The sequence below is a fragment of the Sapajus apella genome, unplaced genomic scaffold (genome assembly GCF_009761245.1).
Source record: "Sapajus apella isolate SASKATOON/1434 unplaced genomic scaffold, GSC_monkey_1.0 scaffold93, whole genome shotgun sequence".
Taxonomy (NCBI): Eukaryota; Metazoa; Chordata; class Mammalia; order Primates; family Cebidae; genus Sapajus; species Sapajus apella.
In genome coordinates, this window is record NW_022437033.1 from 6,748,430 (window position 1) to 6,820,518 (window position 72,089).

Below are 72,089 nucleotides of genomic sequence, written 5' to 3' on the forward strand. Positions count from 1 at the left end.
CCTGAGGTCAGGCATCTTTTCATGTCTGTCTGTGGTGATATTTGGAAAAAAAAAAGTGTCTATTCTGAACAGTAGTTACATTGTGAGCAGTGGTATGTATCATCTCATGAAGAATTCTTGTACTCATGCCCATGCAATACATTTTTATCTCTAATTAGGTCTGGGTTGTTTAGTATCAAATGTAGCTCCCTTGAGCATACAGGACAAAAGAGGAAAGCCAGTGAAGGATTTTAAATTTACATCTGATAATCTATAAAATGGCCACTTTGCATGGCTTTTTGTGCGAGTGACCTGAATTAACGTTGTGTAAACCAGGAAGTGCTGAGTTGTAATCTTACAGATTTTGTCCCTTGAGTTCCTGTTAGTAATTTGGGTTTCTAATGGTATACGGTGGATTACATTGTAGTAGAACTGCCACGCTTTACATGTTTGCAGCAACCTCAAATGCTATAGTCAAGCATCTTCCCAATCAGGCTATCCACAGCCCCTAATTGGTAGATGGGAGAAACTAAGGGCTAAGAGAGCTCAACCTGTGAGATGGCAAAGAGCTGAGTTCCCAATGGTGTGCTCCAGCTTGATTTTTCTGAGACTTCAGGGTGGCTGTGCAGTGTCTGGTCATATGATCATTTCCCTCCTGTGCTGTGACATAAACACGTTGCTGTTGGGAGGCAATTTTCCATTGATTTGTTGAGTTTCTGCATGCCTCAGAAGAGCTTTTGTCCTTTGTGTCTGACTCAGTAGTCTTGCATCTTCTGCCAGCATCTATAAAACTGACACTAGTTACCTTTTTACTTGAAAGCAGAGTAAAATCTCAGATACTTCACAGTTCCTCACAGCTGCAAGCAGTAGTTTCAGAAGCTATTAATAAATGTTTTGTGCAATAACAATTCTCTCATCAAATTAATTTTGGAAAAGCCGAAGCCAGAAAAATGATTTAAAAAACTATAAAAGGAAAATGGGTTCTTTTCCTGTTAGACTCTTGAATAAAGGAAAGAGCATTATGAATGGCTCTTGGGCATGGGGCTGGGATGGATGGAGTCTGCTAAGTTTCAAGAATTGTTGGAAGAGGAAGCCTCCTGCCGTCCTCTGTGGGATGTCTAGTAACACTGGAAATAACAATAGAATAAAATTAATAGAAACTCCTTTGGAAAGTGCGTATAATATAATTACGAATAAGGATGGAAGTGCAGTTGAGGATGGTTTTCATATCCCTTGTAAACTAGAATGTGGTAGGCTAACAGTTATGGAAGCATTACCTACACAATCCTTTTGCAGGTGTGGCCAAACCAACGAAGGTAATGGGATTTTGCCCAAGGGTCAGATTTTAGAGCCAAAATGGGGTTTAGCAACAATGTACAGCCCTCTCATTTTACATGAGTAACCAAGGTCTAGTGGGAGGAGGACATTTACTTAGAGCCACCCAGTTCATGGGTGGTAATTATGGCAATAAAATGTAAATGATTTTAGTCACTCTTCAGTGTTCCTCACACATTTTTTGTTCTCATGTTGTCCTATTGTTTTATTTATTTGTAACTCAGTGTTAAGGTCTCATAAGGCAAATAGCGTTTTGTCCCACACTTAAAGGCTTCTACTAAAGCACAACAATCTATTGAATATCTATGATATTCACTACTCACTCTTCACATCCAGCACTGCCCAAGACAACTTTTTGCCACGATGAAAATGCTCCTGCTGGGTGTGGTGGCTCATGCCTGTAATCCCAGCACTTTGGGAGGCTGAGGTGGGAGGCATCACCAGAGGTCAGGAGTTCAAGATCAGCCTGGCCAACATGGTGAAACCCCTGTCTCTACTAAAAATACAAAAATTAGCCAGGCGTGGTGGGATGCACATGTAATCCCAGCTATTCGGGAGGCTGAGGCAGGAGCATTGCTTGAACCCGGAAGGTGAAGGTTGCAGTGGGCCAAGACCGTGCCCTGCACTCCAGCCTGGGCGACAGAGCAAGACTCCCTCTTAAATACATACATATATATATATATATATATATATATATGAGTATTTATGTTGCCAGTGTTCAGGATGGCAGCCATGAGCCACATGTGGCTATTGAGCACGTGTTAATGTGGCTACTGTGATTGAGGAACTGATTTCTTAATTTTATTTAATTTTAAGTAGTTGAAATTTACATTTAAACAGCCACATTTGGCTAGCAGATGCTGTCGCGAGCGCTGTAATGACTAATTGTAGTGACTGTACACTACAGTATGCACTCTAGGAACGAGGAGGAATTAACAGCCAAGGCTGGAGTCTGAATCCGAGTTACTCCTTTTTGTTGATCTATGACAAGCAGTTATGCCGCTGGTGCAGGCCTCAAGCCCCGTTCACTTGCTCTGGAAGCATTTAACAAGCATCTAGCGCCAGGCTTTGAGTAGGAGTATGGGGGTGCGCCAAACGCTGGCCACGTGGTTATAAGGGTCTGGACCTGTGGAATGTATCAGAAGACATCATTGTGAAGGAATCACTTTCAGACATCGCGAGGGTTGGCACAAGTCACGCAAGAATCACTGGGTCACGGGCTGCGCCGGAACTTTGGGGTCAGGGACTGCCCCGGAAGCTTATGAGTCACAGACCGTTGGACAGTGAGGCGGCGTCTCACCAAGGCAGTACACGGAGCCATGCCTTCAGATCAGAGAAAAGTGAAGCGGAGGAATAGGTCAAGGTCCCGGGTCGCGAAAGTGGCTCGCTTAAAGAAGGCAACTTCTGAGGCAGCGGCAAGCGAGTTGAATCCCGAGAGCAGCCATCCCGGGCATGAGGCTGCAATGGGTAACGGGCCTAGGCCAGGATGGCGGGCATCTCTGCATGGCTTCCGGGCTCAGGCTCACCGCTCTGTGACAAACATGTGCCTCAACAAGCGCTTCTGGCTGTTCACGCTGTCTATCTGCATCCTGCTGTTGGTGTACTACTACATGTACCCCGGTGAGTGGTGAGTGCTGGCTCCCGGCCAGCCAGGGAAATGCTTGGGGACTGGGGGACTGGGGGATGGGGAGGGGTGGGGTGTGGCGACCTGTGGCACCAACCCTGCCCCCTCCTGTCCTCTCTCCTCCCGAAAGCCTTTATGGCCCTATCCTCAGCAGTCCTCCTTACAAAGTCCTCCCCTCTCTCACCTCCCTTCATAAAGACCTATTCTCTTACGCCTGGGTGGCAGGAAGTCTTTCCCGCCTAAACTCTCTTCTGGAAGACCTTCCCTCCCCAACTTCCCCTAACAAAAGCCTTGCCTTCCTTACTTCCCCTCGCAAAATACTAACCTCCCTTGTAGCCCCATTTTTATTTTTATTTATTTATTTCTTTTCTTTTTTTTTTTTTTGAGACGGAGTTTCGCTCTTGTTACTCAGGCTGGAGTGCAATGGCGCAATCTCGGCTCACCGCAACCTCCGCCTCCTGGGTTCAGGCAATTCTCCTGCCTCAGCCTCCTGAGTAGCTGGGACTACAGGCACGCGCCACCATGCCCAGCTAATTTTTTGTATTTTTAGTAGAAACAGGGTTTCACCATGTTGACCGGGATGGTCTGGATCTCTTGACCTCGTGATCCACCCGCCTCGGCCTCCCAAAGTGCTGGGATTACAGGCGTGAGCCACCGTGCCTGGCCAGCCCCATTTTTAAAAATTGAGGACCAGGCACTTTGGGAGGCTGAGGCAGGAGGATCACTGGAGGTCAGGAGTCCAAGACCAGCCTGGCCAACATGGTGAAACTCTATTTCTACTAAAAATACAAAAATTAGCCAGCGTGGTGATACACACCTGTAATTCCAGCTACTCAGGAGGCTGAGGCAGGAGAACCACTTAAATCCGGGAGGCAGAGGTTACAGTGAGCCAAGATCACACCACTGCATTCCAGCTTGGTGACAGTGTGAGACTCCATCTAAAAAAAAAAAAAAAAAAAAAAAATTGAGGTGATATTCATATAACATAAAATTAAGTATTTTATAGTGAACAATTAAAGGCATTTAGTTCATGTAAATGTGCAATTGTCACTCCTATGTGGTTCCACCACACCAAATTAAAACCCACACCCATGAACCAGTTACTGCCAATTCCACAGTCCATAATGGTACTTCATTCCTTTTTATGGCTGATTAGTATTCCATTGTAGGGATATAGTATATTTTAATCTAGCTTTTGAAATTTACCAAATTTCGGTTTCCACTTTGGGCCTATTGTGAACAATACTGCTATGAGCATTTGTGTACAAGTTCTTTTGTAGACTTGTTTTGAATTCTCTGGGAGTAGAATTGCTGGGTCATATGGGAACTCCATTGAACTTTTTGAGGAAGTCCCACGTTGTTTTAGGAAGTGGTTGAACCATTTTACATCTCCACCAACGTTTGAGGACTTCAGTTTCACCAATACCTGTTATCTGTCCCCCTTTTTAAAAATTATAGCCATCATAGTGGGTGTGAAATAGTATCTCATTATGGTTTTGATTTATATTTTCCTTATGCCTAATGACATTGAGTATGTTTTTATGTGCTTGTTGGCCATTTGTACATCTTTGGAGAAATGTATTTTCACATTCTTTGACCGTTTTTAATTGGATTGTTTTTGGTTTTGTTCTTGACCTTTAATAATTGTTTTTATTTTCTGGTTACTGGACCCTTATCAGATACATGATTTGCAAATGTTCCCTCCCATTCTGTGGGTAGTCTTTTCGCTTTCTTGATAATGTCCTTTGATGTAAAAATGTTTTTAATTTTGAGAAAGTTCAATTTCTCTATTTCGTCTTTGGTTGCTTGTGTTTTTGAGTCATATCTAAGGATCCATTGCCAAATCCAAGGTCATGAAGATTTCTTCCAAGTTTGCTTCTAATAGTTTTATGGTTTTAACTCTTATATTCAGATTTTTGATCCATTTTGAGTTGACTTTTGCAAATGGTGTATGTTAAGGGTCCAACTTCATTATTTTGCATGTGGATAACCACTTGTCCCAGCACTACTTGTTGAAGAGACAGTTTTTTCCTCAATTGAGTGGTCTTGGCAGCCCTGTCAAAAATCAGTTGGTTATAGATTTACAGGTTTAGTTCTGGACTCTCAATTCTATTCTGGTCTATGTGTCTATCCCTTTGCCAGTACCGTATTCTTTTCATTACTGCAGCTTTGTAGAAAGCTTAGAAGTTGGAATATGTGAATCCTTCATTTTGTTCTTTTTATCCATATTGTTTTGAGTATTCCTGGCTCCTTACAAGTCTGTATAAATTTGAGAGTCAGCTTTTCCATTTCTGGAAAAAAACCATTGGAATGTTGATAGAGTTGGCATTGAATCTGTAGATTACTTTGGGAAGCATTGCCATCTTAACAATGTTAAGTATTCCAATCTATGACCACAAAATGTCTTCTTTATTTTATTTCAGTAATGTTTTCCCAACACCGTTTATTAAATTGGGAATCCTTTCCCCATTACTTGTTTTTGTCAGGTTTGTCAATGATCAGATGGTTGTAGATGTATGGCATTATTTCTGAGGCCTCCTTTCTGTTCTGTTGGTCTATATATCTGTGTTTGTACCAGTACAATGCTGTTTTGGTTACTGCAGCCTTATAGTATAGTTTGAAGTCACAAGCATGATGCCTCCAGCATTGTTCTTTATGCTTAGGATTGTCTTGGGTATACGGGCTCTTTTTTGGTTCCATATGTAATTTAAAAGTAGTTTTTTTCTAATTCTGTGAAGAAATCCAATGGTAGCTTGATGGGAATACCATTGAATCTATAAATTACTTTGGGCAGTATGGCCATTTTGACGATATTGATTCTTCCTGTCCATGAGCATGGAATATTTTTCCATTTGTTTGTGTTTTCTCTTATTTCCTTGAGCAGTGGTTTGTAGTTCTTTAAGAGGTCCTTCACATCCCTGGCAAGTTGTATTCCTAGGTATTATTCTCTTTGTAGCAATTGTGAATGGGAGTTCACTCATGATTTGGCTCTCTGTTTGTCTATTATTCATGTATAGAAATGCTTGCGATTTTTGCACATTGATTTTGTATCCTGAGACTTTGCTGAAGTTGTTTATCAGCTTAAGGAGCTTTTGGGCTGAGATGATGGGGTTTTCTAAATATACTATCATGTCATCTGCAAGCAGAGACAATTTGACTTCCTCTCTTCCTATTTGAATACCCTTTATTTCTTTCTCTTGCCTGATGCCCTTGCCAGAACTTCCAATACTGTGTTGAATAGGAGTGGTGAGAGAGGGCATCCTTGTTTGTGCTGGTTTTCAAAGGGAATGCTTCCAGCTTTTGCCCATTCAGTATGATATTGGCTATGGGTTTGTCACAAATAGCTCTTATTATTTTGAGATATGTTCCATCAATACCTAGTTTATTGAGAGTTTTTAGCATGAAGGGATGTTTAATTTTATCAATGGCATTTTCTGCATCTATTGAGATAATAATCATGTGCTTTCTGTTTATGTGATGGATTATGTTTATTGATTTGCAAATGTTGAACTAGCCTTGCATCCCCGGGATGAAGCCGACTTGGTCATGGTGGGTAAGCTTTTTGATGAGCTGCTGGATTTGGATTGCCAGTATTTTATTGAGGATTTTTGCATTGATGTTCATCAGGGATATGGACCTGAAATTGTCTTTTTTTTGTTGTGTCTCTGACAGATTTTGGAATCAGGATGATGCTGGTCTCATAAAATGAGTTAGGGAGGAGTCCCTCTTTTTCTATCATTTGGAATAGTTTCAGAAGGAATGGTACCAGCTCCCCTTTGTGCCTCTGGTAAAATTTGGCTGTGAATCTGTATTATCCTGGGCTTTTTTTTTTGGTTGGTAGGCTATTAATGACTGCCTCAATTTCAGAGCTCGTTATTTGTCTATTCAGGAATTCGACTTCTTCCTGGGTTAGTCTTGGGATGGTGTATGTGTCCCGAAATTTATCTATTTCTTACAGATTTTCTAGTTATACACATAGAGGTGTTTATAGTATTCTTTGATTGTAGTTTGTATTTCTGTGGGATCAGTGGTGATACCCTTTTTATTATTTTTTATTTTATCTATTTGATTCTTCTCTCTCTTCTTCTTTATTAGCCTGGCAAGCAGTCTATCTATTTTGTTAATCTTTTCAAAAAACCAGCTCCTGGATTCATTGATTTTTTTGAAGGGTTTTTTGTGTCTCTCTTTCAGTTCTGCTCTGACCTCTGTTATTTCTCATCTTCTGCTAGCTTTCAAATTTGTTTGCTCTTGCTTCTCTAGTTCTTTTAATTGTGATGTTGGAGTGTTGATTTTAGATCTTTCCTGCTTTCTGATGTGGGCATTTAGTGCTATAAATTTTCCTCTAAACACTGATTTAGCTGTGTTCCAGAGATTCTGGTACATTATCTCTTTGTTCTCATTGGTTACAAAGAAATTCTTTATTTCTGCCTTAATTTCGTTATTTACCCAGTAGTCATTCAGGAGCAAGTTGTTCGATTTCCATGTAGTTGCATGGTTTTGAGTGAGTTTCTTAATCCTGAGTTGTAATTTGATTATAGTGTAGTCTGAGAGGCTGTTTGTTATGATTTCTGTTCTTTTGCATTTGCTGAGGAATGTTTTACTTCTAATTATGTGGTTGAGTTTAGAATAAGTGGTATGTGGTGCTGAGATGAATGTATATTCTGTTGATTTGAGGTGGAGAGTCCTGTAGATATCTATTAGGTCTGCTTTGTCCAGAGCTGAGTTCAAGTCCTGAATATCCTTGTTAGTTTTCTGTCTTGTTTATCTGTATAATATTGACAGTGGGGTGTTAAAGTTTCCCGCCATTATTGTGTGGAAGTCTAGGACTCTTTGTAGGTCTCTAAGAATTTGTTTTATAAATATGGGTGTTCCTATATTGGCTGAATATATATTTAGGATAGTTAGCTCTTCTTTTTGCATTGATTCCATTTACCCTTACGTAATGCCCTTCTTTGTCTTTTTTGACCTTTGTTGGTTTAAAGTCTGTTTTATCATAGACTAGTATTGCAACCCCTGCTTCTTTTTGCTTTGCATTTGCTTGGCAAATATTCCTTATCCTTTTATTTTGAACCTATATGTGTCTTTGCACCTGAGATGGGTCTCCTGAATACAGCACACTGATGAGCCTTGACTCTTAATCCAATTTGCCAGTCTGTGTCTTTTAATTGGGGCATTTAGCCCATTTACATTTAAGGTTAATATTATTTTGTGTGAATTTGATCATGTCATCATGAAGCTAGCTGTTTATTTTGCACATTAATTGATACAGTTTCTTCATAGTGTCATTGGTCTTTATATTTTGGTGTGTTTTCGCAGTTGCTGGTACCAGTATTTTCTTAACATATTTAGTGCTTCCTTCAGGAAATCTTGTAAGGCAGGACTGGTGGTTACAAAATCCCTCAACATTGCTTGTCTGTAAAGGATTTTATTTTACCTTCATTTATGAAGCTTAGTTTGGGTCGATATAAAACTCTGGGTTGAAAATTCTTTTATTTAAGAATGTTGAATATTGGCCTCCAGTATCTTCTGGCTTGTAGGGTTTCTGCAGAGATGTGCTGTTAGTCTGATGGACTTCCCTTTGTAGGTAACCTGACCTTTCTCTCTTGTGGCCCTTATCATTTTTTTCTTCATTTCAACCTTGGAGAATCTGATAATTATGTATCTTGGGGTTGCTCTTCTTGAGGACTATCTTAGTGGTGTTCCCTGTATTTCCTGAATTTGAATGTTGGCCTGTCTTGTTAGGTTGGGGACCTTCTCCTGGATAATATCCTGAAATGTGTTTTTTAACTTGGTTCCATTCTCCTTCTCACTTTCATTAGTTTTTCTTCTAATAGTCAGGATCCTCTTCTGCAGGTCTACTGCAGTTTGCTGGAGGTCCACTCCAGACGCTATTTTCCTGGGTATCACCAGCAGAGGCTGCAGAACAGCAAAGATTGCTTCTTGCTCCTTCCTCTGGAAGCTTCCTTTCAGAAGGGCACAGGCCTGATGCCAGCCAGAGCTCTCCTGTATGAGGTATCTGTCAACCCATATTGAGAGGTCTCTCTCAGTCAGGAGGCACGGGGGTCAGGGACCGACTTGAGGAGTCAGCCTGTCCCTTAGCAGAGCTCGAGTGCTGTGCTTGTAGAACCCTTCTTGTCAGGATCCACTGCTCTCTTCAGAGCCAGCAGGCAGGAACGTCTAAGTCCGCTGAAGCAGCACTACAGCCACCCCTTCCGCTAGGTGCTCTGTCCCAGTGAGATGGGAGTTTTATTTATAAGCCACTGATTGGACCTGCTGCCTTTCCTTCAGAGATGCCCTGACCAGTGAAGAGGAATCTAGAGAGGTGGTCTGGCCACAACTGCTTTGCTGCACTGTGCTGAATTCGACCCAGTCCTTAGCACAGTCAGAGGAAGCCCACCTACTCAAGCCTCAGGAATGTCAGACGCCCCTCCCCACACCAAGCTCAATCATCTCAGGTCAACTTCAGACTGCTGTGCTGGTAGCAGAGAATTTCAAGCCAGTGATTCTTAGCATGCTGGGCTCTGTGGGAGTGGGACATGCTGATCAAGACCACTTGTCTCCCTGGCTTCAGCCCCCTTTCTGTCTTGCTGGCGGTCCAGGTGCCACGGGGTAAGAAAAAAAACTGCAGCTAGCTTGGTGTCTGCCCAAACAACCGCCAGTTTTGTGCTTGAAACCCTGGGCCCTGGTGGTGTAGGCACACGCGGGAATCTCCTAGTCTGCGGATTGCAAATACCATGGGGAAAGTGTAGTATCTGGGCTGGAAAGCACAGTCCCTCACAGTTTCCCTTGGCTGGGGAAGGGAGGCACCCTGCTCCTTGTACTTCCTGGGTAAGAAGGCGCCCTACCCTGCTTCTGCACGCCCTCTGTAGTCTGCACCACTGCCTAACCAGTCCCAATGAGATAAAGGGGTACCTCAGTTGGAAATGCAGAAATCACTCGCCTTCTGCATTGGTCTTGCTGGGAGCTGCAGGCCGGAGGTTTTCCTGTTCAGCCATCTTGCCAGCAGATCCCCCTATTTTTGTATTTTTATATCGATATGTCATAGCTGTATATATTTTTGGGGTACATGTGATATTTTAATATTTATATACAATATGTAGTGATCAAATCCAGGTAATTGGAATATCCATTACCTCAAAAATTTATTTTTGTGTTGGGAACTTTCTAATTCTTCTCTTCTACCTGTTTGGAAATATAAAACAAATTATTGTTAACTATAATTTCTCTATTGTAAGGGAGGTTTTAATTAGTGTTTCCATCTCTTTACTTGTTACAGGTATCCTTTGAAAGGTCTTCCCTCTTTAATCTCCCTTCACAAAGTACTAGATTTCCTTTCCCTCCTTTCAGAAACGACTTTCTCTCATGGATGGCTTTCCTCCCTCATCTCTCCCAAGGCCTTCTTTTCAGTAACTTCATTGCATGGGACTAACCTTCTTCCCTACACCACTCAAAGTACTAGCCTCCATCATCTCCCTCTTAAAGCTCTTCCACCCCTAACCTCACTTGCTAACCTCCCTTACTTCACTACTCAAATTTCCTCAATCACCTCCCTTCGCAAAAGTTTTTCCTTGCTCACTTTCCCTTAATGAAGGCCTTTCTTTACTCACTTCCCATCACAGAGTTCCCACCCTCTTTCATGTTCACTCACAAATGCCTTCCTTTATCTCTCTCTAAAGGCCTCCTACCACACTTCTGGCAAAATGCTTCCTTTTCTCACCTCGTTTATGAAGGCCTTTAATTCCTCAGCTCTTCACTAAAATTCCTTGCCCCCAACGTCTTCCTTCACAAAGACTTTCCTCCCTTATCTCCTCTCACAAGAGCCTTTCTCTTCTCACCTCCCTCATGAAGTAATAACCTCCTTTATCTCCTCATCATAGTCCTTTCTTCTCTCACCAATGCATTCCCTGCCTCACCTTTGCTTATATAGTTCTGACCTCCCTTATCTCTCCTCACAAAAGTATACCCTCCTTCTTCTCCTCTACCAAAATCTTCTTTCCATGCTCTCCCCTCACAAAGCTCTAACCTTTTTCACCTCTCCTCACAAAGAACTCACCTTCTTTAATAGTTGCCTTTCCTACTTACTTTACCCTCACAATTAACTTTCCTCCTTCACCTCCCTGCTCAAAGGCCACCTTCCCTCAAGTCCCCTCACAAAACCCTAACTTCCTCACCTCCCTTCCCAAAAAGCTTCCTTCCTTCACCTGCCATCACAAATGCCTTCCCTCCTTCATCACCATTCCAGAAGTTTTCCTTGTCCTTCAGTCAAGGTCCTTTCATTTCTCACCTCTCCCTGCAATGACTTTCCTTTGCTTGCTTCACAGGCCTTCTCTCAAAAGTTTTTCATTCCTTGTCTCTCAGAGCCCTTTTCTCATCTCAAAGTCTTCACTGCCTTACCTCCCTTCTTTTATCTTCTATCATCCCTTCCCTCTCTAACCTACCTTCATTAAGGCCTTCCCTCCCTCCCCCAAATTCCTCCCCTTAGGTCTTTATTTACACTCCTCCAGGCCTTCACTCATTCCCTCTCAGAAGCCTGCTTTCAGCTCTCCAAAAGTTCTCCCGATTCAGGTTTTCCTTCCTTCACCAATGAAAGGCACTTTCTACTTCTTTCCCAAAAGCCGTCGTTTCTTCCTTCTACTTAATGGCCTTGCTGCCTCACTTGCCTCACTCAGAGTCTTTCCCTCCACCTTCATATTCTCCCAACCTGAACTGCCTTTCCTTTCCCCACAACCTTCTTTCCTTCCCATACCTCCCTAAGTCTCAGATGGTTTTCTCAAAACAGCTTTCTCAGTATAACCCACAATGGCCTGCCTTTTCTCCCAACCCCATCACAAAGGTATTTTATGTTCTCATCTGCACAAAGGCCTTAGATTTCCCACAGTCTCCTGCCTTCCAGCTCCAGACCCAAGCCCAAAGACTTCCACCATCCCCACCTGTAATCCCAATAGCTTCTTTCTCTCTGCTCTCCCTAGAGGTTTTCCATCTTCTCAACCAAGGTCCACCCACAGTCAAAGAGGGAGGTAAAGATTGGGCAATGGCATCACAACTAAAAACAATAGAGACTTCTGTACACTATGTCACAACTACATGGGTTTATAGGTTTTGTGAGGGATGAAATTTGAAGTTCAATAAAGTACATGCTGATTTTTATCAATTATTTGAAATAAGTTAGGAAATATGATTTTTGTTCTTTGAAAACATTTTAAGATCTTTTTAATGATCATTTATAAATCATAATATTACTACAAATTATTCATGTTTATTGCTACTATTTATCGAAAACACCAAAGTATTTTGGAATTACTGAATTTGTAATAGTACAACACCGAAAGTCTTTGTAGCCTCTAAAAAAGTAAGCTGAAAAACAAAACTATAAATTGTACATTTTTTCTTAGTCTGTGAGTTCTTCATTTTCTATTTCTATTTTGAGTAGAACTCCCACAAAAAAAGAATACTGTCTATTCAGTGTGATTTCTTTATTTCCAGGAGGACTTTTTCCATTATAGGTTTAACATGTTTTCTCCTAAAATAATCCATGATTCATTCTTTATATTGTTAGATTTCCCAGATTCTCAGGAGGTAATATGTGACTGTATGAATTAAATATAATTTGCATTTAAAATTATTTCACGTAATTAATGTAACAAAATGTACTGAGTTATGGGTTGAATTGTGTCCCCTCAACAAAAACAGTTGCAATTTTAACCCCAATACCTTATTTGTGATCTTATTTGGAGATAAGGTCTTCATAGAGATAATCAAGTTAAAATGAGGTCATCTGGAGTGTATTTTAATCCAATATGAATGGTGTCTTTATGAAAAGGGGAAACTTGGACACAGAGACAGATATCCATAGAGGAAAGACCATTTCAATCTACAAGCCAAGGAGAGGCCTTTCCTCACAATCCTCAGAAGGATTCCGCCTACTAATGCCTTGATTTTAGACATCTAACCTCCAGAGCTGTGAGATAATAAATTTCTGTTTTAAGCCACCCAGTTTATGGTATGTTGTTACAACAGCCCTAGAAAACTAATATACATCAGAAGGGAAAATAATTGTCCATGGCTCTGTAAAATTATGGCAAAAGCAAAACATGTGGTCCTGAAATTAAAATTCCCTTTCTCATTTCTAAATGGACCCTACTGAGCTCTCTTAGATTTAATGCTACTGAGAGAAATTGAAGTTGAGTGACCTGAAATAACTCTGGGATATACCTCCAGTTTGTATTGTCATTTCCATTCCCAAGCCATAATGCCTTTCAGGTTATATTTATGCAGAAGACATACAGACCAGTGGCTACAGGATGAGGAGAGAAGCAAATTGGGGACTGGAAATTTGATTCCACCAATTCTCTGTATATTCAGGCAGTCCTAATGGCTCATCCTTTTCAGGGAAATTTAAAACATGAGAAATAAAGATGGACTAGTAGGTAATATTTTCAAATTGCCTTAGCTCCATGGACAAATCCCAGGAACTGGTTTCTGTATCATTATATTAGAATACTTCATTTATCTGGTATCCTTGGTGAGTGAATGAGGTAGAACACCTGGCTGCCTGCCATGTACCTAATTGAGCACGAGGTTTGCTTTTGCTTTAACCCTGTGTGCATATGGTGTAGTTGGAGGAGCCCTAAGCTAGGAATCAGGACATCTAGGTTGCCCTCATTCTTCACACTAACTTGCTGTGTGACCTTTGATGAGTCATTTTACCTCTTTAGGCTTAAGCTATCTTGTTGAAAAAAATAACGAAATTTCACTAGGTAAGCATTTCTTCTGCTCACTCATTTCAAGCTAGGAGCCCTAAGCTAGGCATTAGATCTAGGTTGCCCTGATTTTTCACACTAACTTGCTGTGTGATCTTTGATGAGTCATTTTACCTCTTTAGGCTTCAGTTATCTTGTCGAAAAAATGAAGAAAATTTCACTAGGAGGGCATTTCTCCTGTTCAGTCAAAATGCTTGGTTATCGTAGTGCCACCAGCCATTCTTATTTTCTTTTAAGCTAACTTACTGTTTTACATTAATATATTTATTTAAAAAGGGAAGTGTACCATAGTCATAAATGGAAAGCTGACCATATTTGCTATTAAGAAAGTTATTAGTAAAAATAGATATCCTGAAAACAAAGTAATGATATTAAATTTAAAATTGTAAGCAATAAAAATAATGAAAGACATATAACAAACTATTGTTTTTCATTATACTAAGTACTTCACATGTGACTTCCTTTAATCCTTATAACACTTCAAAATAAATATCATCATTTTGCAGATAAGTAAACTGAGGCAATGAGAAGTTTACTGACATGCTCAAGTTTACCAACTAGTATGTGGCAGAGCCAAGATGCAAATTCAGGTCTGTTTGAGGCCAACACACAGAAAGACAGTGGCATAGGTAGACCTTCAACTTGAAGCCCCAGGAAAATCCTTTAGAAACTGATACAGTTAGCCACTATTCTTTCTGTCTCCTCACCCTGTCATTCAGTTCCTCATCTGTAAGACCTCCCACCAGAGCAGCAGGTAGCAACATAATTTGTGAAATGAAAATACAAGGTCTCGCATTCAAAATTTGTGGATTTCAAGATGATGATAGCAAAACATTAAACCAAGCATGGAGCTTCCCAAGTGTGGGGCCCTGTTTGACTGAACAAGTCGCATATGGATGAAGCCCTCTGTCTGCACTGAGTCTGGTGTTTCTTTTCCTTTGAAATGTAGTTAGATTTTTAATCTTTTATTTGTAACAGGGAAATTAAAAAATAAAAATTCTTTGTTACAAGGAAACAGAATAGGTTCTTTACTATTTTCTGCTACCAATTTAAAAGGCTGACTCCTAATCTTTTATTTGCTGAACATGCTAATGAGTATAAAGATGCAAATTAGAGGCCAAAAAGATGAAATTATTCTACATATGAAAAGTAATGGAGGAGGGGAAAGAGGCTGGAGGCTGCTTGGGTAGAGAGGAAGACCTAAGAAAAACGCTTGTGTGTTGGTTGATGGGAGACTTTGAAGAGTGTTAAAGAGGAAAAGGAGACAATCGTCCCAGGGAGGAAAGAACAGGGATAAAAGTTTATAAAGGTTTGCCACATGGCAAGTGATGTCGGCCGTGTTTGGCATCATGGTAGGTTTGATATGTCACTCATGTTTTTTTCGTTCTACACTTTCAAATAAACTCATAGCAAAGATGAACATATCCATAGATATTCATCTATGCTCCACCTAAAATTCTTCTGTACTACTAGCGATAGACTATACTTTGAGAAATACTGCCCAAATTAATTTAAAAATGATTGTCTTTCAGAGTATGGAAGAAACCAGAGGTGAAGGGCAGATTAAAATATGTTCAAGACTTGTGGTTGAGGCTGCCACTGATCTTGCTTATCTGAGTTAAGATGTTTAATTGACTCTTTCATTTCAAATGCCCATTGCAATGACCGAAAGATCTATAAAAGGTGAAAACCTGGAGAACCTAGAAAGGCTCCATCTGGCATCTATATGCCAGAAACTTGGAGGGTTCTATGAAAGAGAAAAACATGACAGAGAGAAATCACAGCAACTTGCATTTCATGTCGAGCCAAGGGCAAGCCTGTGTGGCAGGGGCTGGAGGCTGGGGTACTCTGAGTTGGGGACTCTGAGCTGGGGGATCAATATTCTGGAGGAACTCCAGAGAGCACATAACTTGTTGAATATAACTTAGAATGGAGACTCAGGCCTCAGTGTGCTACTGTCAGCCAGCACTTCAGGTGGTGTGCTGAATCAAATGGCAACAAGGATGGCAAATTGAGGAAGGGGGCACTGAGCAAACAAACAGCAACATAGAACAAAGGTTTTATCAAGTTCTCTTCCATCTGTAGCTCCCTTCTCATGTTACGTAGGACAGGCTCTCTGATCTGGCAAAGTGTGCCTGACAACGTTAATCTAATTTATTGTCCTCATGCTGGAATAATTCTCCCAGGCTCTTTGTGCAGCCAGCTACTTATAGTTCCTTTTTTTTTTTTCTGCTTCAATATCATCTCCTCACAGAGACCAGCTCCCATTTAAAGTAGCCCCCCTCCCTTATTCTGTATCAGTATCCACTTTCTTCATAGCACTCATTGCAATTTATTTAATTTGTTAGTTGACTTCTTTTTTGTCTGTCTTCTCCACGGCCTTCTAAGCTCCATGAGGGCAGGAATTTTGTCTGACTGTCTCACTGATATATGCTCAAAACGCAGACTATAGTAGGCGTTATTAATGAGTAAGCATTAGTAGAAAACAAGCAGGAAAAAATGGATTATTTTTAATATTGTCAAGATGTAATATACAGTGAAGATAAAATGGTCATGATTGAATATTTATGCAGTGTTGGAATATATGAAACAAATAGTTTTAGAAATTTAAGTAGAAATCGTCAAAACCACAATCATGGTGAGATACTTTAATGTTTATCTTTTAGTCCTTGGCAGGAAAAAAAATAAAGATACAGAGAATTTGCATAATATAATTTAGCTTGATTTAACATTTATAATAGAGTTCAATGTGAGAGTACACATTCAAATGTATGTGTATGGAAGTTGTTCTCATTAAAATATGACAGAAGATGTTATCATTGATATAAAAGAGATATAAATATTACAAGTGAATAGTCTTATGATTCCATGCTAATAATTGCTTTGCAAATAGATGATTTCCTAGCAAAATAAAAATAACAAAATTAACTGTGACCATGAGGAAGTAAAAGATAAAGAACTACCCCTCTCCAAAAAATAAAGACTCAGACTTTTTATAGATGAGTTTTCCCAAACCTTTAATGGATTAAATAATTCCCATATTGTTTCATCTGTTTTAGTCTAGAGAAAAATGACAGAAAGCTTCCTAGGTTATTTTATGAAGCAGGTATAATTCTCATGCCAAAATTTACAGATGTAGCACACAAAAGAAAACTGCAGACACACTTCATTTAGGAATGTTGAATCGTGAATCCTCTATAAAGCATTAGCACTTACAGATTTTGCTCAGGAATGCAAGAATATTTTAATATTGGCAAATATATTTATGATTCCATGCTAATTCATAGGCGGGGGAAAGATCATCATGGCAGTAAATATTAAATAATAATATTCAATAATTTAAATAAATATAATATAATTTTATATAAATTATAAATATATAAATAAAATAAATATATAATTTTTATATAAATTAAATAAATATAATTTTAAATAAAAATATTCAATAATTCATAGGTGGGGGAAATATCATCATGGCAGTAAATAGTAAAAGGATTTTATAGAATCCCACTTCTATCCCTGATTAAAAATGAAACAAAACAGCAACAGAAAATTTGTAGTAAACTACAACTAGAGGAATACATCCTTAATTCAATAAAGGTTATCTATCTTACACCATCAGCCAACATTATACTTAATTATGAAATACTACCACATTCCCATTAAAGTCAGGAAACACTCAAGAATGCCCATTGTTGTTAATCAACATAGTTTAAACATTTTTAGGCAATGCAATGAGAAAAGAAAAATAATTCAGCTGTTAATGTTGTAAAGGAGATAAAATCATCTATATTTAGTGATAATATGATTGTCTATCTGGAATGAAACTGAAGAACAATGAGAACTAATGAGAATTAACTAAGGTAGTAAGAAAATACATGTATAAAAATCAGTAGAGCTAGGCACAGTGGCTCACACCTGTAATCCCAACACTTTGAGAGGCCGAGGTGGGCAGAGCACCTGAGGTCAGGAGTTTGAGACCAGTCTGGTCAACATGGTGAAACCCTGTCTCTACTAAAAATACAAAAATTGGCCAGGCGTGGTTGCAGGCACCTGTAATCCCAGCTACTCTGGAGGCTGAGGCAGGAGAATTGCTTTAATCCGAGAGGCCGAGGTTGCAGTGAGCCGAGATGGCTCCATTGTACTCCAGCCTGGGGGACAAGAGCGAGACTTTGTCTCAAAAAAAAAAAAAAAAAAAAAATCAATAGCTGTCTTACATACAATCAATCCATTACAAAATGTGGTGAAATGGATTATATTCACAGAACAATAAAATATATATGATATGTGGGAATAAATGTAATAAGAAACATGCAGGACCCATCTGAATACAATGATAAACCTTATTCAGGGACATAAAAAGATACTTACGTGAATGGAGAAACAAAACTACTTAGGTGAAAAATTCCTAGCACATAGGACACACAATAAATGATTTTTGGATGAGTGATAAGTAAGTGAACTTAATTACCATAAAAATCTTATTAGAATTTTTTTGGTTCAACCAAATGATTTTAAGTTTCATCTAAAAAATTCTCAGAGCTGAGAATAAAACTGATAGCAGAGACAATAAAGGACTACCAGATCAGTTATTAACACATATAATGAGATAAGATAGGCCGGTTGTGGTGGCTCACGGAGGCTGAGGCAGGTGGATCACCTGAGGTCAAGAGTTCGAGACCACCCTAGGAAACATGGTGAAACCCCCGTCCCTACTGAAAATACAAAAAACAGCTGGGCGTGATGGCGCTTGCCTATAATCTTAGCTACTCGGGAGGCCGAGGTACAAGAATCACTTGAATCAGGGAGGCAGAGGTTGCAGTGAGCTGAGATCATGCCATTGCACTCCAGCCTGGGCAATAGAGAGAGACTCCATCTCAGAAAAAAAAAAAAGATAGTAACATTAGTATCGGCACATGAATAGATGGATTGGTGGAACAGAATAGAAAGTCAAGAAGCATATCTATGACTATGTAAGGATTTAGAGTATGTTGATGTTTTCTTAAGTATAATAGAAAAGGATGGATTTAATAAGGGCCTTAGGACTGCTGGAAAAAATGTATCCCTACTCCATAATGCACTCGAAAATATACTCCAGGTGTATTAAATATTTAAATGTAAAAAGTACAACCATGAAAATGTTAGAAGGATGTATTAGAGTATAGAATGCCTTTCTAGAGGTAAGAATAATAAAGGAAGAGATTGATAGATTTAATTACATATAAAATTTTAAGCTTCTGAGCTTCACCAAACACCATAAAAAATGTAAGGTTAACCAATTACATTGAAAAAAATACTTGAAATATGTGGCAGATTAAGAGTTTTCTATTATGCAACATAATATGAAAGATGTAAGCTCACTGATTATGAAAGTTGCAAATTATAACAAAAGATATTTTGTTTTATTTTGGCCATCAAATTGTCAAATAATAACAAAGAATGGAGAGGTGTCAGAAAACTGGCACTTGCCTGTACTACTGGTAGAAGTATATTTTGGGGTAGCCATGCTGGAGGGTAATTTGGACATAATCAAGAACCATGCCTTAAGAATTTATCTTAAGTAATTTATCATGAATATTTACAAATATATAAAACTTCAATCATAACCATTGCAAGCTAATGATAATGTAATGATAATCATTGCAGTATTCTTTATAACATCAATAAATTGTAAACAACGTAAATGTCTTCCTATGGGGAAATTGCTAACTCAACTGTAAGAGAGCCATATAATAGAATTCCCTGACATTATTAAAGATAATTTTGGGAAATATTTAATGACATAGACAAATCTGTGTTATCCTCTTACATAGGAGGGAATTGTGTAAATAAGACTAAAAGCCAGTTCTTTAAAATAGCGAGAAAGAAGGATAAGGAAGGTTTTACTGTGTCTAAGGCCTTGATTTTTATCAATGTATTAAGCTAACATATTTTCCAAGAGTTTCTATGATGGGATCTGCTTTAGTTAGAATACATACTGTTTTTAGTTCATCAGTTGATTAGACCTCTTAATGTCAATGCCATTTGTCAGAGGCAAGTTTACTGTTGTAAATCAGCTTACGGCCCAACAATAGGATGTGTCAGCCTATAGCTTAAGCATTTGTAAATTTAACACTTTTGAGTTTCACAACAAAATTGCATTCTGATTATTAATAATACCTAAGCTGTTATAAGATAAAAGTATATCTATTAGCTATGTGATTTTCTAGAATTAATTTAAGCAAAAGTAATTACTATTAAAGGGTTGTTGAAAGTGATTAATGCTTTATATGTTGAGATGAATCATTTTACTTCTTAAGAATTTCCAAATGTGCCTCAAATTGGATGGAGCCGGAAAAACAATGAAGATGCTAGTGGCCAATCTCTGGGAAAAGATTTCGCATTGGAAGCTCTGCTGAATTTTTTCTTTCCAACAAGTAAGTTCTTGTTTGATTTTTTCCCCCTTCTAATGTTCTTGCTTAGAAAACAGTAAATGTTTAGTAAGCACTGTGGCATATTGGCATTGGAGTGGGACAGAGCTGAGTTTGAATCCTGGCTCTTCCCTTTGGCTTAGGCAAGACAATCTCTCTGAACATCTGTGCTCTCATCTTTGAATGATGATATTTACTACAAATAATTATGAGGATGAACTGTGATAATATTCGTAAGGCATTTCATAAATGTTTGTTACTGTTTATAAAATACTTTTCCTTCACAAATATATAAATCTTTCACAATTTACCTGAACGGTATTACCTGAAATTTAGTCACTGACCCAGTATTGTGAAATTAATGTTTTCTGTGGCATTAGTGAGGGTACTGTGTGACTGATGTTATGGAATATGCCAGATGTTTTCCCATCTGTTTTAATGATAGTAAGCCCAGGTTTCAAGTCCCACCATCTTTTTGTGATTCTGTGTATAATGTGTTTATCAAGCACATGATGACCCCTGAGAATTATTAACCACAGATAAACACGTTACATTTTGTATGGCATGTGGTGCCCTTTCAAGAAGCTTCATATAAATTGGCATATGTGAATTACAAAGAAAAAGCTCTTATGAAAAATCATGCAAAATTTATTCTAACAAAATTTTGTATACTCTATAAGCACAAAATTAGATCTATTCTTCAATTCCAGGCCTTACCACTGAATCCTTTAGTGACCTTGAATCAATCTCTTTGTTCCTTTATACTTGTTTCATTAAGTTTAAAATAGGCATCTAGCAATGAGAATAGCGAAATAAACAAGTTCCTTAAATAAACTCAAAATACTGCCATAGTCAAATTGAGTAAATAGAAAAGAAATCTGAGAAAGTGTTATGTTGTATAGGCTGAAAGAATGGTTTGAGTGTCAAAGTTAGTCATAAACAACAACTAATGATGATTTTAGCTTTAGAGCTTATGAAAATAACAGATGTAAATAGTCACATACTTACCCATAATAACTACATTGTACAGACACTGAAACCACCTTTAAGACTTGTCCAGGTAAGATATCTGCATTTCCCAAATATTTCTTCAACCTGGTGCAATAAAGTAAATAAAAATTGATTATATGAAGTAACAATTTTGTCCAACAAAATAAAATTGTTGCATTTTAAGAGAAACATCTGACCTAGGTTGATTCAAACAATGATTAAATATTTATGAAATGTGCATACTGTCTTCTTTGGAGAGAATAATTACAGCTTCATAAAACATGAAATATTTTAACCAATTTATTTCTCCCCCACATAATTGAAAATAAACACTCTTACCACTTAAGCATGAAAAAAAAAAGTTCGTTGTTTTGTCATTAGGCTATTATCTGTAAAATATTTATCTCTTGCATGTTAAAATGATAACCTGGAGACACACTGGCAGGGAAGCTTGAGAGATCACCTGATCTTTCTCCCTTTGGACTAAATTATATACTTAAGCCTGACCAAAAACAATTATTCTACCCTTTTGATTCTTTAAAATTAGCAACATCTATTAATAATTTGAGCCTGAAAGTTAATTTTAATATCTAGCATAAAGTCCATCAGATGCACTTAAAGTATAAATTAACATGTTCTTAGAGATCATATAGTCTAGCCTCTTCTATGATTTAACCCTAACCCTAACCCTCTGTTTAGCATTTCTGGAAAGTGGTGTTTGAACAGTACACATGGCGAGAAACTCAGCATGCAAGGAAGTCCATCCCATGTCTGAGTAGTCCTGACTATTGTCACCATTTTCTGGGTGTTTGACACCCAGAACTGAACACTAGATGCAATCCAACCTAGGGGAGAAGAGTCACTCGGGTCCTAGCAGAATTGAAGAGCAGATTACTTAGAATATGTAACAAGGAGGATAAACTCTCATGTCTAAAATGTTTGGAAAATGAGTACCTAGGTCACTTGGTAGTGCATTAAATTTGTGATCTTGCATAAGTTACTTTGATCCTTTATTTTCTTATTTTTAAAACAGAGGTTATAAACTCAGTTTGGGAGTTTTGTTGCTAAGATTAGTAATAAAGAGTGTAAAGCAATGTTCCTGGCCCCGGTGCCTAAAGAATGGTAGACATTATTACTTTTACCTTGGCTTCAGGAATTGCCAATCTTTCAAAAAGGGGAATGTAATAAAATATAGTAAGAGGTTAAAATTTGCATAAAACAATTATATTATTCTTTGCTGATGTTGAAGTGCTTTAGAGTGCTTATAAAACATCAGTTACTGTTTTTAAGTTTGTAATTGTTGATAGTATGAGATTGAACAGAATCTATTCTGGCCTTAATGCATTGACATACTGTGGAGGTTTTGATTTTTGAATAAAAATCTGATATCATGCTTTTTAGTTTTTTTTGTTTCTCTTATAAAGCAGGATATTTTAGAAAATAAGCTATTTGAGCTTGCAAGTCTTTTAGATTCAGGCATGTACAAATTTATTAAGTTGCATGAATCTTGGTGTTCATGCCATAAATCATTGCCTATTCAAAATTATAGAGTCATAACTTAAGGCTGAAACAAAGAATCTTAAAATATATTGTAGTGCCAATATGATAAGTGTTCACAAAAAGTAGGTCAATACCAGTGTATATCACTTACTTTAGTCACTAGCAGCAAACTATTTAATTTTTACTTACATTCATTCTCATTGATGCATTCAATGACTTTCTGTAGCTTAGTAATGTTAAACCAGAGGATACATGTGGGATCATTTTAACAAGGGATGTTTTAAAGGCATTGACCTGCCATTATTTAGTTTCTTCTGTGTTATGTTTGTATCTCCACCACTCAGCTCATGATTTATTGTCCTTTAAAACTACCTTACCAATGATTTGTTAACAACTTGTATTTTTCTGCAGTTTTTCTAGATTTGAAAATGTGGTGTTAAATAACGTAGTGGTAACTTTTAGCTTAATTCTTATTTTCTTTTAGCACTCATCACTAGTTGTATATGCCATTAAATGTTTTCTTGTCTTGCAGTAATTATTTAATTAGGAAAAATGCTGATTAACCATGCTGAATTCTCTTTCTTAAATTTTTTTTTCTAAAAGCTTGCATTGTCAGGGAAAATCGGGTGGTAAAAGCTTGTAATGAGCTGCATGAGCTTAATGAGAGTGAATGTTTGAGACAGAAATGCTGTTTTTCATCATCTGGGACTGGTAGATTCAAATGTTTTGCTCCATTAAGAGATGGTAAGTTCATCCTCTTTCATTTATTTCTATTTTTTTAAATTAAATAAACAGATCACAATGGCATAAGTTCACATTTGGATTTCCCAGCTTAATACTTAATTTGGCATTTGGGCAAGATTCTAGAGTACCAAGAATAAATCACTGATCTAATGGGGTGATAGCAACAAAGGTGAAGATATCCTAGAAGATGGGATTGATTTTCTACAAAGGAAAGAAATATCATCACTACTTCTCTGTTAGTAAGAATAAGACAACTACAATATGTACAAAGGAACAAATAATTTTTATTGTTCCTATAGAAAATTTAGAAAATGTTCAAAAATTATAAATTATTCATAGTCGCACCACTCAAAAAAAAAAAAAAAATGGGATTCTCAGCCCTAGATCAATGCTCCTTACACAGTCCTGAGGTGGTCACGACTCTATTCAGTAGCAGTTTCTGCTGAGCCTTTAGATGGTGACTTTGGTAATTCAAAATTAGTCTCACCTTTTCTTTTGCTTTAGTCACTCTCTGTGTTTTATCCTAAAGGTTCCAGGCTCTATGGTATGCTCAATGGCTGAGAGAAGATAACAGTTGGTCATGCCTTAGCTTACTTTTTCTTGCCCAGCTTTTCTTTCTGGGTAGAATTCTTCCCATTTGTCTTGTCTTTGACATCTCAGTGTGCAGTAGAGTTGAATGTTTCTTGTTAAGGCCTGCTTATTAGTTTTTCTTTGTTTTATTGGGTAATTTTTGAGGTAGTGCCTCACTCTGCCACCCAAGCTGGAGTGCAATGGTGATGTGATCACAGCTCACTGCAACCTTGACCTCTAGGGCTCAAGATCCCTGAGTAGTTGGGACTACAGTTGTGTGCCAGCATGCCTAATTTTTAAATTTTTTACAGAGACAGGGTTTCCCTAGGCTTCCCAGGGTGGTCTCAAACTTTCGGGCTCCAGAAATTCTCCTGCCTCGGCCTCCCAAAGTGCTGGAATTTATAGGTGTGAGCCACCATACCAAGTCTTGTTCTATAGTTTTTAAATTAGGTTCTGAATATTTTTTTTCTTTACAAAGTTTTGAGAACTGAACCATCTGTTGTTGCTACCTTCATTTGGATAGTGGGGATGTATTTCCAGTTGCTCTTATGCTACATGGATTTAATATGATGAAACACTAACAAATACTACAAAAAGGATGCATGCTAAATAATATCTTAAGTAAATGTAGTCCCTATTCAATTTGCAGCTTTTTGTTGAACATGTAGTATTAATACTGAAAACTAAAACCTGATCATGAATATAATTTTACAATTTTAACCCTGTCACATGTTGTTTATACTTCATTTATCAGCTTGGTCTTCATATTATGTATGAAGCAACATTTGGTTCTTGAAGAGGAAAAAATTTAACCGTGACTTACAATTCCCCAATCACATTAGAATGCATTTTGCAATGAATGTAACACTAAAATATGCTTATTTCACCTGTGAATTCTTGATTCCTTGTTTAATGTTTTGTAATTTGGAAGTAAACCTACAGCACCTGGTATTCCCAGGCAGTCTCCCATCCAAGTACTAAGAAGCTATTCATTTACCAAGAAGCTATTTATTTACCAAGTTAACGGTTCACAGATTAATGTGCTCCCCAAGTGCTCTAGGATGTACAACATATGGCCAAGGGAAAAAGCCTATTTAGGGCCAGAGGAAGAAATATGTAGTATGCATCATAATAATCAATGATTGTACAAAAAGAGTAGGATCATTGTGTTAAGACTTCATTAAGGGATACATATTGAAAGTGTAGCTTTCAGTTGTATTTCAAGAACATTTCATGAACTCCTGTTCCTTATAAAGTAGCAAGGATATTCACCTGTCGTATAAGAATACTTCCTCATTTTACTTTATTAACTGATAGGTTTTTTAAATAAAGAATTTATGAAAGAGCTTGGATTTACTTCTCTTGCTTAAGTCATAAAAGTAACAGGATGTAATTAAACCAACAGAGCCTAAACAGATGATGCGAATGTGTGGGGTTGGTGTAGTCAGCCTCGTGAGCCTGGGATATCTGTCCTTTTATTGCTGCTCTCTTTGCTGCAGGAGGTAAGCAAACATAAACTTTTATTTGCTGGTTGCTAAGTAAACATGAGTATTTGTATATAGACATATTTATTAATATATTTCAGAAAGATAGGGATTATGTTTGGGTTCTTTATGTTGAAACTATGGTAGCTTGGGAAAAACCTAAAACTAGAGTTGCCATAATGTGTTTTTAAAATGCATGTTATCAGCTGGGTGCGATGGCTCATGCCTGTAATCCCAGCACTTTGGGAGGCCGAGGCAGGCAGATCACTTGAGGTCAGGAGTTCGAGACTATCCTGGCCAACATGGTGAAACCCCGTCTCTACTAAAATACAAAAAAAAAAAAAAAAAAAAAAAAAAATTAGCTGGGCATGGTGGCGTGCGCCTGTAGTCCCAGCTACTTGGAAGGCTGAGACAGGAGATTTGCTTGAACCCAGGAGGTGGAGGCTGCAGTGAGCCGAGATTGCACCACTGCACTCCAGACAGGAGCCTGGCAATAGAGCGAGACTCTGTCTCAAAGAAAAAAAAAAATTAGCCAGGTATGGTGGTGCACACCTGTAATCCCAGCTACTTGGGAGACTTAGGCAGGAGAATTGCTTGAACCTGGGAGGCAGAGATTGCAGTGGGCCAAGATCGCGCAATTACACTCCAGCCTCAGCAATAAGAGCAAAACTCTGTCTCAAAAATAAAAGATTTAAAAAAAAATAAATGCATGTTATTTTATTTTTCATAGATTTTCTTCATGCATAGTATCTATACATTCCCTCATCCAACAAACCCACAATTAGAAGAGAAAATAAATTAGCAAGCTTGGTGTGTGTGCAGTGGGGGGTGGCTGTTAACTGCAGCTCAGAACAGTTCCTAGAAGTGTTTGTTTCCATTGAGTCATCTGCCATTGTTCTTTAATGATCATTTACCATTGTGTCATAAAGCCTTGGTCTGTCTTGAAGCCAATTGGTAAACCGATTTCTTCTTAGCATCTTATACAAAATACCAATGGACTACTAGCATGATGCTTCCAAGTTTTTTTTTTTTTTTTTAAATAGCTCCCTACCTATGGGGACAGAGTGGGTACAGAGATACAGAGCACAGTCAGGACTAGAGTGAGGTGAGTGAGGCACTTGGAGCACAAAGTTGAGGGAAGCACTCACTCTCAGGTTTATGCAGGTGCAAAGTCACTACTCTGAGAATAAATACCTCCTTAAATTCTCTGATAAAGATAAGGTGCCTGTTAAAGGTTAAGCATTTTTGATGTTTTTATTGAAGTTAATGGGGCAGTCGTAGTTGAGTTACCAGAATATGGTTTAGATTTCACAGGAAGAGTTAGACTATATACACTACCTTACTTTGGATAAAGATCATCAAAGTGATTGGCAGTAGGAGTGGAATTTTTGACCCTTCCTTCTTCTCTTCAAAGGTTGATTTTGTATTAAAAAACCCATGATTAACAATGAGGTGACCGGGCGCGGTGGCTCACGCCTGTAATCCTAGCACTTTGGGAGGCTGAGGTGGGTGGATCAACTGAGGTCAGGAGTTCAAGACCAGCCTGGCCATCATGGTGAAACCCCATCTTTAAAAAAAAAGAGAAAAAACCAATGAGGTAACATTTGCTAGAAATTGGTGGCTAGGAATATACTATGCAATTTAAAGACATTCTAGGATACTAAGTTTGTTATGATCACTTCATTATGGTGTTAAAATGCCTCTGCAAAGGAATTTTATGCGGGTGTTCAGGTCCCCTGGATTTTTTGTTCTTTAAAATGATATCCAAAGGATTATTCTCTGATACTAATATATTTCCTTCTTTCTGCATAATACAAATTGCTTGAGAAACTTGAACAATGTGAATTAGTGTATATATTGGATACTATACATTTTGGTTTGCTATGTTTTATTTATTTATTTTACTATTTTGTGCAAGAGCAGTATGCTCCTTCTGTCATCTTGAGCTGACTATCATGCCCCTTAGAGCAGGTAGCAGATTCATCTTGCTGCTTAGATGAATTTCCAGGAACAATGATTGAGAGCAGATGAGCGCTTTCAGCCTATTGTGATAGGCTGATTTTAGAAGCAAGGGAAATAATGGTGTAAGAATGGGGAAATCTCATTCCTGATATCAAACAAGGAGCTAAGTAGAGGACAACGTTTGCTTTTGCATGGCAAGATATCTCCTTAGAAAAATTTCCTTAACTCACTTTCTGTTCTCCATTTCAAATAATAAAGAGATAGATAAAATATTAGAGTAGGTAAAATAACCCATAAAAAAGAAATAGACACAGAAGTAAAATCAATATGTGGTGGCTTAAATAGGAAAAGAAAGAAGCCAAACACAATCGTTTGTCTAAATCAGAGGTACCAAAAGCTAAATAACTATCTGCAGCATTGTGATTTGGGCCTCTTTTGGATGATCTTTTTTGCTTTGGAAGATATCCTTAAGCTCTTCCTCTTGCTGAATCCTGTCTTACACATTAAATAACTGAGCATTCCTTTAAGAAAGAGCTGTTGTAGCTCTCCTCTTGGCCTTCAGTTGCAAGCCAAAACAAATGATGTTTTGATATTCCTCATCCTCTGCAATTTGGATAGTGGGTTTTTTGTTTTTGTTTTTGTTTTTTTAAGGATCACCTAAGGAGCTAACAACTGGCAAGAATTAGAGAGATTAAAAAATCAGAAGCAATTTAAGCTGGTGGGAGAAGTAAAAGCAGTGTAGGTGAAAAGGGCAATTATGCACCAGAGCTGTAGGTACTTCAGTTTTTGGTGCCTAATTCATTTTTTCCACTATTGACCATATTCATTCAGTGTTCACTTGTGCCACGTATAACAGAGGCTACAGACATTTTAAAGACACAGGCCCTACTTTTAAGGAGCTTAAATCCACCTTAAAACAAATCAGAAGTATGACACATTTAAATTACAATATAAGATGAAAACAATTAAGGACTAAAATGGATGGTGACAATAACTTACAAAAGTTTTGAAGCAGTGGAGATCAGGCTAAGTGGGAGAGGGTGGGTCAGGCTTCATGGTAGAGGTGCCATTTGAGCTCGGTTTTGAAGGGGGACAGATTTGGAATAGATGGACGGGGTCCTTTTCACAGAATTAATTACATTCGGATGGTGGTCTTCTCACTATAGACCCCTTAACTGATTGTCATTTCTGAGCAGATATGGCTGAACTTTGCCAGTGGAATAATCTATAACTGAATCTCTAGTTTACTGCCACTTGACTTGAGTTCTAGTATGATATGAACCCAGTACACAGAGGACTCAAACCGGCTTGAACTTGTTGTACATACAAAAGGAAGCAGAGAGCATTAGTGAAAAACTTTCTAAGAATTTTCTAATAGCCATATTAAACTAACATATAAGATGTGTTTTGAAATTTATTGCATCCTCAAGGTTATATAAGATCTATTTTTATCCTCATTAATAGGGATCAGAAGCTTCATTAGGTTTGAGTGTCACTAGTAGGCTTAAGCCTTTGCATAGAAGAGAAGGAAGGAAAAGATCAAGTGGATAGTGACAAAAGGAAGCAGGAGAGAGGAGTTTTAAGGGGAGGACTTGAAAGAGGGAGGTAGCTGAATTGTTCTTATAACAGCTATTACTATAGCTAGCGACAGTAGTCTCAAGTACCAGATTCAGTTTCTAATCTTAATCTGTTTTTAGATAAAGTTTAAATCTCTGTGCATATGCCATTTAAACATCTGTGGATTATGTAATGATATGATACTTGAGTGTGTATGTAGCTTTGATAAGGTGAAGCATTTAAACGTTATAATACCGTGTCTGTTAAACTCAGATGAAATGTATTTTCACGTTCCTTTTCTTCCTATCAGATTGAATTTGTAACTTTGAATTAAGACAGAATTCAAAACTCAGTTTGAAAATGTTAAAACTGTTTTCTTTCAACTAATAAAATGTCTATTTTTTTAAAGATTGTAGATCATCTGATACACAGATGATGTAAAAAGCACATCCCCCATACATTTTCAATGTTGCTACTTGCCAGATGGCTGTTACTGAAAATTTCTACATTTAGACAAATCCTGCTGCATGATTCTCTGTATTATAATGTGATATTCATTATGCTGATAGTCTTAGTGCCACTTATTTTCTTACAACGGGAGGTAAAGAACTGGGAATAAATGTGTCAAAAACTGCCTAAAAATACATCACCCATTGAATTTTTAAAATGGACATTTACATTTTCAATTTTCTATGTTTGCATGTCTCATTATACTGTACAACATAATTATATTATTTTGAAAAACTTTATGCAGTAATTAGTGAACTACCGGACAGTTAGAAATTCCTAGGATTATATACATCTGGATTCAGAGGAAGGAAACAAAATCTACAAATTTTAAAAGTATGACTAATCTTTAAGAACTTTGATAAAATATGTCAGATGAGAATGTGAGAAAACTGGAACGCTGTTCTAACATGAGTCACTATAGATTTGAAATTCGTATGAAGCTGATTCTTCTTGGATGCTGTTCAGAGTAATTTAATTACTGAAATAATAAGAGAACCTCATTATATGCAGATCATATGTCTGAGGTGTTCCCATTGCAAGGACTCCAAGGACAGCACTTCAGAGAACTCTGGCGTAGTAGGTACTATTAACAAGAACATTCTGTTGCCAAGTAACTAATAACTGCATTGCAAAATGAAGTGGCTTTTTCTCAATTCCCATTCAACTTGATCTTTTTGTCACAGAGTACGCTGTTGACTGCTCCCTTCTTGAAATTTTCCTCCCTTGGATTTCTTTGTTCCTCTTACAATTTTGATCCATCTCAGCCTGCTTTCCTTTGTTCTCCAAAGTGTGGTTGTTTCCCAAAGCTTTACTTTCATTTATCAGAGAGTGTTAGAAATATATAGTAGGAAGAACATTTTAAAAGGTGTGTGTTCCAATTCTGCTTCTACTACATTTCATGCATGTGTTTAATTTCTTTGAGTATTGATTTTCTTACATGATTGTAGTAGAGACTTGAGTTAGATGATTTCTACATGACTTTTGGTCCATGGTATTCCAAGATTCTCTGGGTAAATTAATCTTAAATCCAAATCCTAAAATCTTCACCTCTATCTGTTCTGTATTCCCAGTCACTCTCGTGGATTAGATGTTTTATCAGCACCTCAAATGCAACATGTGCAAAAATGAACTCATCTTTTTCTCCTAAATCATCTCCCCTTGACACTTCTCCATTCCTGTCAGTGATTTATTTAGTTTCCCAAGTTAGAACCTTGGAGTCATCGGTGACTATTTCTTTTCATTTATCTTCAGTATATAATCTTTTCACTTACTCTCCTTGTAATTTTTTGTTTTGTTCTGTTCTTCCTTGGAATGAGTCTGGAATTTGCCCCTTCTCCCATTTTTCTGTTGCAATTTAGTCCCAGTCTTGAGTGCTTTTCCCCATTCTAGGCAAGTAACTTCAGGAGAGGGGCAAAAGGGAACTAAAGGTAGCATCTAAAGAGCAGACAGCTTTCAGAGCTGAGAGGTCATAGTGATATATCTAATCCAAGAGGTTATTATAAGAGAGACACTATCTGGGATGGGGCTGCAAGTGAGGCTTGGAGGATGGCTAGGAGGCAGCTTCCAGAGAAGCTTCCTGGTATTTAAATACCAGGAACGTATGGCATTGGCCTTAGGTAAAGAGGAATTAAGGCTACCTGCCAAACCAGTTTGGACATATACCTGGACTCCTAATCTACTCTCCCTCTAATCCATCCTGCAATGTCTTGCCAGACTGATCTTTCTGAGATATCTCTACTTCATTTCATTATATCATTCAAGAACATCTAATGCTTTCAAGAACATCTGGGCTCCAGGCCTTGTGTTAGGTGCTGTGAAGGATAAAGAAGTGAATCAGATTATGCTCTGTGCTCTCCAGGAACACATAGTCTAATAGTCCAAGTATCCAAGGGAGAAAATCACAGTCCATAAAGGAGGTACAGATAAAAAGTTAGCATGTAGCTGGCTTCTCTGGAAGTAAACTTGGGAATTTTTTTTTTTTTTTTTTTTTTTTTGAGACAAGTTCTCACTCTGTCACCCAGGCTGGAGTGCAGTGGCACAGTCATGGTTCACTGCAGCCTCAACTTCCCGAGCTCCAGCAATCCTCCCACTTCAGCCTCCCCAGTACCTAGAACTACAGGCATATGCCAACACACCCAGCTAATTTTTGTATATTTGATAGAGACAGGGTTTGACCATGTTGCCCAGGCTTGTCTCAAACTCCTGAGCTCAAGGAATCCACCTGCCTTGGCTTCCCAAAGTGCTGGGATTACTGATGTGAGTCACCATACCCAGCCCGTGGGTCCTGGGCTTTTCTTTGCTGGGAGAGTTTTATTATAGCTTTGCTCCCATTACTTATTATTGGTCTGTTCAGGTTTTGGATTTCTTCCTGGTTCAATTTTGTTAGGTTGTATATGTCTAGAAATTTTTCCATTTCTCCTAAATTTTCCAATTTATTGGCATATAGTTGCTCAGAATAACCACTATTGAACCTTTGAATTTCTATGGTATCAGTTATAATGTCTTCTTTTTCATCTCTGATTTTACTTATTAGGGTCTTCTCTCTTTTTTGCTTAGTCTGGGCTAAAGGTTTGTGAATTTAATAAAATTGTTAAAAAATTTGTAAATTTAATAAAAGTTTTATTGTTTTCTTCGTTTCAAATTTATTTATTTCTGCTCTGATCATTATTATTTTTATTCTCCGAATATTGGGTTTGGCTTCATCTTGCTTTTCTAGTTATTTAAGATGTATCATCAGGCTGTTTATGTGAAATTTTTCCTCTTTTTGATATAGGTACTTATAGCTATAATCTTCCCTCTGTTTTACTGCTTCTGTTACATCCCAGGTTTTGGTATATCATGTTTCCATTATCAATTGTTTCAAGAAATGTTTTAATTTCCTTCTTAATCTCTTCATTGATTCATTGGCTACTCAGGAGAATATTGTTTAATTTCCATGTCTTTGTATAGTTTTCAAAATTCCTCTTGTTGATTTCAGTGTAGATTAAGTCTGATGCTACTTTGTTCATTTTCTGTCCAGTGCAGACAGTAGGATGTTGAAGTCCCTAGCTATTATTGTATTGGGTTCTATCTCTATCTTTAGCTCTAATACTATTTGTGTTATGTATCTGAATGTTCCAGTGTTGGGTGCACATATATTTACAATTGCTGTATTCCATTGCTGAATTGACCTCTATCATTATGTGGTGACTGTCTTTGTCTCTTCATATAGTTTTGCTTTGAAATATGTTGTTTCTGGATGTAAGTATATCTACTCCTGCTCTTTCTTGGTTTCTTTTGGTATGGAATGTCATTTTTTCATTCCTTTACTTTCAGTCTGTATGTGTCTTTATAGGTGAAGTGTGTTTCTTGTAGACAACTGATGATTGGGTCTCGTTTTTATATCCATTCAGCCACTCCATGTCTTTTGATTGGAGAATGTAGTCCATTTATATTCCATATTATTATTGGTAAGTAATGACTTACTTCTGCCATTTTATTATTTGTTTTCTGGTGGCTTTGTAGTCTTCTCCTTCTACTTTCCTTCCTTCCTATCTTCCTCTAGTGATGGTGACTTTCTGTGGTGATATGATTTAGTTTCTTGCTTTTTATTTTCTGTCAATCCGTTATGTTTTTTGATTTGAGGTTACCATGAGGCTTGCAAATACTATCTAATAACCTATTATTTTAAGCTGATAACAACATCACATTGCATAAACAAACAAGCAAAAAGGTAACTCATCAAAACTTTACATCATAGGTTCATCCTTCAACTTTTAAACTTTTTGTTATTTCCGTTTATATCCTATAGTTGTCTATGTTTTGAAGAATTGTTGTAGTTAATATTTTTGATTGGTTCATCTTGTATTATTTCCACTTAAGAGCAGTTTATACAACAAAGTTACATTGTTATAATATTTTGTGGTTTTCTATATACTTAATATTACCAGTGAGTTTTATAGCTTCAGATGATTTATTATTGGTCATTAACATCCTTTTCTTTCTCATTGAAGTATTCCATTTAGCATTTTGTGTAGGACAGATCTGGTATTGATAAAATCTCCCAGCTTTTGTTTGTCTGGGAAAGTCTTTATTTTTCTTCATGTTTGAAGGATATTTTCTTTGGACATACTCTTCTATGGTGAAAGAGTAATATGTCTTATTTTTCCTTCAGCACCTTATATATATATCATGCCACTTTCTCCTGGCCATAAGGTTTCTGCTGATAACTCTACTGCCAGACATACTGGATCTCCATTGTATGTTATTTGTTTCTTTTCTCTTAGTGCTTTTAGGATCCATTGTTCATCACTGATCTTTGAAAGTTTGATTATCAAATGCCTTGAGGTCATCTTCTTTGGGTTAAATCTGCTGAGTATTCTGTAACATTCTTGTATATTGATATCTTTGTCTAGGTTTGGGACATTCTCTGTTATTATTGCTTTGAACAAACTTTCTAACCCTAACACCTTCTCTACCTCTTTTTTAAGGTCACTAACTGTTAGATTTGCCCTTTTAAGACTATTTTCTAAATCTTCATATATATATATATATATATATATATTTTTTTTTTTTTTTTAAGTTGCACTTTAGGTTCTGTTGTACATGTGCAGAACATGCAGGATTGTTGTATGGGTACCGACATGGCAATGCGGTTTGCTGCCTCCATCCACCCATCACCTATATCTGGCATTTCTTCCCATGTTATCCCTCCCCAACCTCCCTACCCCCCACTGTCCCTCCCCTGTTCCCCTCCACAGACCCCAGTGTGTGATGCTCCCCTCCCCGTGTCCATGTGTTCTCATTGTTCAACACCTGCCTATGAGTGAGAGCATGCAGTGTTTGATTTTCTGTTCTTATGTCAGTTTGCTGAGAATGATGGTTTCCAGATTCATCCATGTCCCTACAAAGGACATGAACTCATCGTTTTTTATGGCTGCATAGTATTTCATGGTGTATGTGTGCCACATTTTCCTTGTCCAGTCTATCATCGATGGGCATTTGGGTTGGTTCCAGGTCTTTGCTATTGTAAACAGTGCCACAATGAACATATGTGTGCATGTGTCTGTATAATAGAACGATTTATAATCCTTTGGATGTATACCTAGTAATGGAATTTCTATTTCTAGGTCCTTGAGGAATCGCCACACTGTCTTCCACAATGGTTGAACTAACTTACGCTCCTACCAACAGTGTTAAAGTGTTCCTATTTCTCCACATCTTTTCCAGCATCTGTTGTCTCCAGATTTTTTAATGATCACCATTCTAACTGGTGTGAGATGGTATCTCAATGTGATTTTGATTTGCATTTCTTTAATGACCAGTGATGATGAGCACTTTTTCATATGTTTGTTGGCCTCATAAATGTTTTCTTTTCAAAAGTGTCTGTTCATATCCTTCACCCACTTTTGAATGGGTTTGTTTGTTTTATTCTTGTAAATCTGTTTTAGTTCTTTGTACATTCTGGATATTAGCCCTTTGTCAGATGGGTAGATTGCAAAAATTTTTTCCTATTCTCTTGGTTGCCAGTTCACTCTAATGATTGTTTCTTTTGCTGTACAGAAGCTCTGGAGTTTAGTTAGATCCCATTTGTCTATTTTGATTTTTGTTGCCAATGCTTTTGGTGTTTCAGTCATGAAGTCCTTGCCTATGCTTATGTCCTGAATGGTTTTGCCTAGGTTTTCTTCTAGGGTTTTTATGGTGTTAGGTCTTATGTTTAAGTTATTTAATCCACCTAGAGTTAATTTTAGTGTAAGGTTTCAGGAAGGGGCCCAGTTTCTAAATCTTATAGGCATGATTTATTGTTTTTTAAATTCTTTTTAATTATGTCTCCTCTTACCATTTTAAATGATATTAAATGTATTTTAAAATAGCATAACTTCAAGCTCACTAATTTTTTTCTTTTGCTGGATCAGTCTGCTATTAAAAGATTCTGATGCATTTTTCAGTATATCAATTGCATTTTTAACTCCAGAATTTCTGCCTGATTATTTTTAATCATTTCAACGTCTTTGTTAAATTTATCTGATAGAAATCTGGATTCCAGGTCTGGTTTCTATTAAATTTATTTGTATTTCCTCAAAACAGCTATTTTGAATTCTTTGTCTGAAAAGTAACATGTCTCTGTTTCTCCAGGATTTATTTCTGATGCCTTATTTAGTTCATTTGGTGATTTCACATTTTCCTGGATGGTCTTGATGCTTGTGAATGTTCATCTGTGTCTGGGCATTGAAGAGTTGGGTATTCATTGTACTCTTCACTGTCTGGGCTTGTTTGTACCTATCTTTCTTTGGACAGCTTTCCAGGTGTTCTAAGGGACTTGAATGTTGTGAGCTAAGCTGTATTCACATTAGGAGGAACACCAAACCCAGTGATGCTGTGTGGCTCTTGCAGACTTGTAAGGCTACTGCCTTAATGGTCTTGGATTAAAATCAGAAGAATTCTCTGGATTACCTTCACAGGCTCTTGTTCTCTTCCCTTCCTTTTCCCCAACGAAATGGAGTCCCCCCCTCTCTCTCTCTCTCTCTCTCTCTCTCTCTCTCTCTCTCTCCCTCTCTCTCCCTCTCTCTCTCTCTCCCTCTCTCTCCCTCCCTCTCCCTCCCTCTCTCTCTCCCTCCCTCTCTTTCTCTCTCTCTCTCTCTCTCTCTCTCTGGGCTGAGCTGCCTGCAGCTTTGTGGTGGGGTGACACAAGCCCCACTGAGGCCACCACCACTGGGACTCCACTGGGTCAGAACATAAGCCAACACAGCACTAGGTCTTGTCCAAGGCCCACTGTAATCACTACTTGACTACTGCTTATGTTTGCTCAAGGCACTAGGGCTGTACAAACAGCAGGTGGCAAAGCCAGCCAGCCTTGTATCCTTTTCTTTAGGGTGGTGAGTTCCCGCAGGCCCCAGGCATGTCCTGAAGTACCTTCCAGGAGCCAAGAACTAGAGTCAAACCTTAGGAATATGCCTGGTGTCCTATAGTACTGCAGTTTATCTGGCATTCACCACAAGATGCAGTTATTTCCACGTTCCTTTCCCTTTCTACAGGCAGAGGAGCCCTACCCTGTGAAAACCATCACTGCAGGCCCACTGAGAGTACTGCCAATGGTCCCTTAAAGCCCAAGGGCTCTTCTATCAGTTAGTGGTGAATGTTACCTGGCCTGGGACTCACCAGCCTTCAGGGCAGTGGGCTCCCGTCTGGCCCAGGGCAGGTCTAGAAATGCCATCCAATAGCCAAGGCCTGGGATTGGGTACCCTAAAAGTCCACATGGGGCTCTACTCCCTTGTCTCTATGCTGGTATCTAAGGTTCAAGACAAGGTTCCCTTTACTTTTCCTACTGTTTTTCTCAAGCAGAAAAAGTCTCTCCCTGTAGCCACCACAGCTGAGGATGTGCTGAGTCATACCTGAATTCAGCAAGTCTCAAAGTCTTACCCAAGGTCCACAGCATATTACCTAGATATCACTGCTTGTTATTCAGGGCCCAAAGGCTTTTCGGTCAGCAGGTCCTGCCAGGACTGGATCCTTCCTTTTAAGGCAGTACATTCTCTCCTGGTTCAGGGTGTAGCTAGAACTGTCATCTGTGAGCTAGGGCCTGAAAAGGGGACCTCTTGACTCTGACTGGTACCCTTTCTTACTGTGACTGAGCTGATATCCAAGATGTAAGGCAAAGTCCTCTTTACTCTTCCCTCTCCTCTCCTGAAGCAGATGGAAGGAGCCTCTTTTGGAGCTGTGAGTTTTGCAGCCTGGAATTAGGAGAGAGGTGGCACTAGCATTCCCTTAGCCACCCTGGCTAGTGTGTCAGTAGGTTTTGTGCCTCCCAAATCTACTGCCTCTTAACTCAAGTCAGCACTATGACTCACCTAAGAATTGCATTCCTTGTGGCCTAGACTGGCTTTCAAGTTTATTTGAGGGCCCTACTGAACTTGTGGCCCACAGTGGCAAGGCTTGCTAGATTCAATTTCCGATCACTGGGATGGGTGGTTCCCCTCTGGCTAAAGCTGGTTTAAATACTCCCTCTGTGAGTAGGGATCAGCTGAGTTCAGCCTGGTTTTGTTTTCTGCTTTGATAGGGCAGCTGTGAGTTCAATGTAATGCCTCACAATTGCTGCACTCTTCCTCTCCCAAGCACATAGGTTCTCCTTCTGTGCTATGCAGCCACTGCTGGGGGATAGAGGAGAGGTGGCATTGGCAATTCAATACTGTCTTTCCTACTCTCTTTAGTACTTCTTTCAGCTATATGAAATTAAAACCAGGTACTGTGAGTGCTCCCCTAATTTTTGGTTCTTATGAAGGTACTTTTTTTCTGTGTAGTTGTTAAATTTGGTGTTATTGTGGCGGGGTAGGGTGGGGATAATTGGTAGAGCCTTCTATTCTGCCATCTTGCTCTGTCCTCATGCCATTTCTGTCTTTCTGATCAGGTATGTTAAACCCCTAAGATTCCAGAACACCCAACAAATTCCTTCAATGATACATGTTTTTGTTTCTTTGAGCCCCTAGCCACAAAGTTTCCTGATGTATTCAATTCTGATGAATTGCCCCTTTACTCATCACTGGCCACCCAGTTTCATGCCCTCATCTTGAACATTGTTATTCACTAAAAATTGAACCTCTGAATCTCTGAAATCTTAAAGTTCAAAATCCTACTCTTTGACCATAGGTTCCTTGTCCTCTAGCCTTTTCCTTGCTTTACTTTTGCTGCATCTGTTCTTTAACTCATTGAGGGCTTCAGCCTCTTTAACGCTCTCATTTCTCCTGGTCTGCCATCTTTTTTTAACATCATCTGCTTTTTAAATTCAGCCTGGATCCCATTGTCTAGTTTTTTAATCCATTCTTGCTTCCGGTCCCCTTGTTTCATTGAAACTGAATCCATACCACTTCTCTGCTCTTAGATCTAGGCCCCTGGGAATTCCTAGAAGAAAAAAACTGTCCCACAACTATGTGGATCTGTGTCATTAGAAATTTCCAGTGGGCTCACTTAACATTTCCAGCCATGCCACTCTACTTGATGTTTACAAGCAGCATGCCACCTTGTCACTCTGAGTCTCATAAAGTGTATCTACTGACTGAAATGTTCTTATGCATTTCCCCACCTCCACTTTTCTTTATCTGGCTCATTCCACTCAGGCTGCAGGCCTCATCTTAGATGTCACCTCTTCTAGGAAGCTTACTCCAATCCTCTTGACCACATTGGGTCAGGCTTCTTCTTGTCTGCCGTCTACCAATCTCTGATCACCTCTACTTGAACTTATCTCATTGTAAGATAATTGTCAGTCTACATATCTACCTTCCCTTCTAAGTTTTAAGCTCCTCAAAGACAGGTCCCATATCTTATTCATGTTTATGTCTCTAGTATTTGGAATAATGTTTATTTAATAAATGAGGAAATGCATCAGTGAGTGAATGAGTATGCAAGAAATTGACCTGTACTTTTCAGTGTGAGTATGATAGCCATGATATAAGACACTTTATGTGAAAAGAAAACAACCTCTAGGACAGTGGAAAAAATCATTTCACTCCTACTATCTCTGTTGGGCATTTTCATTAGATATTAGAATATCTAACCATGGATCTCAGGAGTTAAATGTTAGTCATATAGCCAGTTAGTGATGAGGCTGAACCAAAACCAAGCCCTCTGAAACCTAGGCCAGTTTTGAAGTAATAAGTCCATGTTGCTTTTTTGTTGTTAATTAAGGTAAAATAAACATGACCAAATTTAAAATAACATCTGTGGATAAAGAAAACATAGTCATTTTAATTATATAAAGTAGGCTATATGGACGTCACAGCATTAGAAGAAAGCATAAGTTCCCAATGTCTCTAAAATCCTGAAATTCAAACATTTCTGCAAACCTAAAAACTTTGCTGTACTCATTTTGCAACAAACCTGGACTGAGATTCCTTCTGGTCATTATTTAATTCCTAAAGTGAATATTTATATATTTTGTTGCAGAAATGTTACTGTGTTTGATTATGAGATGCTGCCCCAGACCGCATGGGAATGTTATGTAATATTCAGTGTATCACATTATTTTACCTTTTTAGAAAAGTGAAAAGGTAAGGTTCCAGTCTGAAGTGATAGGTAAGATTCCAGTCTCAAACACGTCTGGCCCCAAGGGACTGAGAACGGTGTAGTTGTTTCAGTTATTATTTTTTTGAGGCTGCAGTTCACAACATGGCAACATAAACAGGCCATAGATAAATCATAAATATATTTTTGGCCCTCACCATTTCATTTATGCCTGGATACATTTTTATGATTAATTGGGAAAAAATTTGTTTCTTTGCTCCACATCTTTCTTACTTAGTGGAGCTCAGTGTCAACCTAGTAATATAGTTTTAGGGGAGAAAAGTTAGTAACTATCTTCTAAGTCATAATTTCAAAGGCAGACTTATCTATCTCTAGGACCTACATGTGCAGGATCTTGTTTTTCTGTGTAGCTAAGTAGCACTTACAGGGTCCTGGTATCTTCTTCTGTATGCTACCTAATATGAGATGAGGATAGGATTATTTATGTCATTACTTCTTCATAATATTGTATGCAAATCTTTCTCTCTTTTTTTCTGTCTTTGGATTTTCCTTCTTACCTCTGCCATGAACATTACTACTTTTTTTTCTTCTTGGATTACGGTTAGTTCTTTAGAAAGTAAAAGCCCTATAAGCATAAAAATCAACTGTTTCTTATAAAATCAACTAACATTTTTATTTCCTCTGTGGGATATAAAAAGTGATAAGGCAAGGTTCCAGTCTGAAGGAATTTACAAGCTTTGAGGGGAGAATGAGACAGGTTAGTGTAGTGTAGTAGGAGAGAGATTGTACTTTAGATTTAGATAGGTCTGGATTTGAATCCTGGTTCTACTTTGATGACCTCAGAAAGTTACTTTCCCTTTTTGTGCCTCAGTTTCCCCACATGAAAAATGAAAATGATAGAAATAGTACCTGCCTCATCAAGTCATTATGAAGATTAAATGAGATCATGCACATGTAGTGCTTATGTACAGGCCTCAGCACATAGGAAGTCTATCATACCTGCTGTTAGCCATTATTCACTCATACTGCAAAGTGGTCTAATGGAAAAAGCTTGTACATTAGAGTCAAACAGATCTATGTTTAAATTCTAGCATCTCCATTACTAGCAATCTGTGACCCCGAGTGAATTATTTTACCTCTTTAAGCCCCAGTTTAATCATTTGCAAAATAGAAAACACACTATCCACCTTCTAGGGTTGTTGTGAGGATTAAATGAGATAAGTGCATAAAGCACTTAGTGAAGTTCTTGGCATGTGGTAGCCTCTCAAGTGCCTCTTTACCAACTATCCACACAAACACAAGGAGGTACAAGATTGTATACCCAACGGCAACAGTAGTAAGTGAAAGTGCTTTGAAAATTATAAATGTTAATATAATGTGAGTTATTACTATTTAGATTTGAAGTTCATAGGAGGAAGGAATCCCTCTAAACTAGGAGTGGAAGAGAAGGCTTCGAAGACAAGATGATTTCTAAACTGGGTGTTAAAGAGTGGGTAACACTGATGTCAGCACAGGGAAGTACGAGAGCATTTCTGTTATGGAAGGTCACATAATCAAAATGACTGTATAGAGAATAATAATGATGGCTATGATGATCCATATGAGCAGCCAAGTGGAATAATTTCTATCAGATTTATTAAATCTGGTGAGTTAAAAATATCAGGTGGGAAAGTGTAGTTATCTGGGCAAATATCTTTTTCCTTATAACCCTCCCACTGTTACTCTATCACTAATGAGAAATAAGGTTTCACTTGAACTTTTATGTTACAGGAAACGGGCCAATTATTTGCAAGGCAATGTCAAAAACGTTGAAAAGAGTTTGAAGAAACAAAGAAGTGGGCGAAGGAGGAAGAAGGAACAGAAAGGAGCAGGAGGAGACGAGAAAGATGATGAGGAGTAGCAAGAGACCAAAGGTAATTGACAATAGGATATAAAGTTGAAGTGCTCAATCTCTGATTCTTCTTAGCTTTATATTTCTACGATCATCTTGGTTTGACTTACATTTTTTTTTTTTTTTTTTTGATCACACAAATGTTTGGATCACAGGAGGGTCAGCTTCTGAACAAATATTTGTCACTAGGGATATTTAGATAGCAGGAAAATTGATAAGAAATGTGCCAATTGTTTTGGTGCCACCTTATATGGTATAAACAGGTCAGCTTTTCAGAGGGAGCAAAGAAGTTGAATCTGCCCACTCTGACTCTGTGGCTCCCTGATAGACACCCTTGATAAAGGCCATAGTCCTCATACGTGGCCACATCACATATCCAGGGGAAGGAGCGTGGCTTTAGGAGTCTGACAGAACTGAGATTGAATCCTGGATCTTAGCCGTTAGTCTCAGCTACCTGTTCTTCAAACCTGCACCACGTAGTGTTAGAATAAGTTGAGAGAGGGATCCCAGAATCATATACTAGGGACTACCTGTACAGGTCACACTTGTATAGGCTTACAGATCCCTAGCCTTGACCTGGGTCTCCTCCTTCCAAAATAACTGTGTAGGGCCAAGTAAGAATGAAATGGTTGGTGAGAAACAAAGGTGTACCTCAGAGACTGGGGGTAAGGAGACCCAGGTCATTAAATAGTAGTGTTTCTATGGGCAAGGAAATTAACCTTTCAGTTCCTTGATACCATCACCTTAGATTTTTTTGTGTAACTTAAATAATATACTATATGTGAAAATGTTTTGAAAATTGGAATGCATTACCCAAAATTAAGGTATTAAGCTACAGAGACTCAAAGGAATGGAATAACACACAATTGAATTCAGTGTCAGGAGACTCTGGCTTCAGTTCTAGTTCTGCCATTATTTACAGTGTATGCTTAAGCAAGTTCTTTAACTTTCTTGGGACTCATTTCACCAATCTTCAAAATGAGAAGGTTGATTTGATGAATAGGAAAAGTGATTTATCTCAGAAGAAACAAAAGAAAATCTTTATATATATATTTGATACATATTGTCTATTTAAGGTAACACATAAATATATATTACTATAATGATGCCTGTGTATTATCATTCACATGAAATATTACCTTGTATTAATTTAATCCAATACATGTGCGTACACATGCACACACACACACACACACACACACACACACACATATATATATATATATACATATATAACATTATAATTAGACTAACAAAACTTGGTTTCTGTGGCCCATTCACTGGGACATGGAAGTTAACTTTGTTATTCAGAAATTATCTCTGTAATGATATTTGCTATAGTCTATTTTATATGTATGCCTCACAGTAACAGAAGATGATGTGCTGGCAAACTGAAAATACGTAAGTTAATCATAACATTCACTATATAGAATTGGATAATTTTGTTGCAAGGAATTCCTTTGATGACAAAGTGTGCTATGTGAATACTAGTCCTTTCAAGTCATGTAACCCTACTTTACTTTTCTCCCAGAGTATTATTTTCCCCTCGAGACAACATAAGCTATCCAGAGCAGAGGGGACAGTCTCAGCCATCCACACCTGATGGAGCATTTTGGAAAGTTAAAAATTGATTCTTATTTTTGTCATATTTACTTTTAAATATGAAATAAAGCTGACTTCTGTTTTTGTGCATCAAACCAGAATCTGAATTCTTTTTAATAAAAATAGTTTCTACAGAATCTTTAAAAACATACCCAATACACTGGTGGGATTTCAGATCCTAAAGTTACATAAAGTTTGCAACTTGGGTTATTTTGTCAACATATACTTCTGTTGGTGCTAAATAAGACAGAAATTCCATGTTGTTATTCACCTGTCAGCAAGCAGAGAGAAAAACCCCAATGTTCGTATTTTGCAGTGTATGATACTTTGTATATTTTGAGGAAAAGAGGTGAGAGGTGAAGATAATTTGTAGGGTTTTTTATTTTATAATTTATAATGTTATTTTTTCCCACTATAAAAGTAAAATACACTTATTATAAGAAATTTGGTAAATAATATGTAGGATAAAGAAAAAAATCAAATCGTAATTTCACTAGTGCTAAATACTCTTGTTGCATTTTCTTTACTTTTTAAAGAAAATAATTGTGTTCTGTGATATATATGAATTGATTATGCTTATTTTTAAAAAATTATGTCTTGCTTATGATTCACTTTTTTCTTTTGAAATATGTGAGACTCAAGTTTACCTGGGTTTGTTGCTCATTCATTTGGCAAACATTTATTGAGTTCCTGCTGTGTGCCATGCATTCTGTGTGCTTGGAGATAGAGTCATGAGCAAGACAGACTCGGCCCTGCCTTCATGGAGCTCACGGTATAGCTGGAGAGGAAGCCAGGTAAAGAAGTAATGACAGGGCTATGATAAGAAGAGTACCAAGTTCTGTGGTAGCACATAACAGGGGCAGCCTGCCCAGACTAGTAGTCGCTTGGAGAATGAGAAGAACTGAAAGGGTAGGACACTCAAATTTCTCAGGATTCAGTTCTGATATGAATAGATTGCATTTTTGAGGGAAGGAGTCTTAGTTTTTGGTGATCAGAAAAGAAAAAGCTCTTATTACAAAAACTTTAGGTAGATCCAAAGCTTGCAGCTTTAATGAGAATAAAAGAGTTCTTGTTAAACAGAGGTTCACAATGACATCATGCTTGGGAAATGTGCACATCTCCATATGGGCTCTATTGCAGGAAGTGCCTTGTGAGCCAACAAAGCACAAAGCCCCACAATTGAAAATGCTTGCTGAAGGTAAGATCCACAGTGTGTACATTGCAAGATTTACTAAGGCAGCAGTGAGATTACCTTCTGAAGAAGCTGTCGAGATGTTTGATAGACACCAGACAGAAGGAGACCTGTTGCAGATACCCTTTTGAATCAGGAGTTCAATTTTTTCAGTGCAACTGAAATGCACATTCAGTACAACTCATTTGGATGCAAATGAAAATAATGTGGTCACGTATTCATTTATTCAACAATATGTGCTACGTACTGTGGTGTTGGGGAGACAGCAGTAAAAAAAAAAAAATACAAAAATATCTGCCCTTATGGAGTTTGCATTCTAGTGAAGTAGCCAGAAAAGAAGCAAAATCAAATGGTAAAATACATAGTATGTTAGATAATATGTGCTAAGGAAGAAAAAAAAAAGCAGGGAAAAGTACTAGGGAGTATGAGGGAAGGCTGTAGCTTTAGATAAGATGGCCAGAGTAGGCCTCACTGAGAATATATTTGAGTGAGAATCTTAGGAAGTAAGGGAGCAAGCTGTATAGATATCAATAGGATGTGTATGTGTGTGTATTATATATATATATATGAATATAACATATATACATAAATAAATGTATTATAAGAAAGTGGCTCATGTCATTATGTAGGTGGACAAGCCCCAAGATCTGCGGGTTGAGTCAGCAAGCTGGAGATCCAAGAGAGCTGATAGTGTAGTTCTGGTCTGAGTTCAAAGGCCTGAGAACCAGGAGAGCCAGTGGTATAGCTTCCATTTAAAAGCTGGCAGGCTTGAGACTCAGGAAGGGCCAGTGTCTCAGTTTGAAGATATTCTGGCAGGGAAAATTCTTTCTTACTTGAAGGAGGGTCACCCTTTTTGTTCTACTCAGGCCTTCAACTGATTGGATGAGGCCCATTCATTTGAGAGAGTGCAATCTGCCTTACTCAGTCTACCAACTTAAATGCTAATCATATCCCAAAACACCCTCACAGACACATCCAGAGTATGTTTGACCAAATATCTGGGCACTCCATGGCCTAGTCAAGTTGACACATAAAATCAACCATCATAGTCTTAAAGTGCCCAGGACAGTGTCTGGTGTTCAACAAATAAAATATCTGTTTGTGTAACTGGATTAGAAACAAAGAAAACTTGTAGAGTTCTTCACTTTTGCTATGATGAACAGGCATTTCCAAGGCAAACTGAAATCTTAGAAAGAAGGCATCATGTATACCTAATGATCACCAGAGTTCAGTAAACAAGTGTTTCCTTTGGAAGTTATTTCTTAAGAATCTGATACTGCTGCTGTAAATTTTAAGAACTGTATTTAGCAGAAACGAAATGAAAAAGAGAACAAAAAAGTTCATTGTGTAGAAAGAAGTAATAAAGAAAACTACATAAGAAAACAAATACTTTAGAACAAGCTTGTCCAACCTGTAGCCAGTGGGGTGCATGTGGCTTAGGATGGCTTGAATGCTACCCAACAAAAATTTGTAAACTTTCTTAAAATATTATGAGATTTTTTTGAAAAATTTTGTTTTTAGCTTATCAGCTATCTTTAGTGTTAGTGTATTTTATGTGTGGCCCAATTCTTCTTCTTCCAGTATGGGCCAGGGAAGCGAAAAGACTGGACACCCCTGCTTTAGAACTTGATTGAAATTTCAGTGAAAACATTTGTAATCTATGAAGAAGATAATTATAATCTGAAGTAGTACTTTGAATAGAGAGGAACATTTGCAACTATTCTTTAACAGATTAGAAGCTGGGTTTCAGGGTACACAGACAAAGATTATCATTAAGTGGTCAAAGAGTGTGAGCTTAGAGTGAAAGTTGAACAATTAGTGATGCAGAATAAATGCTGGACCAGAGATGAAAATTGAGGCAATTGAAGGTTGTTATTATTAAACATTAATGCCAAAGGGACTCACAAGAGTGGGAAGGAAATAAGGTGGTTCAGAATGCTATCTCCAACACCAGTGCCTAATCCAGTTCCAAATCATGTCTTACGTGGATGTTCAAGCCCTACAAGACATAAATGGGTAGATAATAAGTGTGTCACAAATGCACAAACATTAATGGTCACAGAGTCATTCCCTGAAGCCATAACCATACTGTTCCAAATGAAAAGACCCTAGCTAAATGAGAAGTATCGCTGATGAAGAGCCTGAATTTAACTTGATTAGGGTGACTGCTTTAAAGCCAAGAGGCGCTAGTCAGTCTCCTTACTTCCACAGTCACAGGGACTTTAAACCAAGGATCACCAAGTGGTCAAAAAGATCTTTCATTCAGCCCTAGGACAACCAGACTTCAGTAGAGAATCTGGATATATGTAAAGTTCAGTCACTTGGAAAATGTGGACAATCTCTCTCTTGGATGTTACCATCAGCATCATGGACAATGGAAGCTCTAGAAAATAAGTGGCTCTTTACTGTAATAAAGGAATATTTTATTTGTTATTATATTTTGGAATACTTTTTGTCTATTCATGGTCTAAATGATACACAAACTTCCGTTGGGGGGACTAAGAAAACTGATAATACTACTATGGGATTGCCAGCCTGAATTTAGAGCCCCAGTCCAAGCTGTAATATGTGGGCACTCCAGGTTAACTGCTGCCTGCCCCACATCTCAGGCAGGGGACTTGCCAAGATAATGTATCTGTAGATGAATTATAACTTCAAGCGTGCCAAACTCAAACGGAAAGGTATTGAAGTATAGCAGTACTGGCTACATGATGTGTGGGGCCTAGTGCAAAATGAAAATATGGGGTGCTATTTCAAGACAGCAACAGCAGAGCATTAAACCAAGCATGGGGCCCTTGTAATAACTGGGTGCTATGTGACTGCATAAGTTGCACACTCATGAAGCCAGCCTTAAGAAATAGGTTAGCTCATAGGACTGATGGGAGTGCCTAGCAAGGGATATCAAGGTGTATTGTGAATGATTAACTCTTTTAAAATATTTCATTGGCTTAAACTTTGCAGAGTTTACTGTTTATAGTACTATATAAAGCAGAGTACACTGTTTATAGTACTATCAGAACACTATGCTCAACAATTCATTCATTCATTTATTCACTCATTCATTCATGAAATACTTACAGGGCCCTTATTTCTCGTCAGGCACTATTCTATGTACCGGGGATTAGCAGTGGTCAAAATGCACAAACATTCTTGCTCTCATAAGCTCTGCATTTTACATATGTGTTTGCTGCCTAAATGGGTCTCATTTTAATTTCAGGCATTATAATCTCTGGAATAGCCAAGACTGGCTATTTGCATCATGAGGAGGGAACCACAAAGTCACTGCCCATTTACTGGCAGGTTACAATAGGTGAAGGAAGAATAAAGAGGCAGAAATGACCCTTTGAAATTTAAAAGTTGAGAATACTGTTACAAATACACTGAAACTATGACCTGATAGGTAAGGGGATGTATGAGAGGTAGAGCTTTAATGGGTAGGTTGATTGCTTGGTAGTCAGGATTCTTAAATCCTTCTACTCATGGCTTGTGCACACTACTTGAGTGACGCTGGCCCAAATGATAAGAAAAAAAAAAAAATAGTTGTGCCTATCTTCTCCTACAGGAAAGTTCTCTGAAAATAGTCAAGACAGTATATGTTAGGTTGTTATGAGATACTATTAGTTTATAACATTCTCTGTAATTATGTGAATGATTCAACACAATTTAACAGCCTCCTACTCTATGTCAGACACTGTGTTAAATGCTGGGAGTGGGTAGAAATAAACAACCACAGTCCTTCTTAAGAAGCTTGCAATCTAATGAGGCAGATATTTGTCAACAGTGCCTTAGACTTGTAAACAGATAACTGCTTGTGGGAACACAGAGGAGAGGTGCCTAACATTCTTTGTGGTGGGTAGAGCAGGGAAACATTTTCCAAAGTTCCAGGGAATTTTGAGCAAACAGGAAAGAGAGATGACATTGGAAAGGCTAAGAGTGTCTGAATGTGCTGTAAAGAGCAAATGAAGGCAATGGACAAAAATTTTAAAGGCCTATGTTTTCTCTTGCAAAGTTCCTTTAAATCAGTAAACCAGGTCATGTTGAACAGAAGTTGTCATATTCAGCAAACCAGGTTATTATATATGGCTCCCTCTCCAACATTCCCTTTTGCCAATGCCACAAGAATGACAGAGGAGTTCATGGAACTTGGTGTCAAACTTAGCAATGAAAAGTCTAAAAGTCTAACTAGTAAAAGTTTATCAAAGATCTTTGGGCAGGGCCAATATATGTCTGCTTCCCCTTACATACTGCATTGTACAAGATAGGGCCTACGTATGGTGGAGCGGTTAGGGTAAAGGCTATTTGCAATCTTTAGTCTCCTACTTTTTCTTAGGGTCAGACCCCAAATTTTTCAGTTGAATTTTACTGAAATTTCAGAACAAATAATCCCAATCTTATTTATGTTGTTCTACAAGGTAGAAGAACAGAAAAAGGTGCTCATCATGTTTATGAAACTCATATAGTGTAGATATCACAACCAGCCAAAGGTAGCACAGGAAAAAAGTGATAGAGGCCAATTTAACTTAAGGACATAGAAATACCTTACAACTCTATCATCTATCTATCTGTCTATCTATCTATCTATCTATCTATCTATCTATCTATCAATCATCTATCTATCATCATCTACAAACTCACAATGTACTAGTAGACTTTATTCCAAGGAGTTCAAGCAGCGTTTTACTGCTGGAATGTGCAGGAGTGTAATTGCATTAATGGAACAAAGGAGAAAAATTACATAATTTTCTGAAAAGGTATAGAAGAAAGCAATTGTTGGATATCAATGATGATTTCAGAGTTAAAGGACTCAGTACACTAGAAATGGAAGGGAACTCCCCTAACCTTATAAAAGTAAACCAAAATAAAATATTTAATGGAGAAAATTTAGAAGCATTCCCTTTAAGGTCAAGAACAAGGCAATGATGCTTGTTATCACAGCTACTATTTAATATAATACTGGAGGATCTAGTCAAAGAAGTTATATAAGAGAATTAAATGACTTCTAAAGTCTAAAACAGGCAACCACTCATCTGCAGACAATTTCTATTATTTACATAATAGAAATCCAAGGTAACCAACAAGTAATTGGGACTAATAAGAGAATTAAAAGTGCTAAAGACCCAGTCCCTAGAGCCCATATGTGGCCTGAACCACATACAAGTTCATTGCATGTTTGCTTCCCCTTATGTACTGCATTGGGTAAAGATGGCCAATTACCCTGGTTGCCCAGGATGGAGGAGTTTCCCTTGATGTGGAGCATTTTGTGTGAAACCTGAGACAGTCATCCTAGTTCTGGCTCTGATTTCTTTCTTTCCTTATGACCCCTGGAAATTAACTTTCCCTTCAAGCTAGGCTATGCATTAAAGTTGGATGGTTTAGGTATTATATTTTATCCAGCATTCCTAGATGTTTTTAAGCATAAAGTATATATTTATATCGGCTCAATCTGCTCTTTTGCCACAATTCTCCTTATCCGGGCCTTAAGAATAATGAAATGTTTATTTGCAAAGGTTTATATGCCAGTTGCAAAAGCAAAAAAAAAAAAAAAAAAAAAAAGAGTAATGAAATGTTTAATGGCATGGGAAGATGCTCATATGTAGAGTGAAGAAAAGCAGATTAGAAAGGAGATTACAAAACTCTATATATAGATGAATTCCAATTTTGTTGGAAAAAATGTATCGCATATTCATGTCCTTGAAATTTTTGTGATAGCTAGCTAAACTTTTGCAGGTAGAATTGACTTCAGTGTCTTTGTGAGGAGGAAGTTATTATAGATAGGTGGGGAAAAGAAATCTTACAGGAAGAGTAGCTGGAAAAAGGGAAGGATGGTGGGTAGGAGAAGAACAATGATGCAGATTGGAAGAGGTAACACAGTGGAATATTTCCGTTGTAATGAGAGGATTTGCATTTTAAACACTTATGACCCATAGCTCGTTTGCAAGTTGGAGATAGAAAGTTATCAAATGTTATTCCTCAGAGCCTTAGATCTAGATTTCATTGTCTTACTGAGCATGTAACTAGGTCATTGGAGGAGGCATTTTAAACAATCGCTTACTAAGGGTATTTAAAAAAAAAATCTATGCTTCAATAAGGACAAGAATAGAATAAATTAACTAAAACATATTTGAATGTTAAATATCCCTAGAAAGGCCCTGATATAGCTCAGATTTTTTTTACGGCAGTAAAGCAAACTGGTAGTTGTGAGCTTAGGCTCAAAACAGAGGTTTGACAAATTGTCAGGGATTTCTTTGCCATGAAAATGACACAACTGGTCTTGGAGTTTTTAGGTATAGGTCACAGCAGGAAAATCCCATCTGCAGTAGCACGTTCCTTAAATAGTTAAAAATAGATTAAGTAGAGAGGAGGAGGATGGGTGTAACTGTAAATGCTTAGCACTAGGGAGATCTTTCTGGTGATGGAATACCAGCAGGCCCTTGCATAAAGTTGTTTCATTCAACAATGTTTCCTTTTAATATCCATGAGGAAAGAAATTGATTTTCTGCCAGGGCCACATTCTGTGTGGAGTTTGCATGTTCCTCCCATATCTGCGTGGGTGGGTTTTCTCTGAATACTCCAGTTCCCTCCCACATCTGAAAGCTGTGCACGTTAGGTTCATTGGCCTATGTTGTCTCAGTGAGCGTGGAGGTGTGCTTGAGTGTACCCCGTGAAGGAATGGCATCCTGGCCAGGGTAGGTTACTGCCTTGCACCCTGAGCTGCAGGGATAGGCTCTGGCCCTCTGGAACCCTAAATGAGTAGGATGGAAAATGAATGAATGCATGAATGAGTACAAATTATGGTAAAATAAAAATTTGTAAAGCCTACAGTAATCTTACAAATACCTGACCATACATGACATGGTAAGAAAGTGATCAGTGAGCCTGCCATATTTGTTATTGCTTGTTTCTGAACTGAGTGGTGGGAGGAGGTGCTCCTAACAATGTGCACTTTGCAACATTTATTTATTCATTTAATCCACTACCACTATGACCGCTGTCACTCACTGATTCACCGAAAATTTGGTAAATAATTATCTTGTTTTTATTAATCTTTTAAAAATGTAGGGATAGCTCGCATTTATTTCAATGTTTAATATTAGAAGTGTTTGAGATTTATATTTAACAGTTTGGTGATGTTTTTGTGACCAGAAATAGAAACTTGACTCTTGTTTATATCAGTTAGCCTGTGGTCAAACTGGTTTCAATATACATAATTTCACTTAGTTACTGTATTTCTGCATTTGGATTTCAGTGATGATTACAATGAATCTACACATATGATCAAATGGAATAGAACTATATACACGCATTGTTCCAATGCCAGTTTCCAAGTTTTTATATTGCACTGTAGTTATGTAAAATGTAACTATTGTTGAAAACTGGGTGAAGAATACACCGGATCCCTGTTTTCTATCTTTGCAACTTCTCATGAATCTATTGTTATTTTGTTAACCTAAATAACAAACAGAGAGAAAGCTCTTTAAAAGAAAAGATGTTTATTTGGGAATAGAGTATTGTAATGGGAATACTCATGTCATAGCACACTATGTGCATATTTAGGGAAGTAAAGGAGGACAAAAGCTTTTTCAAGGTAAAAATGGGGCAAATTATGTATTTGTTTTGAAATAATTGTCTGACTATAAAAATCAATAACAAGGGTGATACCAGTCCAAGGTTGGACAGGCGGATGTTGGGCAGATATTCTTGCAGAAGTACTTTTATGTATTGGGTTGTGATGGCCCTTGTATAAAATTGTGATTTTTGTAGTATTTTGAGATTTTTTTTTTTTTGTTATTGGTCATACAAGCATGAGAACCCTCTCTTCATGGCCTTTCCTGACTGTGTTAGGGTTTTCTTAACATTAGTAACTGCATTTTGATTTTGACAACTTTTGCATTACAAAATAAAAAGTTTTTAAAAATATAGAAACAACAATAAAATAAGTCAAATAGACTAGAATCTCCCAGGAAAAGTCAACATGACCCTCTTATGTCCTGCCTACTCTTAGTTGGGCACCAAGGCTGGGAGAAGACACTTCAGCCAACTGATGCCTGTGTATCTTGCCAAATAATGTGATAGATAAGGGAAAGCTAAATATAGCCTGTAGAGCTTTTTTACTTTCACTTATATAGGCCACAGTGTCTTGATGACTTTAGAGAAATGCCCTTCCAAAATATTATTCTACAACTGGTTTATTTGGACAGTCTAGTCAAATGACCAGTTGATTCACTGAAGGGGGAAAAAAAATCACCTAACGAGTTGAATGATCAGTCAGAATGTCAACTCCTTCACCCAGTACAGACACTCACGGGATGCATGTTCATGATAAAACAGCTCCCAGAACAGCTTTTAGGTAATTTAACATAGAATGTTTTAAAGTAGAGAATCATACTTGGAATAAGCATTACAAATAAGTAGCACTTTGGAAATGTGCTAATTTAATTGTAAAAACTGAGCTGAAATGTCGCAAGAACATTTAGAACTAGAAAAGACCAGAACTTTCCTGTGTTATTTTGCTAAGGATAATGGCCTCCAGCTCCATCCATGTTCCTGCAAAGGACATGGTCTCATTCATTTTTATGGTTGCATAGTATTCCATGGTGTGTATGCATCACATTTTCTTTACCACATTTTCTAATACCATATGTAGGCTTCGGCCTACTTGATGGGGGAGGGTTGGAGGAGGAAGTGGAGCAGGAAAAATAACCATTGGGCACTATGCTTAGTACCTGGGTGATGAAATATTCTGTATACCACACCCCCATGACATGAGTTTACCTATATAACAAACCTGCACATGTACTCCTGAACCTTAAATAAAAGTTAAACAATAAAAAAGACCAGAATTCATCCACAGTATCACTTCATTTTATATTTAGCAGAAGTTTATATCTGAGTGAAAACTAAATTTCAGAAATATCTGGGCATCCATTTCCATAAGTTCATTATATTGGGACTGGGGCCTTGGAGGACTGTGTTTTACTTTCTGGGCCTTGCGGGAAGAATTTTGGTGACGAATGGGTGAGCAGAATACCTATTCCTTTGACTGACTCCATAAACTAGGCCTGAGTCCTTTCCGTTTCTCCTTGGAACATAGCATGTGTTAAATGCAGTGAGGACTGAATGGAAGCTGCAGATTGGAAGTACAAGAAGGCACTGTTTCAAAAACAGTAGCAATGCCAGTGACTTTTGTCGAAGAAAAGAGAAAATTTGTCTATTTAATAAATATTTGTTGAGCACTTACTGTAATCCAGTCACTGTTCTGGGTGCTTACGATACAGCAGTGCTCCCAAGGAGTTTACATTCAGTTGTGGGTTTAGGCGGAGTAAGACAGTGAAGAAACAATAGGCATAATAAATAAATAAATTATATAATGCACTTGAATATTGTAAGTACTGTGGGAAAAGGTAAAACGCAGAAGGAGAGGGGTTCATAGTGGCACTGAGGGAGGTACAGGCTGTACTATTGAATAGTCAGGATAGACTTCATTAAGCAGAGATTTGAAGGACATAAAGGAGTTATCGGAGCTGACATCTAAGGGAGGTGCATTTCAGCAGAGGAGACGGCCAGAGCAAAGGCCGCAAGGTGGGCACGTGCCTGCAGGTTTGTGGAATGACAAAGAGGCCTGTGTGACTGAGAGAGAGCAAGGGAAAGAGTATTGGGTAAGTGTTAGAAAGATGACAGATAGGCTTTTGCAGGCCATGGTGAGGAATTGGGCTTTGACTCTGCAGGTGACGGGAGACAGTTCAGTGTTTTGTGCAGAAGAGGGGCAGGGCCTGGCTTGTGTTTGAGTGCAATCACTCTGGCTGCTGTGCTGGGAGTAGACTGTAGGAATGGCAAGAAAATAAGCAGGGTGCCCATGATGAGCCTGTTGCAGCAATGTAGACACTCATGCCAGTATGTTAGCAGGTGATAGGCGGTGTTAAGGAGGTCAGATTTGACCATGTGTGGTGGCTCACACCTGTAATTCCAGCACTTTGAGGAGTTGAAGTATGTGGATTACCTGAGCTCAGGAGTTTGAGACTAGCCTGGGCAACGTGGTGAAACCCCATCTCTACAAAAAATACAAAAATTAGCCAGGCGTGGTAGTGCATGCCTGTAGTCCCAGCTACTTGGTAGGCTGACTTGGGAGGATTCGGTGAGCCTTGGAGGTCGACGCTGCAGTGAGCCATGATGATGCCACTGCACTCCAGCCTGGGTGACCTAGTGAGACCCTGCCTCAAAACAAAACAAAAAAAGTTCAGATAGAAGGTCAGATTGAAGGCAGTGTGTACAGGATCTCCTAACAGATTGGATGTGAGGTGTGTGAGAAACAAAGTAATCCAGAAAGAATGAGAACGATGGAGTGGTTGTCAATACTGACATGGGGCAGACCACAGTAGCAGCTGGTTTGAGGAACAAGGAATTGGCCATGTTGAATTTGAGATGACTGTTAGACACTGAAGTGCAGATGTTGAATAGTTGCTGGATATGTGAGTCAGGAGTTCAGAGCTAGAGATACAAACTTGGGGATCATCAGCAAATAGCTGATATTTAAAGCTATGTACTACAGCAAATGAGATAGTTACAGAAGAGGACGAAAGACGAATCCCAAAATTGATGTAGGGAAAGAGAGAAAAGCCAAGGAGACTAAAAGTGTCGAATGAGGTAGGAGGGAAACACTAAGTGTAGGGTGTTTTTGAAGTCAAGGGAAGAAAGGGGAAGGGTGTAATACAAGGCCAAATGCTGCTAAGTCAGTTAGGTGAGAGATAAGACTTGAAGGTAGATTTATCAATATAGAGGTCATTGTAGACCTTGATGAAGGCAGCTGTGATGGAATGGTAGGAGTGAAAGTCTGATTGTAGTGATTTTTTAAAGACTATAGGATGTGTGGGTGTGATAGCTCACAGCTGTCATCCCAGTGCTTTGGGAGGTGAAGGCAGGAGGCTCTCTTGAAGCCAGGAGTTTAAAGCCATCTTGGGCAACATAGTGAGACCTTATCTCTACAAAAATTTAAAAAATTAGCCAGATATGGTGGGATGTGCCTGTAGTCCTAGCTACTCCGGAGACTGATCATGCCACTGCACTCTAACCTGGGCAAAAGTGTGAGATCCTGTCTGAAAAAAAAAAAAAAGACTAGAGGAATTGGAGGCAGTAGAGATGAGATAGGAACTTTTTTGAGAATTTTTGCCTCAAACAGGAATGAACAAATCCACAATAATTGGTGGGAAGAGTGAGGTCAGGGGAAATGTGCGTGTGTTTTTTTTTTTAAGGTATGTATTTCATGATTTAAAAAGGAGATTATTTCCACCTGTGAAGTTTATTGACAATTGCACAATTGATGCAGATTGTGTTGAAGTAAGATATGATGTGTCAAATGTAAAAAGAGGGTGTAGAGGTTATTTTCAGGGTAAAATCCCTGTAACAGCAAGAGCAGTATCATCTGGGAGTACGTGAGAAATGTAAATTCCAGGAGGCCATGTTCCAAACCTACTGAGTCAGAACTCTGTGGTTCAACAAGCTCTTCAGGTGATTCCAACGTACACTAAAATTTGAGAGCTTCTGTCGTAGAACACTGTTGTCAGGTGAGTTTACTTTCAAATCATTAACATGCATGAATGAAGAACTTTTATTTTTTCATTAGGAGCAGAAGATATGTTTTTCTTTTCTGTCCTTGCCTGACCACGTTTTGTTCAGGTGTCTCCATCCTAAGGAAAATCTCCCCCTTCACTCCCTCACTAGGAAATAACAGCATATTTATATGCTGATGGAAATGATCCAGTAGAGAGTAAAACATTAGTGATACAGGAGAGAGAGTGTAAAAACGTTGGAGTTATGTACTTCTATAGGTGAAAGAGGAAAGATCAGATACATAGGTGACATTAGATAGGCGCAAGTAGAGCCTCACATATGGTAATAAGGAAGATGGCAGAGAGCATTGGCACAAAGGTAGTGGCAATAGGATCCAGTGGAGTTTAATTTTCTCAGTTAAGTAGGAATCAAAGTTATTAGCTGAGAGTGAGGATGGAGGAGTTATCACAAGATTGGCAACACATTCCGTGGGCAATACTCTATGAAAATAGTCACACTCAAACATTGCTAGTGGGAGTGTGAAATTATAGTGACTCCTTTGGAGAGAGATTTTACAGTATTTTTATCTTTTGACATAGCAATCTTATTTCTGGTATTTTAACCAGAAGATCCTCCTCCACAAATAAGAAACAACATATGCACCAAGGTTATTTATTACAGCATTGTTACTAATAGAAAACAATATTGGAAATAGCCTAAATGACCATTTTTAGAGGACTGGCTAATGATGCATCATTATGTTGTTTATTTTGAGTTTTTCTTCTTTTTTGATGTAAGTGCTTATTGCTATAAATTCTCCTCTTGGTATGGCTTTCACTGTATCCCATAGGTTTTGGTATGTTGTTGTGTTTCCATTTTCATTTGTTCCAAGACATTTTTAAATTTCCTTTTTAATCTCTTCATTGACCCACTGGCCATTCCGGTTCATATTGTTTACTTTCCATGTGTTTTTGTAGTTTCCAAAATTCCTCTTATTATTGACCTCTAGTTTTATGCCATTGTAGTCAGAGACAATGCTTTCTCAATTTTTTGAATATTTTAATACTCGTTTTGTGGCAACCATATGGGCTATCCTTGAGAATGATCCATGTACTGAGAAGAATACATATTCTGCAACCATAGGATGAGATGTTCTATTCTGTAAGTATCTATTAGGTCCATTTGTTCTATAGTGCAGATTAAGTCTGATGTTTCTTCGTTGATTTTCTTTCTGCAAGGTCTGTCCAGTGTTGACAGTTGGGTGTTGAATTACCCAGCTATCACTGTATTGGGATCTATTTCTTTAGCTCTAATAATATTTGCTTTATATATCTGGGTGCTCCAGTGTTGGATGCATATATATTTAAAATTGCTACATCCTCTTGATGAATTCACTCCTTTATATAGTGACCTAATCTGTCTCTTCTTACAGTTTTTCTTTTGAACTCTATTTTCCCTGATATATGTACAGTGACTCCTACTGTTTTTTGGTTTCCATTAGCATGGAATATCTTTTTCCATCTCTTTAGTTTCAGTCTATCTGTGTCTTCATAGGTGAAGTGTGTTATATTTAGGCAACCGATCATTGGGATTTGCTTTTTAATCCATTCAGCCGTTCTTTGTCTTTTGATTGGGGAGTTTAGTCCATTTACATTCAATGTCATTATTGGTAAGTAATGACTTTCTCCTGCCATTTTCTTACTTGTTTTCTGGTCTTTTTTTTCCCCTTTCCTTCCTTCCTCTCTTCCTTTTAGTGAAGGTGATTTTCTCTGGGGTATATTTTAATTTTTTATTTTTTTGTGTATCTGTCATATGTTTTTAGATTTGAGGTTACCATGAGGCTTGCAAATAGTATAGCCCATATTTTAAACTGATAACAACTTATTACATGAATAAAAAACAAACTATCAACTAGCAAAGAAAAAAAAGGTCAAATCTCTACTCTTTAACTTTATTCCCCCACTTTTTACTTTTTGTTGTTTCTATTTATATCTTACTATACTGCCTATGTCTTGAAAAGTTGTTATAGTTATTATTTTTGATTGGTTCATCTTTTAGCATTTCTACTCAGACTTCAAGTAGTTTATATGCCATAATTTCAATGCTGTACTTGTCTGTTTTTCTGTGCACCAGTGAGTTGTGTTTTTATTTGTTTGTTTGTTTTACCTTCAGATGTTTTCTTACAGTTCATTAGCTTTCTGTTATTTCAGATTGAAGAACTCCCCCTAGCATTTCTTGTAGGACAGGTCTTATGCTGAAATCCCTCAGCTTTGTTTGTCTGGGAAAGTGTTTATTTCTCCTTCGTGTTTGAAGGATATTTTGTCTGTAAATGCTAATCTAGGATAAAAGTTTTTTTCTTCAGCGCTTTAAGTATGTCATGCCACTCTTTCCTGGCCTGTAAGCTTTCTACTGAAAAGTCTGCTCCCAGACACATCAGAGTTCCATTGTATATTATTTGTTTCTTTTCTCTTGCTGCTTTTAGGATTCTTTCTTTATCCTTGACCTTGGGAGTTTGATTAATAAATGTCTTGAGGCAGTCTTATTTGCGTTCAATCTGCTTGTTTTTCCATGGACTTGTTTTTGTACTTGAATATTGGTATCTTTCTCTAGGTTTGGGAAATTCTCTGTTTTTATCTCTTTGAATAAACTTTCTACCCCTATTTCTCTATCTATCTCCTATTTAAGGTCCCTCTTAGATTTGCCCTTTGAGGCTAGTTTGTAGATCTTGGAGGCATGCTTTGTTCTTTTCTTTTGTCTCCTCTGAGTGTAGATTTTCAAATAACCTGTCTTCAAGCTCAATGTTTCTTTCTTCTGGTTTATCAATTCTGCTGTTAGGAGAGACTTTGATGCATTCTTCAGTATGTCACTTGCCTTGTTCAGCTCCAAAATTTCTGCTTGAACCTTTATTTATTTATTTTTTTTTTTTTGAGACAGGGTCTCACTCTGTCACCCAGGCTGTACTGCAGTGGTACGATCTTGACTCACTGCAACTTCTGCCTCCCAGGTTCAAGCAATTGTTGTGCCTCAGCCTCCTGAGTAGCTAGAATCACAGGCCTGCGCCACTGCACCCAGCTAGTTTTTGTATTTTTAGTAGAGACAGGATTTCACCATATTGGCCAGACTAGCCCTGAACTCTTGGCCTCAAGTGATCTGCCTGCCTTGACATTCCAAAGCACCCAGCCTGCTTGCTTCTTTTTGAATTTCAGTATCTTTTTTAAGTTTATCTGATAGGAGTCTGAATTCCTTCTCTGTGTTATCTTGCGTTTCCTTGAGCTTCCTCAAAACAGCTATTTTGAATTCTGTCTTAAAGGTCACATATCTCTGTCTCTTTGGGATTAGTGAAGTTAAGTTTTTTTGGATGGCATTAATGCTTGTGGATGTTTATCAGTATGTGGGTATTGAAGAGTTAGGTATTTATCATAGTTTTCACAGTCTGGGCTTGTTTGTATTTTTCTTGGGATCTTTCCAGGTATTTGAAGGAACTTGAGTGTTGTGATCTAAGTCTTTGGTTACTGTGGCCTTATCTACTTTGAGGGTGGCTCCTTAAGACTTGTAAAGTTACCGCCCTTGTGGTCTTGGGTAAGATCTGGGAAAATCCAGGCAGAGACTTTGTCCTCTTCCCTTATATTACCTGAAACAGAGTCTGTCTCTCTGTGGTGAGCTGCCAGGAGCTAGCGGAAGGGTGACACAAGTACCCCTGTGACCACCATGACTAAGACTGTACTGAGTCAGACCTGAAGCCAATATAGCACTAGGTCTTACACAAGGCCTGCAGTGACCACTGCCTGACTATTGCTTATGTTTGCTCAAGGCCCAAGGGCTCTACAATCAGTAGATGGTCGAGCCAGCCAGGTTTGTGTCCTTCCCTTAAGGATGGCAAATTTCCTCCGGCTCTGGGTAGGTCCAGTTATGCTGTTGGGTCACCAGGGCCTGGAGTTGGAAACTGTAGAATTCTACCTGGTGGTCTATTTTATTATGGCTGAGCTGGTACCCAAGCCACAAGACAAAATCCTTCTCACTCTACCCTCACCTTTCCTCAAGTAGAGGAGACTCTCCCCATGGCCACCACCGCTCAGGTGCACAGTAAGTGCTGCCTGGCTACCACAGATGTTCAACTGAAGGCCAAGGATTCTTCTGTCAGCTTGCAGTGAATGCTGCCAGTCCTGAGTCTCTTCAGGATTGTAGACTCTCCTTTGTCCCAGGGCAGGTCCAGAAATGCCATCTACAGTCAAAGGCCTGGAAACAGGGACCCTAGGGGCCTGTTTGTTTGGGGTAGGTGCTCTACACCACTGTGGCCAAGCTGGTACCCAAGCTGAAAAACAAAGTCCCCTTTACTCTTCCCTCTCTTTTCCTAAAGCAGAATGAATCTCTCCCCATAGCCACCATAGCTGGGAATATGTTGGGTCACACCTGAAGCCAGTACAGCTCTGAGTCTCACCCAAGGCCTACAGTCAGTGCTGAGTGCCTACCACTGCTTATTATTCTGGGCTCAAGGACTCTTCGGCCAGCAGCTGATGACTTCTGCCAGGACTGGGTCTTTCCCTTTAAGGCAGCAGTTTCCCTTCTGGCCCAGGGTATGTTTAGAAATGTCATCTGGGACTAGGTCCTAGAATGTGGGCCTTAGAACTCTCCCTCGGTTCCCTATTCTACTATGGCTAAGCTAGTATACAAGTTACAAGGTAACATCCTCTTTAATTTCCACTCTCCTCTCCTGAAGCCCAGGGAAGGAGTCTCTCCCAGAGCTGCAAGTTGTGCTGCCTGGTATTGAGGGAGGGGGTGACTCCTTTCGCCACCCCAGCTTGTGTCTCACTATGTTAATGTGCACCCAAGTCCACTGGCTCCCAGCCTGGCAGAGCACCAGGAATCGCAGTACTTATGGCCGAGACTGCCTTTCAAGTTCATTTAAGATCCCATACCCCTTTAGCCTACAGTGGTGGGGCTTGCTGGAACTTAGGTTCCAACCACTGGACTGGATAATTTGCTTTTGTCTAAGGTTGGTCTAAATGCTCCCTCTTTGGGCACCAGCTGAATTCTGCCCTATGTTGCTTTCTACTCTGATGGGGCAGCACTGAATTCCAGTGCATAGTCCTGCAACCGCTGTGCTCTCCTTCCACCAAGTGCATGGATTCTTTCTTCACGTGCTGTGTGACCACTGCCAGGGGAAGGGGAGGGGTTGTGGAAGTGACTGGGGACTGTCTTTCGTACCCTCTGCAGTGCCTCTTTCTTTAATACGATGTTATAATAAAACCAGGTACTGTGATTGCTTTCCTGATTTTTGGTTCTTATGAAGGTACATTTTTGTGTTGATAGTTGTTCAATTTTGTATTCTTGTGTGGGGAACAATTGTGGGAGGCTTCTATTCAGCCATCTTCCTCTACTTCCCTCTCCAACTGAGGTTTCACATAATGTTGGATATCAGCTTATTAGTTTTCACAACAAACTTGTGACTTCTGTGGGGGAGGGATTGTATTGACTCCATAAATCAAGTTGGGAGGAAATGATATATTAAGACAATCAACATTCCAGTCTATGAACATATATATTCATGTTCGTATGTATATTCCTATATTTAAATCGGCTTTTAAAAAATGTCTTTTTTTTTTTTTTTTTTTTTTGAGACAGAGTCTTGCTCTGTCACCAGGTGCCAGGCTAGAGTGCAGTGGTGGGATCTCGGCTCATTGCAACCTCTGCCTCCCGGGTTCAAGCAATTCTTCTGCCTCAGCCTCCCGAGTAGCTGGGCCTACCAGCGCATGCCACCACGCCCAGCTAATTTTTGTATTTTTAGTAGAGATGGGTTTTCACCATGTTGACCAGGATGGTCTTGATCTCTTGACCTTGTGATCCACCCGCCTCAGCCTCCCAAAGTGCTGGGATTACAGGCGTGAGCCACCGTACCCGGCCAGCTTCTAAAAAAATTTCTCAGAAATATCTTATGGTTTTTAGTGTAAAGACCTTACACATTTTTTTAAAGATTTATTTATGGGTATTCGATGATTTTTGGAAGATACTGTAATTTAAAAAATTTGTACTTACTCTCCTGATCTAGAAAAATGAAAATTATTTTTATATTTTGAACTCATGCAAACCTTCTTAAAACAGCTGTTAATTCAAAATTTTTGTAGATAGTTTTGATTTTTTTTACTTCTAATTCTTATACCTTTCCTTCCTTTCTTTCTTGACTTATTATGCTGATTAGGATCTCTACACACATACATGTTATTCATTTGATTTTCATTTCTTGAAATGTCCTTTACGAGTTTTGGCTATGCTGGCTTCATAAAATAAGATGGCAAGTGTTCCATGTTTTCTCTCTTCTCTCTCTCTCTCTTTTTTTTTTTTTTTTTTTTTTTCTTTTTGTGAGTATTTATGTAAGATCAATGTTATTTCCTCTTTAAGTGTTTGAAACACTTTGTCAGTGAAGCCATTTGGGCCTGGAGTTTCACTTTGTGGGGAGGTTTTTAATAACAGGTTTCAGTTCTTTCATAGATCTAGGACTATTTTTTTTTGGTGTCAACTTTATCGAGTTCTGTTTCTTAAAGAATTTGTCCACTTTCTCTAAGGCTGCTTCTACCCTAACTCCCTTGCTCTTCTTCTCTTAAGTCCCCCAACTAGACTCATATTAGTCTTTCTCACTATTATATATATGTCTTACACCCTTTTCAGGAATGTCTATGCTTCTTGCTTCTACACTTCACTCTAGATACTATCTAGTGCACTAATTCCATTTTCAACTTTGCCCAATCTGCTGTTAAATCCATCTGTTGAGCTCTTAATTTTAGCTATTTTATTTTCTGTTCCAAATTTCCATTTGGCTTTTTATTATAGATTCCAATTCTGTGGTGACATTCTGTCTTTTGCCATATATTCCCTTGAACCTATTTATCACAATTACTTTAAAGTCTTTGTCTGGTAACTCCAGTATTACTTGTTTCTAGCCTCCATCTTTTTCTCTTGTTACTGTTTATTTGTATGTCAGTAAAATTTTACTGAATAGATCAAGAATATGAAGGGCTAGACTCTCCTTTTCCTCTCTGCCTATTTCTCACCCCAGAGATGAGACCTAAACAGATTGAGGAGAAGCTTTGAATTCAGAGTGACATTGAAGTTTTGATTTACACTCTGATGAGTTTTTATACCTGAAGATTGTTTTTAAAAAGGAAAGTGCTTATGTTTCTCTTACTGTTTTTTCAGAGTTTTAAAGAATACAACTCTATGTCATATAAAAATTTTTTGACTGAATGTCCAACATTGTATATGAAAAATAGAGAGACTCCAGATCATGCTATCTTCCTCCAAAGGATATTGTCTTTTCCTCTGTAAGGCAATAGAGGATTAGATAAATGTAATTCAACTTGGGGCTTTGTTTACTGAAAACTAATTTATGGTCTTTGTATGTCCCAGTTTACTTCTGGTTCACTCCCACTTCTAGGCTGTAGCTCTCTAGGAGTTCCAATTAAGAATCAGGGTTATTTGTTGGAGCTCTTCCTACCTGTAAGGTCATGAACTCCAATTTTTCACCCCCTAATGTTGTGAGCCTGCTTGCTTGCTCTGCTTTGTTGATGCTTTCTGCTTGGCTTTTTACCCTAATTCTCTGCACAGTTTAAACTATAAATGCCTCTAGAAGAAAACTGGTTCCAAGTGCTAGGTTCTATTTTCTGTCCCTTCTATCTCTCTGGGAGCTTGATCTCTCAACATCTATCTGCCTTATCCAGTGCACACTTTTAATCTCCCCGCCCCCAAGAGGTGACCTAAAACTGCTCTGCTAAATTCTTTATCTCATTCTCCATGCCAGAAATATCAAGGAGGAAAATATATGTCTATAAAGTCAGCTCACCTTAATGAGCTCCCTTCTTTCTGGATCTAGTTTCTCAAGTCCTGGCTACCTCAGTAGTCTTCTTATTTCTTCTCAAAAGATATTTATTAAAAACCTGACTTTTCTAGTTTTTCTTGTTAAAATGTTCATCTCTACTGCAATTATAGAATACTTCTGAACTTGTGATTACAACGTGTGCATGTGTGTGTATGTGTGTGTATTTCTCTTTATCTCTGTTCGTTGATTGACTGAATATAGCAGCAATAACCCTGTAGTAGCATACATACCTAACACCAAGATATATGTTTCTATGCATCATTTCCTACTTAAACGAATCAGGTTTCTTTGGAAAAACTACTGATTTCACAATGTGAGCCTAGATATGGTTTGACTGTGTCCCCACCCAAATCTCATCTTGAATTGTAGCTCTCATAATCTCCATATATTGTGAGAGGGACCCAGTGGGAGGTAATTGAATCATGGAGAAGGGTTTTTTCCATGGTGTTCTCATGATAGTGAATAAGTCTCATGAGATCTGATGGTTTTGTAAAGGGCAGTTCCCCTGCACATGCTCTCTTGTCTGCTGCCACGTAAGACGTGCCTTTGCTCCTTCTTTGCCTTCCATCATGATTGTGAGGCCTCCCCAGCCATGTGGACTGTGAGTCCATTAAACCTCTGTTTTCTTTATAAATTGTCCAGTCTTGGGTATTTCTTCACAGCAGTATGAAACTGGACTAATACAACAGAAGGTAAGAAAGTGATCAGAAATGATGGGAACATTTTGTAAGGACACAGGAAACAACTTGAAGGAGCCCACTGTCTAAGTTTGGGAGAACTTAAACATAAAAAAAAGATGGTAATAGTTTATAGTACATTAAGAAAAAAAAATCCACATATTCATGGGAATATTCAAAATGAAATAGAAGAGGAGAAAAAAGAATTCCCAGTGTGTTTTTTTAAACAGAAGAATTCCAGCTACTAACTGTAGAAGGAATAAAAATAATTTAAAAAGCAAAATTTTATAACACCCAAGGTAATAGTTGGCTCAGGTAAGGATCATCAGGATGCTAATATAACTGTGTAAAATGTTGAAAATAGGTCTCAAAATGCCACTATACAGACTATTTTTAAAAAGAAAAAATGTGCTTTCACAATGGAAAAGTCTGGTGGTCACCACTTTAACCAAGTGGTCAACCTTGGCAATGCCAATAGTGGCTTTACCTCACGATGTGCCTTCAATATGATCCAGAGGAAGGTACACAACGTCATTTATGTTATGTTCTTGCTGAAAATGTTTGATCTAAATATCATAATGACGAAAGAGGCAATTCTAGAATGTGAGGCATGATGCAGGCATCCTAGCTTGACTTTTTAAAGAGACACTCAAATGCGCTGAGTGAATCTTGAGGGATCGTGGATTGGAAAAACAGAAACCATAAAGGATATTTTGTAGGATGAAAGAGGAAATTTTAGTAAATACTAGATGCTGGATGATATTGAATTCATGGTGACTTTCTTGGGTCTGTTGATATTGTGGTTAAATAGAAGAATCAATTTATTCTTGGAAAATACATCCTGGAATATTTTGCAGTGAAGTGTCATGACGAAAGCAACCTAGTTTTGTATGATTTGAAAAAAAAGGATGTGTGGGCATGGGTGTGTATTTAGATAAATGGAGTGGGTGTATCCAGCTGTTAACAGTTGGCAAACATAGGTGAGAGGTATGCAGGTCTTGAAAATTAGAAAACAAAAACAAAACTCTTGTAGCATTTTTTTTTCAACAAAAATCCACAAGATGGCAGTAGAGGAACACTCTCAAAATGGGTTTCTTGGAGCCTTTTGTAAGGTGACATTTTCTGATTTTCAAAGCAGGATGTGAGATCCAACAAAGGATTGTTTTTGCTTTGTGAATACATTTACATGTAACGTTATACAAAGGTATGAAGACAAAGTGCCATTTGGCTGTTACCATTCTATGAATTGCTTTCATTGAAATAAATACCATTTTGTTAAACTTGGTTCATAAACTCCTGAAATGTGTCCAAAATGTCGTGTGTATGAGCATTTTTCTTTTACGGTGAGAATATCTACAGCTTCTACTATGTTACAAAGGGGTCAGTTATTGCTCCCCAAACTTAGACGCTTGAGGGGTTCAAGAAAGCGGCACTAGATCAATGCCTTAACCACATCAGAGCTAGTAGTAGTTTAAGCCATTTCTCTTTAATATGTGCTTTGAAAGTGAGTTTAGTCAAGTGCTCTGGCAGTGACCATTTGTTAAATGGATTGATGTAGGAACTAGTGGATGTGAATGGAGAGCAGTCAGAAGACCTGGGTGTGAATGTAGCACTTATGCCACCCTCCTCCCCAACATCCTTTCCCAAACACACACACCAAGATAAAATTGTAGCCAGCAAGATATTTGTGGTCACATAAAACAATTCCCCACCAAACAAAATCTGTTGTTTGCCTGTGTTTTTTTTTTTTTTTTTTTAGACAGAGTTTTGCTCTTGTTACCCGGGCTGGAGTGCACTGGTGCGATCTCGGCTCACCGCAACCTCCGCCTCCTGGGTTCAGGCAATTCTCCTGCCTTAGCCTCTCGAGTAGCTGGGACTACAGGCGTGCACCACCATGCCCAGCTAATTTTTTTTTTGCATTTTTAGTAGAGACGGGGTTTCACCATGTTGACCAGGATGGTCTCGATCTCTTGACCTCGTGATCCACCCAAAGTGCTGGGATTACAGGCGTGAGCCACCAGGCCTGGCCCTGTGTTTCATTTTTTACTCCCCAAAGCAAAACAGCCTATTGGTCAATGGAGATGCCTGCGATCCAAAACTTTCTCTTTGTAAACATTTGTGAAAAGAGTTCATACTTTTTGGGCAACATGAGCCAAGCTTGTATTTACAGGACACTTCTAGTCTCCTGTGAGTGTCACCTTGCCTCTTGCTCCCATGTGCATCCCCTGCTACTGCATGAGTTCTTGATTTGGATAAGGACTAGGTTTCTATAAATTGCAACGTGAGCAGCTAGGTGATCACAGTAAGAGCCAAGCCACATAATGCTCTTCTTTCGATTCATTGGGCAGATAGTTGTCCTAAAAACTTGCATGTGGCTTGATTATAAAATAAAATCCGTGTTGAGCACTTTGATCTGGATCTGGCTATTTAGGTGGCATGGATTTTTTAAAAAGGGTCAACTAATGGAAAATAAAATGCTCATTTAAAATGCGTTGGCAGCACGTAGTTGGACTAAAGTGTCATTTACTGAGTTGTTACCATTTTTGCTCTCTCAATTTCATTAGTATTAAAAATTCATTATTGAGGGACAGTGAGCTACATGCAGTTAGTAATGTGACTGACAGTAAGAGACTAAATAGTAAGATGGTCATGTCTTCAGGAATGAACTTTTACCTTCTCTTTCTTGCATTCCCATGGAAATACCGTGTTGTGCCATGTTGTCCCTTAACAGAGCTTATGTTCAGTAGAGAACTGGTGAAATGACTAATGACATATTCATATATTGAGATTGTATGTAACTGTTGAAACTAATAACATAGATTCATATATATCGACATGGAAAGATATCCACACTGAACTGTAGGAGAAACAGAGCAAGTTGCAGAGCTATATGTAAAGCACAATCTTACTTTGGAGTATACATTTGCTATTATATGTTCAGAAAGTAAGATATAGGAGACCATATAAAATTTGGTTTATTTATGTTGTGGGGAAAGGAGTAGCATTGGAGTACAAGGGAACTTATGTTTTCTGCTTTATATGTTTTTCTGTTGTCTGGATATTTAAAAATAAGAATGTAGTCTGAATAAATAATGATATAAAGAGAGCATATGTTGACACTACCCTTTGAGACCTTCAAGTGCTAAATATAATTGTGTAATATAATCAATTCTGTCATTCATCTTGAACAGACCAAAGCCAAAGAGAGCCAGTTAATTAACTTATACGTTATATCCCTTCCACATTCAGAGCTGTTTACAGTATTAAAAGACTGAAATGAAACAATATAAAAAGTATAAACTAAAAAAGACAAATTATTTAGAAGGAATGAGATAACAAGACCTGGAATATGGAATGACTTCTTTATAGAAAATAGCAAAAAGTTTACCTCTGAGCTTTCTAGTACCCAAGGGGAAAAGGAAAACATATTGGCTCTATGTATTTCTACTAAAGTAAAGAATGCTACGAAAAATTTATCATATGGCATCACATATGTGACACTGACATATTGAACAATATTTTTTAAAAAATTGCTTATAATTTATTTCATTGATTTATTTTACATATATGAAATAGAAAATTGATATCCCAAAGAATTACGCCTCTCGAGTTTTGGAGGAAATTTTTTTAGAAATAAAATAAATTCAAATTGCACAAATAAAACAAAGCTTTTAAGCTCTGCTTAAAAGCAAATTTCAATAGAAGATTGTTGTTTTCCTTGAATAAGAAGCTGAAATTGTGGAGTGAGGCTTTTATTTATTTTAATTTTTATGGGGGTTTTTATTATTCTAACTTTTATTTTATATTCAGGGGGAACATATGCAAGTTTGTTACCTGGGTAAATTGTGTGATGCTGGGATTTGGAGTATGAGTGATCTCATTACCCAAGTACTGAGCATAGTACCCAATAGTTTTTCAATCTATCTCCTCCCTCCCTCTTTTTCTCCCTCCCTGCCTCCTGCCTCTTCTCATAGTTCCTAGGGTCTATTGTTGCTATCTTTAGGACAATGGTTTTTTAATTATATTTTTACAAAAGACACAGAGACCTTCGATTGAATATTTTTGCTATTTTCCCTATATAAAGATGCAGTCAAAACATCAAATCACCACTAATTCACTGAAAATATCTTTTTTGGAAATCTGAGAGTGTATAATCCAGGTACTCCTGATAATCCAAACAAATGTTTTTCAAACCTGGCTGCATAACAGAATGAACTGGGGAGTTTTTAAAAATTTACATTCTGTAATCCACCGTGCATCTTCAGAGATTCTCATTTCAAAGGTCTGGCATGGATCTTGGGAAACTGTAGCTATTGATGCCCTGTGCATGTTCTGATGCAGATCCTGGTTTGAGAACCACTGATATGTAATACACAATAGGCATAGCATGCCTTGCTCTAGCATGTGTTTTATTTGAAGGGAAATAAGTTGAAACATTTTTGTATGAAAACAAACGAATTATGGAACAGAATTCTAATTTTGCATGAGTTTCTGAAATAAAATAAGAGCTTTAGACATTTGATGCACTTAAGGGCTCACTTGGGAGTGTATTCCCAGACTCTGTGGAGGTAGAGTTTATGATTCACTGCTATTAAAGTGTTTTGGTGGGAAGGTTGTTTTAAAGCGCCAAGGGAATTGTATCAGTCAGTGTTCAGTGCTTATAAAATCGTTGGAAAGGTTAGAATATTGGCGCTCAGGAAACACACCACCATAACTGTGACCTAGAGGCTAAGAAGCTACCACTCAACAACTTCTACCACCACTGCTGCTACTTCCGCTACTTCTCCCCACCAGTGCTCAAAGCTGACTGGTAAACTTGACCAGCAGTGGCCGAAGCAGTAGGAAGATGGCTTTTTCTTCCCTCCCACATTCTAAATCTTGTGCAAGTGCATCTCTTTGGACAAGTGGAATTCACATCCAGAATTTTAGTTGCAAGAGAGGCTGGGAAATAGTTTTAGTTTTCTTACCCCTGTAAAACAGGAAGATGCATGAAAAAGGGTACTGAGGATGCTGAGGGGTCAAACGATGTTGTCAAGCACAATCATGAATCAAAAGTGCTAAACAGTTTGATGTAATTGGCTATGGAGGACACTGAGATTCACAAAACATGGGGATTATGCCATCTCCTTGTTCAGCTGAGTGAAATACTCTTTCCATACAGCTTAAAATGGAAATTTACATTTTATCCCCTGTGTAGCAGTTATTCTTGAAAGATGACATTTAATATTGGCAGTGACATTTCAGCCAAATTCCTTCAACTGAGTTTATGAATCACATTTTTTTCTAAATTAATAAATTGCTTATGAAAAATAGTTTGTGTGTATGCAACTGAATCTTATGTGAAATGCTATCCCATCCATTTTGCTTAGGGTGTGCGTGTATGTGTGTGTGCATATGGACACTTTCTGGAGGGTTTTATTAAGCTAGGACATAAACTGGTTATTTCCCTGATTGTCCACACACAGGTCATTCAAGGCTAACATTAGCCTGCCAATGATTCTGTTGGCCTGGAGTCAGAAGAGATGCTTCTGTGAGGGAATCACAGTAATAGGTACTTACTGAGTATCTGTTCTCTGCCTAACATTTTGCTAAATGCTTTACATGTAGTGTTTCTCTTATCCTTATGACAATTATTTGAAGTATATATTACTATTCCTATTTTCCTATTTTGTAGATGAGGAGATATGCACAAAGAGGTTAAATATCTTTCTGAGTTGACAGAGCTTGTACGTGGTATAACCAGAATTCGAATGCAGGTGTTTGATGCCAAAGGTTCCACTAACTTAGGTGACATTGAAGAGAACCTCAGAAGATTACTTGTGGAACTGCTGAAGCCTCTTTTCCACTTTACTTTTATCACCTTAGCCCCTGTATTTTGGTTAAATGTATGACCATACTTAGGAGGATAACTGAGCTTAAGAGGGGAAGAGAGCATTTTCAGGACAAGCTGAGATACCCACAAATGCAGACAGAAGAAAAACTATGGTCATTGAATCAACTGTTCCAGAGCAGACATAAGACAAAAACCCTCTCATCTTCCCTCCTTTCAATGCTATTCAGCAGTATTAAATTGTGGAGTGGGATTATAGTATGTAATGTACATTGCTACAATGCTTTGAGTTTAGATAGTGAAAAAATAGCAATGTGGGAGAAAAAAACGTGTTTGTTCACTGTCTTGTGTGAACTAGTTCTGAGTTACATAGGAAACTTCTGTCAGAAAGGATTGAATTATGGGAATTTTTTGCCTGTAACTGGACTGATGGCAACAGAATTGAAATGATTTCTGTTCATTCTTTGATGTATTACTCCCAGTTGTATCATTCCAGTTTTAAGTGTGGGACTGGATCATAAACAGTGAAAGCAAATGGGAAGGGAACACTTTCCATCCAGTATAAAATGACCAACTCAACAATAAACTAAGCACAGTTGCCCTTATCACACAGACGTTTGGCACAGTGCTTATCAAACAAGGCACCGTCAGTATTTTGGCAGGGACTGTTTTTCTTTGTGCAGGGCTGTCTTAGGGAAATTGTTTAGGGTCTCTGACTTTAGGCCATTAGGTGTCAATAACCTAACTCCATCTTCTGGAGAAGCAGGATAGGTGAGGGCTCCGCCTCATCCATGCATGACTGAATAGGGAATGCTGCTTCCCCGTGGCCATTTTTTCAGGAGAACTGCCTGAAACACAGACAAGTATTTTGCTCAAAGTGGGATAACCAGATGAAAATACAGGATGCTTGGTTAGGTTTTAATTTCAGATAAACAATGAGGAATTGTTTTTTATATGTCCCTACTGGGTCTCCTGGATTTTTATTTGCTAAATTTGACACATAATCAGGCAACCTTAGCCCAAAGTCAGCTGGCAGATCCACGACTCAATAAATGATGGATCCATGACTTGAAGCCAGGTCCGTTTGGTCTGATGTCAGACCCTGCGTACTTTCTACTGTTCTGAACTGGTTTCTACTGTTCTGTACTGCTTTCTACACTTGAGCAACTTTCATGCACAAAAACAATGCCCTGGGAAACACAAAGATAAAGCATAATCCATGCCTTCAAATGATTTGGCTTTTCCAAGACAAGATAAGATAATTTGGGAAGAACTGTGTATTAACACTATCTTCTTGAGGGCCTACTATCTGATGAAAGCTGAATCAATTTATATTCTAGGGGAAATTTAAAAGTTTAAACAAGGAATTTATGTTATGCCTTCCTCTGAGAAGTCTTGTTGAAATGTTCAGGTTGTTTTATAGGGTGATATATCTATAAAGGAAGCACCATGAGAGGATCTCCCTTGGTGTAATTTCCTAGTCTTACTTCTCCTTTTGTTTAAGAGGTGGCTGTTTAGGAGGCTCAACCAAGGTCATAGCTTAAGTTAATTAATGGCTTTCATATATTGAGCATGGTGGCCCTAAAGATAAGAATACAGTTCAGATCCTAGTAGGTTTCTTGAGCTAATGAAGTGTTTACTAAAAATTCTCAGGACTCTCAAAACTGAAAAAGCACCTTTAAACATTAACACATTTATTTTCCTATTTGCCTTTATTAATGAGAATGTATATATAAAAGTGCTTTGCAAACTGGAAAAGATATTTAATTGAAATAACGGTGAAATACTATTTTGTGATCTGTGTTTTAAACATGAATAAACAGACATCAGAAAGCTTAGATTTACAGATGAGTAGACAAATATGTAGATGGTATCATCCTGCATGTATATTTTGGCAACTTGCTTTATTTACCCAACAGTGTTTTTAAGACTTATTTGTGTTGATACACTTAGGTCTAACCAATTTACTTTAAAGTCTCTATGGTATTCTATGATATGAATAAACCAATTCCTCTGCTGATGGACGATTAGATTGTATTCATTATCCATTTTGCTATTGCAAATC

The 72,089-nt window shown here is 38.1% G+C and overlaps 1 protein-coding gene across 1 annotated transcript; it reads left to right on the forward strand.

Annotated features, from left to right (window-relative positions):
- Nucleotides 1-2,614: 2,614 nt before the first annotated feature.
- On the forward strand, nucleotides 2,615-43,006 carry FMR1NB (FMR1 neighbor). Its single transcript, XM_032256081.1, has 6 exons — nucleotides 2,615-2,934; nucleotides 19,998-20,114; nucleotides 23,202-23,342; nucleotides 25,318-25,414; nucleotides 41,189-41,331; nucleotides 42,841-43,006. The coding sequence occupies exons 1-5, from the start codon at nucleotides 2,634-2,636 to the stop codon at nucleotides 41,316-41,318; spliced, it is 786 nt and encodes a 261-aa protein (XP_032111972.1). The 5' UTR covers nucleotides 2,615-2,633; the 3' UTR covers nucleotides 41,319-41,331; nucleotides 42,841-43,006.
- The last annotated feature ends 29,083 nt before the right edge of the window (nucleotides 43,007-72,089 follow it).

Bases quoted from the DNA above. Each gene is read 5' to 3' on its own strand.
- FMR1NB (XM_032256081.1), top strand. From the start codon at position 2,634: ATGCCTTCAGATCAGAGAAAAGTGAAGCGGAGGAATAGGTCAAGGTCC. The intron at 23,343-25,317 runs GTAAGTTCATCC...TTAAACCAACAG, and splicing joins TTTTGCTCCATTAAGAGATG to AGCCTAAACAGATGATGCGA. The intron at 25,415-41,188 runs GTAAGCAAACAT...TTTATGTTACAG, and splicing joins TGCTCTCTTTGCTGCAGGAG to GAAACGGGCCAATTATTTGC.